The sequence below is a fragment of the Lolium rigidum genome, chromosome 6 (assembly GCF_022539505.1).
Source record: "Lolium rigidum isolate FL_2022 chromosome 6, APGP_CSIRO_Lrig_0.1, whole genome shotgun sequence".
Lineage (NCBI taxonomy): Eukaryota > Viridiplantae > Streptophyta > Magnoliopsida > Poales > Poaceae > Lolium > Lolium rigidum.
In genome coordinates, this window is record NC_061513.1 from 161,537,381 (window position 1) to 161,609,469 (window position 72,089).

At 48.5% G+C, this 72,089-nt stretch overlaps 2 protein-coding genes across 2 annotated transcripts; one reads left to right on the plus strand and one right to left on the minus strand.

Annotated features, from left to right (window-relative positions):
• The first annotated feature begins 17,394 nt into the window (after positions 1 to 17,394).
• LOC124660379 (neutral ceramidase) lies at positions 17,395 to 23,409 on the plus strand. Its single transcript, XM_047198185.1, has 9 exons — positions 17,395 to 17,783; positions 18,188 to 18,396; positions 18,731 to 19,099; positions 19,200 to 19,455; positions 19,546 to 19,816; positions 19,896 to 20,021; positions 20,483 to 20,546; positions 21,081 to 21,250; positions 22,663 to 23,409. Exons 1-9 carry the CDS (start codon positions 17,446 to 17,448, stop codon positions 23,206 to 23,208), a joined length of 2,349 nt encoding a protein of 782 aa, XP_047054141.1. The 5' UTR covers positions 17,395 to 17,445; the 3' UTR covers positions 23,209 to 23,409.
• A 7,546-nt stretch (positions 23,410 to 30,955) lies between these two features.
• On the minus strand, positions 30,956 to 31,983 carry LOC124663481. The gene is made up of 2 exons (XM_047201178.1): positions 31,137 to 31,983; positions 30,956 to 31,038 (listed from the first exon to the last, which is right to left on the minus strand). Exons 1-2 carry the CDS (start codon positions 31,981 to 31,983, stop codon positions 30,956 to 30,958), a joined length of 930 nt encoding a protein of 309 aa, XP_047057134.1.
• Positions 31,984 to 72,089: the final 40,106 nt, after the last annotated feature.

The window sequence follows — 72,089 nt, forward strand, 5'->3', positions numbered from 1 at the left end:
TTTCTCCTTAGACCTTTGTACGGGCGGCATGGAGGTACCCCATTGTGACACTTGGTCAAAACATGTGCATTGCAAAGATCCAGGTAGTCCAAGTTAATTAGGACAAGGTGCGGGCACTATTAGTACACTATGCATGAGGCTTGCAACTTATAAGATATAATTTACATGATGCATATGCTTTATTACTACCGTTGACAAAATTGTTTCATGTTTTCAAAATCAAAGCTCTAGCACAAATATAGCAATCGATGCTTTTCCTCTATGAGGACCATTCTTTTACTTTCAATGTTGAGTCGAGTTCACCTATTTCTCTCCACCTCAAGAAGCAAACACTTGTGTGAACTGTGCATTGATTCCTACATACTTGCTTATTGCACTTATTATATTACTCTATGTTGACAATATCCATGAGATATACATGTTACAAGTTGAAAGCAACCGCTGAAACTTAATCTTCTTTTGTGTTGCTTCAATACCTTTACTTTGAATTATTGCTTTATGAGTTAACTCTTATGCAAGACTTATTGATGCTTGTCTTGAAGTGCTATTCATGAAAAGTCTTTGCTATATGATTCGAGTTGTTTACTCATGTCATTACCATTGTTTTGATCGCTGCATTCACTACATATGCTTTACAAATAGTATGATCAAGATTATGATGGCATGTCACTCCGAGAAATTATCTTTGTTATCGTTTTACCTGCTCGGGACGAGCAGAACTAAGCTTGGGGATGCTGATACGTCTCCAACGTATCGATAATTTCTTGTGTTCCATGCCACATTATTGATGTTATCTACATTTTATATGCACACTTTATGTCATATTCGTGCATTTTCTGGAACTAACCTATTAACAAGATGCGAAGTGCCGGTTCTGTTTTACTGCTTGTTTTTGGTTTCAGAAATCCTAGTAACGAAATATTCTCGGAATCGGACGAAATCAACGCCCAGGTTCCTATTTTACCCGGAAGCATCCGGAACACACGAGAACCGCCGGAGAAGGGAGGCGGGGCCACCAAACCCTACCCCGGCGCGGCCAAGGGGGGGGGGCGCCCCCCTAGGGTGTGGGCCCCTCTTCGACCTTCCTGCGCCGCCTCTTCGCCTATAAGAAGCCCCTGGATCAGAAAACCCGATGACAATTGACGAAACCCACGAAAACCTTCCAGAGCCGCCGCCATCGCGAAGCCAAGATCTGGGGGACGGGATCTCGTTCCGGCACCCTGCCGGAGCGGGGAAGTGCCCGGAAGGCTTCTCCATCGACACCGCTGCCATCTCCACCGCCATCTTCATCACCGCTGCTGCTCCCATGAGGAGGAGTAGTTCTCCATCGAGGCTCGGGGCTGTACCGGTAGCTATGTGGTTCATCTCTCTCCTATGTGCTTCAATACAATAATCTCATGAGCTGCCTTACATGATTGAGATTCATATGATGATGCTTGTAATCTAGATGTCATTATGCTAGTCAAGTGAGTTTTACTTATGTGATCTCCGGAGACTCCTAGTCCCACGTGTGTAAAGGTGACGAGTGTGTGCACCGTGTGGGTCTCTTAGGCTAGATTTCACAGAATACTTATTCACTGTTGAATGGTGTAGTGAAGTGCTTATTTATATCTCTTTATGATTGCAGCATGTTTGTATCACAATTTATCTATGTGCTACTCTAGTGATGTGTTATTAAAGTAGTTCTATTCCTCCTGCACGTGTGTAAAGGTGACAGTGTGTGCACCGTGTTAGTACTTGGTTTATGCTATGATCATGATCTCTTGTAGATTATGGAGTTAACTATTGCTATGATAATATTGATGTGATCTATTCCTCCTACATATGCATGAAGGTGACGAGTGTGCATGCTATGCTAGTACTTGGTTTAGTACTGTTGATCTATCTTACACTAAAGGTTACTTAAACATGAGCATTATTGTGGAGCTTGTTAACTCCGGCATTGAGGGTTCGTGTAATCCTACGCAATGTGTTCATCATCCAACAAAAGTGTAGAGTATGCATTTATCTGTTCTGTTATGTGATCAATGTTGAGAGTGTCCACTAGTGAAAGTCTATTCCCTAGGCCTTGTTCCTAAATGCTGCTGAGTTACTACTTGCTTGTTTACTACTGCTGCGTTACTACTCTCTGCGTTACTACTTGCATGTTTCTTGTCCCGGGCAGAGCACTTTTCTGCCGTTGCTACTACTTATTCATACCACCTGTATTTCACTATCTCTTCGCCGAACTAGTGCACCTATTAGGTGTGTTGGGGACACAAGAGACTTCTTGCTTTGTGGTTGCGGGGTTGCATGAGAGGGATATCTTTGACCTCTTCCTCCCTGAGTTCGATAAACCTTGGGTGATCCACTTAAGGGAAAACTTGCTGCTGTTCTACAAACCTCTGCTCTTGGAGGCCCAACACTGTCTACAAGAATAGAAGCTCCCGTAGACATCACCGTCTGTTATCATATTGGGGCCGGTCGCGTGGATCGGCCTCCTTCTTATCCTTGCCACGGGAGTGACTACTCTCCTCTTTATCTTTACCATGGCGGTCTACAGGCCCTGCCATGTTGATATCGAAAGAGAAACCCGGCTGACGCTTCGTGGCATGGTTGAGCTCCACCATATTGACGCCAGGAAACGGTTGCATGTCTACTTTCATGGCAAACTGACCGAAGATTAATCGGCCTTGTTCGATCGCCATTTGAATCTGTCCACGCAACACTTTGTAGTCGTTGGTGGCGTGGGTGAACGTGTGATGCCATTTGCAATATGGTCTCCCGTTCAACTCTTGCACCGTAGGGATTTTATGGCCTTCGGGTAACTTCAGCTGTTTTTCCTTCAGCAGCAAATCGAAAATCTGCTCAGTTTTGCTTATATCAAAGTCGAACCCTTTGGCCGGCCCTGGTTGTTTCACCCACTTGCAGGACACGGGTACTGCCCCCGAGTCCATTCAGCCACGGCGACTTCCTCGATCTTCGCGGTGTCTTCAACTTCATCCGCCTCGACCAGGCCTATCGGGCGCTTGAACTTGTCTTGGTACAATTCGGGTGGCGCTGTTCATATAATGTTAACTTCGAACCATGTGTGCCGGTGAATTGTACTCCACTTGGAAAGTCGGATCCTTGAGTGGCGCCGCGAGGCACTGCCACTGCCAGCTCGGCTTGCTTCTTTTTCGATTAAACGAACCGAATAACATCGGTTCTTGACAGTTCTGAAACGCTGAATGTATTCAGACACCGTCTCTCCCCGCCTTTGCCGCACCTGCGTCAGATCGGCAATGCCAGCTTCGGTAGCTTCTGAGTGATATTGTACATGGAACTGCTCTTCCAGTTGCTTCCATGTCCGAATTGAATCTGGTGGCAACGAGGTGTACCACCCAAAAGCTGGACCCGTGAGCGATTGTGCGAAGAACCTTACACGTAGCTGGTCGGATGCTGAAACCATGCCCAACTGTGCCAAATATCGGCTCACATGCTCAATTGAGCTAGAGCCTTCCGATCCACTGAACTTTGTGAAGTCAGGGAGCCGATACTTGGGTGGCAGCGGGATCAGGTCATATTCATTGGGATACGGCTTGGAATAGCCGATTGTTCTCTTCTTTGGCAAGATACCGAACTGATCTCTCAGGATTGCACTGATTTGATCCATGGTATGAGCTGCAGGGGCTGAGCTTTCATAACTCGTTCCGGTGGCATATTTAGCTAGCCACGCCTGTTTCTCAGCATCTGCTCCGGAACTCCCTCTTGCTCCAGCAATCCCTCCTGCTGTAATCTGGTTCGTGTGTGCCCAATTGTTGCAGTCCGGCACGTATGTGCACACGTATCCATGTGGAATCTCTTTGGGCGGCTCATACAGGAATTGGTAATCACCAGGATCACCTCCCACCTTGTAGACAACATATGCCGGTGAACCTTGTTGCTGAGCCGCAAGCGTGAATGGGAGTTGCGGCCTGGTGTGGAACGGTATCTCTCCCTGGTGAGTCCCTAAGGCAGGTCCTGACGGAGAATATTGATGCTTCATGATTTCCCGAACCACACGGAGCGCTACACGCTCAAAAGCGTTCACCAGGCTCTCAGAATGACGATGTAGAGAATGCGCCACCATATAATTGGTTTCCTGGCGCAGGGCTCTGGTGCGCTCTTCCGAAGGAAGAGACAGATCTACTCCATCGAGCACGCCTTCAGGTGTGAATCCTTTGAACCTAATGTCGTGTGAACGGGTTTTCTCGAAAGAGCCGATGAGATCGGCTTCGAAGAGAGCCTTAAGCTCATCATACTTCTTCTTGTGCTCGTCAGGCAGCTCTTCGTACTTGACTGGTTCGGCTGACATCTCAGCTGCAGATGTTGACGTGGTTGTTGCAGACCGTCCCACCGGGCGTGCCAGAATGTGTTGCCTGCCAAAACCCACCGGCGGGCAGCGGCGAGCAACACGAAGAGCCGGGAGGGTCCCAAGACTGCTGGTGGGCCCTGGTCCCTCGGTCGTCGTCCCGCAATGCTCCGGCACACGTCCTGGCGGTTGCAAGGGCGTGCCACCTGACCTATACCTGGCCAGGAAGGTGATGGATTGCTTCGTTTAGCTTCCTGCATGGTAGACACGTAAACATTAAATACGAGCCCCGATCGGCTCTTAAGTTGTTCCGTGGATCGGCTGAAAGAGCCGATTGCCCCGTGGTTCACATTAGATTTACAACGACACGGGGATCATGCTTTATCAATATCAAGCTAAGCTAATCTACGATAGTCTAGGGTTTTCGCTGCATAACCGGAACATCCTACGCGTAATTGAGCCTAGCAGATACGTAAGATAATGGAAAACCAACCCTAACGAGGCCTAAAAACCAACATGAAGTTGATCCCCGGAACAATCCCTTTAGGGTTTAATAAACCACATCTTACGCACTACCGGATCGTTCAACCCGTTTGTAAGGCCTAACCATGCAGATATCAAACTAATCCTTGCAGAACAAGGAACGACTATGACAGATCGGATCTACTAAACAAAGATAAAGCAAGATGCCGCCCTTACACCTAAAATAGGTGTAAGGACGGCTAGATATCGAGGGGCAACGTAGCTAAGCAAGCATAACATAAACACGTTGACGTAGGCCCCAAAACATCTAAGATAAAGGTGTCGCTCGCCATCAACAAGGCTTCAGTACGAGCAACACCAGGAACGAATAAGCGATCATCGCCTAGATCGCAAGATGCGATCTAGGCAGCATGTTGCTTACCCGGGAGAAACCCTCGAAACAAGGGGTGGCGATGCGCCTAGATTGTGTTTGTTGTGAACGTGATTGTCCTCCTTTCTCAATAACCCTAGATACATATTTATAGTCCGTAGACTTTCTATCTTTTGGAAATACACCTAACCGTGTACGGGCTAAACTCTATCTTTTAATTCTAAACTACCATAATATACAGATACACGTGCAAACTAGCCCAAACTCTCGTGCAAGGCCGCTTCAGAGACGCTCCACGTGTATATTCTCCAAGCCCATCTCAAGTACGGCCCATCTCCTGATTTGGCCAAAATCTGGTGATAACATAACCATATATATTTCATTGGACAACCTTTTTACAGAGATTACACATATGGTGACGACACGAGACATATATGCATGTCAAGCAACTTTGCACAATAAATCCAACAAGAAGTAAAATTACAATTTCACCCTTAGGGAAACATGTGCCTCGCTGAAACATTGTCCAGCGTCCGTATTAGTAACCCAGCTCGAGGCAGACGTCCCAATACACCCACACATTGTGCCGCTTCTTTTGCGATAATTTCGCTGATTTATTAAATCATCAAACAATTTAAAAGTAAAAAAATACAAATAGATCTTTGGACCATCTATCGATGACAATAAACACTAGAGCGAGTTGAAGGTGTGCCGCCATCCTTGCCCCTCCATCACCGAAGCCGAACAAATCTTGTCGTAGTAGAGGTTGTTGTAATAGACAAATGTAAAGTCGCTGTGCTAAACCCTAAATGACCAACACACCAGGGAAGCAACCATCATAAATGATGGTAACCTTAGATTAGAAGACACTAGTCGGTACCATGCCGACGAACACGAAAACCGACCAGGTACCAGGGGATGTCGGCTACATGACTCTGCACGCCCTCCGTTGGCACTGCACACACTACCGAAACGAGGATATGGCCGAGAGGATCTTATTCTAACTTAATGATATCGTCGCCGCCTCACCATCCTACCAAGACATCGGAAAACAACGTAAACAAAAATGGGAACCCTCCCACGGACGAGGGGCCTTGGTCCGCCACACCTGCAAAGTCACGGGAGTTGAAGCGATTGCATTGTTGAGCGGTTGCGGTTGGGGTTGGGGAGTGGGGGGGGGAGTTGGTTTAGTCCCGGTTAGCAAAAATATGAAATAACCAGTTTTTCCCATCTGAAATTAGGAATCAGTAGTGACTAGTCTTGGTCTCCGCGAGTCATGATACAATCTGATGAGCCAGACATGAAAACGTGTACACACCACGGAATTCCACACAGCACACGGCTGCCACACCCACGGATCCCCAACGTACAAGCGCCGCATCACTGCCATGATGCGCTGGTATGGCCAGTCGGTTATATCGGGAGGTTGGTGCCGAATCTGTTTTCTTTCATTCACATTCTGGTTTCAGTTGATAGGTTTTTTCCCCCTTTGTCTGTAGTGGCACCGCCGCAGCTACAGATGGACGACGGTTTCGGGAGGGTGTGGACTGTGGAGTCGTGGAGATGGGGCCTCCGAATGGCTCCGATGCTCTGCATTGGTATTTTGTGTACGATTCCCATCTGACAACGTGACCCCTGCTTGATTTACTCCGTACTAGCGATTTAATCAAGGAAGAATTTTTACCCGTAGATCGTACCAGTACAACAGGTGGACGAAAATTCTTGGTACATGTACTAGCGCTGCCCTTCATCAAACATCCAAGCAATTAGAGCATCTCCACTCGTCCCCCCGAACAGGCCCCCGGCGAGCGTTTTCCATCCGAACGGCGTAATTCGGCCCGGTCGCGCCCCGGTTCCTCGTTTTCGTCCGGATTTGGGCCTAAATTCATCCGGCGATCCCACGCCATCCCCGGCCCCCCGGGGAGCGCTCGGGGACTCCGGACGAAACGAAAGCGCGCGTGGCCCCAACTTGTCGGCGACAATGGCCTCCGATCTACGGCAATACCCTCGTCTTCCCGATCTACGGCAATACCCTCGTCTTCCCGATCAACGGCAATACCCTCGTCGAACGATCTACGGCAATACCCTCGTCGAACGAAAGCTTTGAACTCTCAAGTGGTGCAACATAGATAGATTATATATATTTCGAATATAATTCGAATAAACATAAAAATTACATATAAAAACTTTAAAACAAACTTAAACTACTTCTTCTTCCTACATGGCCCCGCCTCATCGTCGTGGCGGCGACGCTTCCGGCTCGTCACCTCCTCGTCGGAGGAAGTTGACTCCTCCTCCTCGTCAGTGTCCTCAGCCTCTTCGTCGTCCTCCTCCTTTTCCTCGGCCTCTTCCTCCTCCTTTTCCTCGGCCTCTTCCTCGGCCTGCTCCTTGGCCTCTTCGGCCTCCTCCTCGTCCTCCTCGTCGTCGTCCTCGCCGGCCGGCGGAGGGGAATCGTCGCTGCTGGACGATGCAGCTTTATCCCACCAATGTCGCCATCCGGGCGGCTCCCCTCGCTGTCGGTGTCCGATGGCCAAGAGAGATCGCTCATGGTTGACGGAGGATGGTGACGAGAGAACAGATGAATGGCGTCGGCCGTCGGAAACCGTATATGTAGGTCTCTCGACGAAAGAGAGCGACGGTTGCTCTTCCGCGGAGTTCGTGCTCCATTATGGCGGTTCTCGCATCGAGGCCACTTCGACCGTTCCCGACGAGTCGTTTTGGCTCTCCAGACCATTTCGCGACGGTTCAATGCGTCGAGGGAACTCCGATGATTGCCCTTCCCGGTGACTGCGCCGTCGCTATGCACGCGGTGGGTGCGCGTCCATGGGCTCGCGGCTGGAAAAATGAGCCTCCCCAGGCCAAAAACTACATCCATCCGGCGCTAAATAACGCCGAATTTTGGCCTGGGGAGCCCCAACGGCTGGGATGCTCTTACCTCTCTACCACGTACAGAATAAAATACTATAAACCAATTAAATGCGTCCTAGTCCCAAACTCCAAAGTCCAGCTTCATTTACTCCGAAGCGTACCCATCTTGTTCCAGACGATGGGAACGGGAATGGGATGGACCAGATCAATCAGATCCACCGAACAGCCCGCAGGACAGTACGAGGGACAGTGTGTTGGGAGTTGGTTTAGTCCCGGTTAGCAAAAATATGAAATAACCAGTTTTTCCCATCTGAAATTAGGAATCAGTAGTGACTAGTCTTGGTCTCCGCGAGTCATGATACAATCTGATGAGCCAGACATGAAAACGTGTACACACCACGGAATTCCACACACCACACGGCTGCCACACCCACGGATCCCCAACGTACAAGCGCCGCATCACTGCCATGATGCGCTGGTATGGCCAGTCGGTTATATCGGGAGGTTGGTGCCGAATCTGTTTTCTTTCATTCACATTCTGGTTTCAGTTGATAGGTTTTTTCCCCCTTTGTCTGTAGTGGCACCGCCGCAGCTACAGATGGACGACGGTTTCGGGAGGGTGTGGACTGTGGAGTCGTGGAGATGGGGCCTCCGAATGGCTCCGATGCTCTGCATTGGTATTTTGTGTACGATTCCCATCTGACAACGTGACCCTGCTTGATTTACTCCGTACTAGCGATTTAATCAAGGGAGAATTTTTACCCGTAGATCGTACCAGTACAACAGGTGGACGAAAATTCTTGGTACATGTACTAGCGCTGCCCTTCATCAAACATCCAAGCAATTAGAGCATCTCCACTCGTCCCCCCGAACAGGCCCCCGGCGAGCGTTTTTTCCATCCGAACGGCGTAATTCGGCCCAGTCGCGCCCCCGGTTCCTCGTTTTCGTCCGGATTTGGGCCTAAATTCATCCGGCGATCCCACGCCATCCCCGGCCCCCCGGGGAGCGCTCGGGGACTCCGGACGAAACGAAAGCGTGCGTGGCCCCAACTTGTCGGCGACAATGGCCTCCGATCTACGGCAATACCCTCGTCTTCCCGATCTACGGCAATACCCTCGTCTTCCCGATCAACGGCAATACCCTCGTCGAACGATCTACGGCAATACCCTCGTCGAACGAAAGCTTTGAACTCTCAAGTGGTGCAACATAGATAGATTATATATATTTTGAATATAATTCGAATAAACATAAAAATTACATATAAAAACTTTAAAACAAACTTAAACTACTTCTTCTTCCTACATGGCCCCGCCTCATCGTCGTGGCGGCGACGCTTCCGGCTCGTCACCTCCTCGTCGGAGGAAGTTGACTCCTCCTCCTCATCAGTGTCCTCAGCCTCTTCGTCGTCCTCCTCCTTTTCCTCGGCCTCTTCCTCCTCCTTTTCCTCGGCCTCTTCCTCGGCCTGCTCCTTGGCCTCTTCGGCCTCCTCCTCGTCCTCGTCGTCGTCGTCCTCGCTGGCCGGCGGAGGGGAATCGTCGCTGCTGGACGATGCAGCTTTATCCCACCAATGTCGCCATCCAGGCGGCTTCCCCTCGCTGTCGGTGTCCGATGGCCAAGAGAGATCGCTCATGGTTGACGGAGGATGGTGACGAGAGAACGGATGAATGGCGTCGGCCGTCGGAAACCGTATATGTAGGTCTCTCGACGAAAGAGAGCGGCGGTTGCTCTTCCGCGGAGTTCGTGCTCCATTACGGCGGTTCTCGCATCGAGGCCACTTCGACCGTTCCCGACGAGTCGTTTCGGCTCTCCAGACCACTTCGCGACGGTTCAATGCGTCGAGGGAACTCCGACGATTGCCCTTCCCGGTGACTGCGCCATCGCTATGCACGCGGGTGGGTGCGCGTCCATGGGCTCGCAGCTGGAAAAATGGGCCTCCCCAGGCCAAAAACTACATCCATCCGGCGCTAAATAACGCCGGATTTCGGCCTGGGTAGCCCCAACGGCTGGGATGCTCTTACCTCTCTACCACGTACAGAATAAAATACTATAAACCAATTAAATGCGTCCTAGTCCCAAACTCCAAAGTCCAGCTTCATTTACTCCGAAGCGTACCCATCTTGTTCCAGACGATGGGAACGGGAATGGGATGGACCAGATCAATCAGATCCACCGAACAGCCCGCGGAGACGGTACGAGGGACGAGTGTGTTGGGAGTTGGTTTAGTCCCGGTTAGCAAAAATATGAAATAACCAGTTTTTCCCATCCGAAATTAGGAATCGGTAGTGACTAGTCTTGGTCTCCGCGAGTCATGATACAATCCGATGAGCCGGACATGAAAACGTGTACACACCACGGAATTCCACACACCACACGGCTGCCACACCCACGGATCCCCAACGTACAAGCGCCGCATCACTGCCATGATGCGCTGGTATGGCCAGTCGGTTATATCGGGAGGTTGGTGCCGAATCTGTTTTCTTTCATTCACATTCTGGTTTCAGTTGATAGGTTTTTTTCCCCCTTTGTCTGTAGTGGCACCGCCGCAGCTACAGATGGACGACGGTTTCGGGAGGGTGTGGACTGTGGAGTCGTGGAGATGGGGCCTCCGAATGGCTCCGATGCTCTGCATTGGTATTTTGTGTACGATTCCCATCTGACAACGTGACCCCTGCTTGATTTACTCCGTACTAGCGATTTAATCAAGGGAGAATTTTTACCCGTAGATCGTACCAGTACAACAGGTGGACGAAAATTCTTGGTACATGTACTAGCGCTGCCCTTCATCAAACATCCAAGCAATTAGAGCATCTCCACTCGTCCCCCCGAACAGGCCCCCGGTGAGCGTTTTTTCCATCCGAACGGCGTAATTCGGCCCAGTCGCGCCCCCGGTTCCTCGTTTTCGTCCGGATTTGGGCCTAAATTCATCCGGCGATCCCACGCCATCCCCGGCCCCCCGGGGAGCGCTCGGGGACTCCGGACGAAATGAAAGCGCGCGTGGCCCCAACTTGTCGGCGACAATGGCCTCCGATCTACGGCAATACCCTCGTCTTCCCGATCTACGGCAATACCCTCGTCTTCCCGATTAACGGCAATACCCTCGTCGAACGATCTACGGCAATACCCTCGTCGAACGAAAGCTTTGAACTCTCAAGTGGTGCAACATAGATAGATTATATATATTTCGAATATAATTCGAATAAACATAAAAATTACATATAAAAACTTTAAAACAAACTTAAACTACTTATTCTTCCTACATGGACCCGCCTCATCGTCGTGGCGGCGACGCTTCCGGCTCGTCACCTCCTCGTCGGAGGAAGTTGACTCCTCCTTCTCGTCAGTGTCCTCAGCCTCTTCGTCGTCCTCCTCCTTTTCCTCGGCCTCTTCCTCCTCCTTTTCCTCGGCCTCTTCCTCGGCCTGCTCCTTGGCCTCTTCGGCCTCCTCCTCGTCCTCCTCGTCGTCGTCCTCGCTGGCCGGCGGAGGGGAATCGTCGCTGTCTGGACGATGCAGCTTTATCCCACCAATGTCGCCATCCGGGCGGCTTCCCCTCGGCTGTCGGTGTCCGATGGCAAGAGAGATCGCTCATGGTTGACGGAGGATGGTGACGAGAGAACAGATGAATGGCGTCGGCCGTCGGAAACCGTATATGTAGGTCTCTCGACGAAAGAGAGCGGCGGCTGCTCTTCCGCGGAGTTCGTGCTCCATTACGGCGGTTCTCGCATCGAGGCCACTTCGACCGTTCCCGACGAGTCGTTTCGGCTCTCCAGACCACTTCGCGACGGTTCAATGCGTCGAGGGAACTCCGACGATTGCCCTTCCCGGTGACTCGCGCCGTCGCTATGCACGCGGTGGGTGCGCGTCCATGGGCTCGCGGCTGGAAAAATGGGCCTCCCGGGCCAAAAACTACATCCATCCGGCGCTAAATAACGCCGGATTTCGGCTCAGGGAGCCCCAACGGCCGGGATGCTCTTACCTCTCTACCACGTACAGAATAAAATACTATAAACCAATTAAATGCGTCCTAGTCCCAAACTCCAAAGTCCAGCTTCATTTACTCCGAAGCGTACCCATCTTGTTCCAGACGATGGGAACGGGAATGGGATGGACCGGATCAATCAGATCCACCGAACAGCCCGCGGGACGGTACGAGGGACGAGTGTGTTGGGAGTTGGTTTAGTCCCGGTTAGCAAAAATATGAAATAACCAGTTTTTCCCATCCGAAATTAGGAATCGGTAGTGACTAGTCTTGGTCTCCGCGAGTCATGATACAATCGATGAGCCGGACATGAAAACGTGTACACACCACGGAATTCCACACACCACACGGCTGCCACACCCACGGATCCCCAATGTACAAGCGCCGCATCATCGCCATGATGCGCCGGTATGGCCGATCGGTTATATCGGGAGGTTGGTGCCGAATCTGTTTTCTTTCATTCACATTCGGTTTCGATTGATAGGTTTTTTCCCCCTTTGTACCGTAGTGGCACCGCCGCGATTACTGAGATGGACGATGGTTTCGGGAGGGTGTGGACTGTGGAGTCGTGGAGATGGGGCCTCAGAATGGCTCCGATGCTCTGCATTGGTATTTTGTGTACGATTCCCATCTGACAACGTGACCCCTGCTTGATTCACTCCGTACTAGCGATTTAATCAAGGGAGAATTTTTACCCGTAGATCGTACCAGTACAACAGGTGGACGAAAATTCTTGGTACATGTACTAGCGCTGCCCTTCATCAAACATCCAAGCAATTAGAGCATCTCCACTCGTCCCCCGAACAGGCCCCCGGCGAGCGTTTTCCATCCGAACGGCGTAATTCGGCCCGGTCGCGCCCCGGTTCCTCGTTTTCGTCCGGATTTGGGCCTAAATTCATCCGGCGATCCCACGCCATCCCCGGCCCCCGGGAGCGCTCGGGGACTCCGGACGAAACGAAAGCGCGCGTGGCCCCAACTTGTCGGCGACAATGGCCTCCCGATCTACGGCAATACCCTCGTCTTCCCGATCTACGGCAATACCCTCGTCTTCCCGATCAACGGCAATACCCTCGTCGAACGATCTACGGCAATACCCTCGTCGAACGAAAGCTTTGAACTCTCAAGTGGTGCAACATAGATAGATTATATATATTTCGAATATAATTCGAATAAACATAAAAATTACATATAAAAACTTTAAAACAAACTTAAACTACTTCTTCTTCCTACATGGCCCCGCCTCATCATCGTGGCGGCGACGCTTCGGCTCGTCACCTCCTCGTCGGAGGAAGTTGACTCCTCCTCCTCGTCGGTGTCCTCGGCCTCTTCGTCGTCCTCCTCCTTTTCCTCGGCCTCTTCCTCCTCCTTTTCCTCGGCCTCTTCCTCGGCCTGCTCCTTGGCCTCTTCGGCCTCCTCCTCGTCCTCCTCGTCGTCGTCCTCGCCGGCCGGCGGAGGGGAATCGTCGCTGCTGGACGATGCAGCTTTATCCCACCAATGTCGCCATCCAGGCGGCTTCCCCTCGCTGTCGGTGTCCGATGGCAAGAGAGATCGCTCATGGTTGACGGAGGATGGTGACGAGAGAACAGATGAATGGCGTCGGCCGTCGGAAACCGTATATGTAGGTCTCTCGACGAAAGAGAGCGGCGGCTGCTCTTCCGCGGAGTTCGTGCTCCATTACGACGGTTCTCGCATCGAGGCCACTTCGACCGTTCCCGACGAGTTGTTTCGGCTCTCCAGACCACTTCGCGACGGTTCAATGCGTCGAGGGAACTCCGACGATTGCCCTTCCCGGTGACTGCGCCGTCGCTATGCACGCGGTGGGTGCGCGTCCATGGGCTCGCGGCTGGAAAAATGGGCCTCCCCAGGCCAAAAACTACATCCATCCGGCGCTAAATAACGCCGGATTTCGGCCTGGGGAGCCCCAACGGCTGGGATGCTCTTACCTCTCTACCACGTACAGAATAAAATAGTATAAACCAATTAAATGCGTCCTAGTCCCAAACTCCAAAGTCCAGCTTCATTTACTCCGAAGCGTACCCATCTTGTTCCAGACGATGGGAACGGGAATGGGATGGACCGGATCAATCGGATCCACCGAACAGCCCGCATGACGAGTACGAGGGACAGTGTGTTGGGAGTTGGTTTAGTCCCGGTTAGCAAAAATATGAAATAACCAGTTTTTCCCATCTGAAATTAGGAATCAGTAGTGACTAGTCTTGGTCTCCGCGAGTCATGATACAATCTGATGAGCCAGACATGAAAACGTGTACACACCACGGAATTCCACACACCACACGGCTGCCACACCCACGGATCCCCAATGTACAAGCGCCGCATCACTGCCATGATGCGCTGGTATGGCCAGTCGGTTATATCGGGAGGTTGGTGCCGAATCTGTTTTCTTTCATTCACATTCTGGTTTCAGTTGATAGGTTTTTTCCCCCTTTGTCTGTAGTGGCACCGCCGCAGCTACAGATGGACGATGGTTTCGGGAGGGTGTGGACTGTGGAGTCGTGGAGATGGGGCCTCCGAATGGCTCCGATGCTCTGCATTGGTATTTTGTGTACGATTCCCATCTAACAACGTGACCCCTGCTTGATTTACTCCGTACTAGCGATTTAATCAAGGGAGAATTTTTACCCGTAGATCGTACCAGTACAACAGGTGGACGAAAATTCTTGGTACATGTACTAGCGCTGCCCTTCATCAAACATCCAAGCAATTAGAGCATCTCCACTCATCCCCCCGAACAGGCCCCCGGCGAGCGTTTTTTCCATCCGAACGGCGTAATTCGGCCCAGTCGCGCCCCCGGTTCCTCGTTTTCGTCCGGATTTGGGCCTAAATTCATCCGGCGATCCCACGCCATCCCCGGCCCCCCGGAGCGCTCGGGGACTCCGGACGAAACGAAGCGCGCGTGGCCCCAACTTGTCGGCGACAATGGCCTCCGATCTACGGCAATACCCTCGTCTTCCCGATCTACGGCAATACCCTCGTCTTCCCGATCAACGGCAATACCCTCGTCGAACGATCTACGGCAATACCCTCGTCGAACGAAAGCTTTGAACTCTCAAGTGGTGCAACATAGATAGATTATATATATTTCGAATATAATTCGAATAAACATAAAAATTACATATAAAAACTTTAAAACAAACTTAAACTACTTCTTCTTCCTACATGGCCCCGCCTCATCGTCGTGGCGGCGACGCTTCCGGCTCGTCACCTCCTCGTCGGAGGAAGTTGACTCCTCCTCCTCGTCAGTGTCCTCAGCCTCTTCGTCGTCCTCCTCCTTTTCCTCGGCCTCTTCCTCCTCCTTTTCCTCGGCCTCTTCCTCGGCTCTGCTCCTTGGCCTCTTCGGCCTCCTCCTCGTCCTCCTCGTCGTCGTCCTCGCCGGCCGGCGGAGGGAATCGTCGCTCGCCGGACGATGCGGCTTTATCCCACCAATGTCGCCATCCGGGCGGCTTCCTCGTCGTCGGTGTCCGATGGCCAAGAGAGATCGCTCATGGTTGACGGAGGATGGTGACGAGAGAACGGATGAATGGCGTCGGCCGTCGGAAACCGTATATGTAGGTCTCTCGACGAAAGAGAGCGGCGGTTGCTCTTCCGCGGAGTTCGTGCTCCATTACGGCGGTTCTCGCATCGAGGCCACTTCGACCGTTCCCGACGAGTCGTTTCGGCTCTCCGGACCACTTCGCGACGGTTCAATGCGTCGAGGAACTCCGACGATTGCCCTTCCGGTGGCTACGCGCGTCGCTATGCACGCGGTGGGTGCGCGTCCATGGGCTCGCGGCTGGAAAAATGGGCCTCCCCAGGCTAAAAACTACATCCATCCGGCGCTAAATAACGCCGGATTTCGGTCTAGGGAGCCCAACGGCTGGGATGCTCTTACCTCTCTACCACGTACAGAATAAAATATATAAGCCAATTTAATGCGTCCCAGTCCCAAAGTCCAGCTTCATTTACTCTGAAGCGTACCCATCTTGTTCCAGAGGATGGGAATGGGAATGGGATGGACCAGATAAATCAGAATCAGATCCACCGAACAGCCCGCAGGACGGTACGAGGGACAGTGTGTGGGTCGCAATTTTCTCCCGATCCTGCCCACCATCCAGGGCCACCACCTCGGCGCCTTCCCTTTCCCAGCCGTGCCTTGCCTTGGACGCTTCACCCTGTCAGGGCCGGCCTGTCTACCTCTCCCTCCCCCTCCGTCGCCGTCTTCGCCACTCCGCTCCGCCCCCGTCTCCACGGCGACGGCGTCCTAGGTCCCAATCCTTCCCGCTTGTCTCCCTCCACACTCGTCAGATTTGACGCCGCCCAGCCTTCAAACACTGGTGTGCTACCCACTAGTATTAGTAGACGAGAGTACCAGGCCAGAGCGGCTCCTGTCCACCGCGCTACGACTACGAGGCGCCCTCGTCTTGGAGTTCCCAATCGCCCGCGTCGTCTCTGCGATCCCTGCGGCCTTAAATGGCGGAAGGGCCGACCGGCCACTAGCCATCGCAGCAGCAACCGAAGCCGCCGGGATTCTCCGCCCTCCTTCCGGTGAGTAAATTTTGGTTCCTCTCTAGTTCCATCCTCATCCCCATTCTTTCCTTCCAGCCAGGTCGAGCTATATCCAGTTTCCGTTTCCCGATCCGCCTCAAACTGGATACGCGTGTTGGACCAGCAAAATTAAACCGCGTAATTTCACTAGGGTCAATTTTCCCGATTCGGGGTTGATCTGGTGATCCAGCGAGGGCGTATTACCCGTTGTCCCTGTCCAGAACTGGCACTGTTTACACTCTGCAATTGCTCCGCGTTTGACTGTTTGGTGAGACTAGTGGCTGCCTGCAACGCATGGCGCTTTGCGCCGGAGTTTTTTTTTTTTTTTTTTTTTTTGATTTTGATCTGGGCTTTGCACTATCGTTGCTTGTGGAACTTGGCTTAGCGGTTAGGACGTTGCGGGGGTTTGCTTGCCTTGAGGGAGACGCGCTGTCGTGTTGGCACAGATACTCCCCGTTTTAAGGATTCGACGTGGTCCAGAATTGGTATTGTGGCGAGGTATACTACTAGTACTAGTGCATTCATTCAGGCCTAGTAATGGTGCCATCGTAGTACTACGTTCTCATCCACTCTGTTTCTGTCATACTACTTCTGTAGCTTGTGCCATTACAATTGGTCCAGGAGTCCTTTTCTCAGGTAGTAACATAAATTCCCTGGTTTCAATAGGAGATCTGCTCATAATGTGTTCATGTTGAGGAACACGGTGGAATTGCCATGCTCTTGTTTCTTTATCTGTCTGGACAGTATGCCCCCCTCTTTTCGCATTACGATGATAGATTGTTTGGCGATTTTGTAACAGAGTTTCTTCTTTTCTGCAGCGTGTAGTTTCTTCGTCCTTCTCTCGAGATCTCGTACTTGCATGAGCTGATTGGCAGCCCCACTCCTTGGTTCCTGATGGAGGGCTTGCGCTACCAAGTCCGTGGTTCTGGTTCGTCCAGGATCTGGCTATGTCTTCTTCTACTTCTCGCCCTTCAGAACAGCAGCTGGGTGCTCTCAGACTCGCCTTATCTGGTCGGCATGGGGAGCTATGACATAACAGGGCCAGCGGCAGATGTTAACATGATGGGTTATGCAAATACCGAGCAGATTGCGTCAGGGATCCACTTCAGGCTAAAGTCACGCGCGTTCATCGTTGCCGAGCCTGATGGAAAGCGTGTTGTGTTTGTCAATCTTGATGCTTGCATGGCATCACAGCTTGTCAACATAAAGGTGCTAGAAAGGCTAAAAGCAAGGTAACGCTCAACTTCCCTTGAATTTTTTATCATCAGAAAACCCTGAAATGTTGTTTGCAATGGTTCTGTGTATGTGATGTCTATTCGCAGACTGAAAATGTTGCATGCTTCTTTTATAATCCTTTGCACATTTCGGTCTCTTGAATTTTTTTGGTTCATTATATCAAGTTGTTTGTTTACTTCTTACCTACTTATTTTCTTGATTGTGTCAAGCCATCATTAATAATTGGTGTCTTTCTGCACATTATTTTGGTTATTAACTAAGACACTGCCTCTTAACATCCTTAGCCATTTCACAAGACATATGCATACTGTAAAATCTGCTTGTTCTACTTAGTGAGAAAGTAGATTCTTCCTTCCATGCTGGTGAAGTTGAGTTGACTTTCCAAACCTCAATTTTGCAGGTATGGTGATCTTTATAATGAGAACAACGTGGCTATTAGTGGCATCCATACCCATGCTGGGCCTGGAGGATATCTGCAGTATGTGGTCTACATCGTCACATCTCTTGGGTTTGTTCGCCAGTCATTTGATGTAATTGTCGATGGCATTGAGCAAAGCATCGTTGAAGCTCATAACAACCTCCGTCCTGGGAAAATCTATGTCAATAACGGTATAAAACTATCCGCATCGTCTTTGACTAAGGTTTTACCAAACCACCATTGGCACATATATGTTTTAAAATACATTTGTTCGGTATTATTTACAGTGCCTTCCACCTTGCTCTATGGGTTATGCATTTAGTTTCAAGTTGGTCTTTAAATGTTAATTTGAAGTCTAGCTGCAAAGTTTTCAACTAGTACAGAAAGCTATACGATAACCAATGTCACAGTATAATTTTAGATGCTGCCTGCTCTTTTTTTTTCCAAACAGTCCTTGTTTTGCCAGATAAGCTTAGATATAGTTGCTCGGAAAATTTTGTTATCAATCTCAGACTTGATTTTCAGGCGACCTTCTTGATGCTGGTGTGAATCGCAGCCCGAGCGCGTATCTTAATAACCCTGCTGAAGAGAGAAGCAAATATCAGTATAACGTTGATAAACAAATGACCCTCGTTAAGTTTGTAGATAATGAAATGGGTCCAGTTGGAAGTTTTAATTGGTTTGCGACTCACGGTACATCAATGAGTCGTAAAAATTCTTTGATAAGTGGTGATAACAAAGGAGCAGCTGCACGTTTCATGGAAGACTGGGCTGAACAAAATGGTGTTTCAAAGCAGAAAGGTCATGCAAATTCTGTTGATTTTCGATCCTTGCACCTGTCATCTGTACTGCCGAGAAGAGTCTCTACAATAATCCCGGAACCAAATGAAATAAGTATGTTCCATGCTTCTTGCTCTGTTTAGATAGTGTATTGGAACGAAACATGTTAAGTTGTTCCTGAACCTTTTTTTTTTTCTTAAATTGGTTTTTTCAGCTGATGACTTAATGCAATTGGCATCATCCTACGTGGCCTCAGGCGGCAGAAGATTAGCAGCTTCAAATATTGCTAGACGTATTAGAAGCACTCAAGAAAACACTGCCAAATTTGTTTCTGCATTTTGCCAGTCAAATTGTGGAGATGTTAGTCCAAATGTGCTGGGAACGTTTTGTATAGACACCCATCTTCCTTGCGATTTCAATCACAGCACATGTAATGGGAAGAATGAACTTTGTTATGGACGAGGCCCAGGGTATTCATCATACATAACAAGTTAATAACCTTCAGTGCACATTATTGGCAACTAGTTATAAATGAAACTTTCAATGTTGCTGTCTTGCAGGTACCCTGATGAGTTCGAAAGTACCCGCATAATTGCGAGTCGGCAGTTTCTGAAGGCCGCAGATCTCTTTAATTCAGCTTCTGAAGAAATACAAGGAAAAATCGACTATAGGCATACTTACTTGGATTTCTCGCAGCTCGGAGTTAGTGTTTCTACAAGCACAGGTGGTCAGCAGGTGGTGAAAACATGCCCAGCAGCCATGGGGTTTGCATTTGCTGCTGGAACGACAGATGGCCCTGGAGCTTTTGATTTCAAACAAGGAGATGACAAGGTTCAGCCTATGAACTAAATACGTGCTTCTGAATTTTTGATGACATGCTATTCGCTGATTGTTAACTTTTTCTTATCAGGGAAACCCTTTCTGGAGATTAGTGAGGAACTTACTAAAGACACCAGGGAAAGAGCAAGTCGAGTGCCATGCTCCGAAACCAATATTGCTAGACACTGGTGAAATGAAGGAACCATATGATTGGGCGGTATGACTTACTTTTTGCAATATATGCAAAGCTTGTAAAAACACTTGCTCTGATGTTATTTCACTTGATAGTTGACACCAAGGTCAACACTAATAAGGACAAATTACTGCTGCACTAAATCAGGACTCCATAGGCTGATATATAACATATAATTTCCTGTAATATCAGTCCCTTTTCTTTAACCAATTTTATTTTTTCCCATTGGGTTTTCTTAGTTTTAGAGCTTAAATCGTAGCCAATATCCACATTTTCCCTCTGAACACAGCTTTTCTGGTGTGATGAGATTGAATGGGTTGCCGTTTGTGTACTGCAGGACACCTGTTATGCGTAAGCTCCACGATATGTTAAATCAGAGCCAAGATCTCTAACTAGAAACCAACTTACTAAGTTAACACTGTTTTTTATTTCCTGGTCCTGTATTTCTTGCCTGGTCTTGTATTGACTTCTGCAATCTTATGCAGCCTTCGATTCTTCCCATTCAGATCATAAGAATCGGCCAGCTGGTTATCTTGTGTGTTCCTGGAGGTATATTCCAATTTGTCAATCCTACTATGTCTGTCAAGTTAGAAGTGCATGTGGTTTCCTTCATCTTTCGAGATGTGTTATGACATCCAATGTTTGAGATACCGTTGCTCAACAAAAGCAGCAATATGCATGTCTTAATCATCCTTCCCATTTTGATTTGCTTTGGAAGGACAAACTAGCCCAGATGAGCGATAACTCAAGGCAGCATGACCAGCAAAGCTAGGGGGTTGGTAGATAAGATGAATTAGTATTTTGTGTTGAAATATAACTATTTCAAAATATAGTATATAGTTCTATTTATTACAAACTAATTAGTTGACCAAAGGATGACAAAAAGAAGAGCAAGCGAACCTTGCCCATGTTAGCGTCCTTCCTATACATACCAAAGTTTTTTAGCTCTTCAAAAAACTAGCCTTGCTGGGCAGGAGTTAGGTGGGAAATTGCTTGGCTTCTAGAACTAGCAAGGGAGCCACAAATGGTCAGAAACAATAAGCACCAGCACTCCGTTAATTCTTTTGTTACATTTTGGTACAGAATTCACGACAATGGCTGGCAGGCGGCTGCGTGATGCTGTCAAGAATGTACTGATAAGTGGCAGCAATGGTGAATTTAATAGCAATATTCATGTTGTTCTTGCGGGGCTGACAAACACATATTCTCAGTATGTTACAACGTTCGAAGAATACCAGATCCAAAGATATGAGGTATGTCATTCGATCACAAAAGAACAGTTGCACATAATTTTTAGTTACTGCAATTTTTACTGTTTTACTAGATTGCATTATATTAATTGATATGGATAAAATGTGCACTTTGTCCTTGTTTTATGTCAGATTTTACATCTATAGACTTCTTGTTATGATGTTTTTTCATGTCCCTGCTCAGTCCAGATGTATCAGAATATCAATCACGCAATTTGCTTGCAAGCCTGCAATAGAACTGGGTGTCATGATTTGATGATGTCTTTACACATATCAGAACTTGTTTCAGCAACATCCACTTTCTTGACACAACTAGTAAATAGTACTTTGTGAACTGCTAAAGATGAGTTGTTACTAGTTGAAAATAAGGGTACCTTTGCAAAACTAGAAAGAAAGAAAAAAGACCCAAGCCTCCTCATCCACAACTTCAGTACAGCGAAGATCCTTCAGTAAAGTATCCTTCTCATAGAAATTTTGCTAATCGGAGAACCGTAGGGCCCAAGTCTTGCCTCCTATAGAAAAAATTGTGGTCAGCGGTAAACCAGACCAGATAGAAATACAGTAAGCAACGGTAAACACTATATAGTGGTGGGATCCTGGTGATACACTCCAATGAACCAGACATTATTCCCAGCCTTCTGTAGAGACCATACCATCTCATCCGCCGCAACAACTTTTGACAGGAAACCTAACTCATCGAAAGAACTAGGTAGAGATTACAGATTGAAATCACACCTCAGAACACCCCAAATGTACTCGGCCACAGAATAATGGAGAAAGGGATGATCTATAGATTCAGCACTGTTACAGAACAGACGTTTTGCACTACCAATCCATCCTCTTATGTAGTAGCACATTCTTAAAAGGTAACCACAAAATACCTTTACTTTGAGTGGTCACATCAAAAACTATTATCTGTTTAAAAGGGCAAATTATCTAGCTTTCAGGGCAGCATATATTGAATGAGCATTAGAAACACCAGAGGAACAAAGAGTCCATTTACATTTATCTTCCTCCTCAGACAGCTCCACCCCACTGCACAAGTCAGTCAGCTGATACCAGGGGCTAACTCCCCCCACAAAGTCTTGGGAACTTATTGCATAAAGTACTATCCCCAATCCATAGATCCTCTTCTTTCCTCCATTACCAACTAGTTTTGCAAAATTGGAAAAAAAATACCTCCAACTTTAGCTTTTTTTTGTGTCCCTTCGCTGAAGATCTGATATACTTCCTCCGATCCATAATAAGTGTAGGACCTTTAGTTCAATTTAGTCCAAATTTGAAATAAAACTTATGGATCGGATGGAGTATCTTAACCTGAATTTCTAGTTATTGTTCGGTCAAATATATAAAATAGATGTACTCAGGTATGTATCAATGCATAAATAATTCATTGGACTGGGTACGTTTTGTAGGGAGCATCAACGCTGTACGGTCCACATACCTTGAGTGCATACATCCAAGAGTTTCAGAAGCTTGCCACAGCAATGGTTACAAACCAACAGGTCCCAACAAATGTCCAACCTCCTGACATGCTGCACAAGCAAATCGGACTACTGCCAGGTGTAATGTTTGACACAACTCCTATTGGTGCCAACTTCGGAGATGTCAGCTCCGACGTTCCTGCAAACTCGAACTTCAGGAAGGGCAGCACTGTGAACGCTACATTCTATTCGGCCTGTCCAAGGAATGACCTTCTCACCAACGGCACCTTCGCACTTGTTGAGAAGCTAAATGGCAAGGACTGGATTCCTGTCTATGACGACGATGATTGGTCATTGCAGTTCAAGTGGTCAAGGCCTTCAAAACTGAGTTCAAAAAGTTTTGCCACTCTGGAGTGGACCATTCCTGAAGATGCTGCCTCCGGTGTTTACAGGCTGAGGCATTTCGGTGCCTCTAAGCCAATTATAGGTTCAATCAAGCATTTTACAGGTGCCTCTAGTGCATTCGCAGTGCGTTAGGCAATACACGATGCTTTTGGCGGTGTACCTGCCAGAATGTAGAAACACACACGTCTTGGAATGTGATCTCGTTAAGGCACCGACATGGTTTCTTCCTTGTATTTACTTGTGTATGAGAGTTGTAATGGTGTTCGATTATGCGAAATCCTATACTTAACTTCCAAGGGAAATATATATAGCATGTACATTATACTGTCGATATATTTGGTGTTTCCAATTGCAGCAGGTAGCAGGAGATTTCAGGATTATGGGAGTGAAACCAACATGCCTACCAATATCTAGTGATGTTAACAGCCTTGACGACTGTGTGCTTCAAATTACCGTTATGTCGTTCATGATCAACGATACCCCGCTGAAGCGTTCTTGCATCAACACTTACTTTTACAGCACCCTCAAAAGGCAATCTGAAAACAGCATTCCCAGCCGTCGCATGGTGCTATTGTCTTCCAGGCAACTGATAGAGCACACATCCTCCCAGAAAGGTGTGCTCTTCCGGTCTTCCCAAGCTTTTTCCGACAAAAAGCAAGGAAAATGGGTTTGATATCCATCAAAGCATTCCAAAATTGTGATGGCCCAGGTTTCTTCTCAGCTTGAGTAAGAATTTGGTTCTGAAGGTACTTCTTTCGCAAAATACTTTGCCAAATTCCCTCCTCATTTTCCAACTTCCAAATCCTCTTCCCAGCAAGCACACATTCATTAATTTTATTCCAAACCCCTAGTCAACCTAAAGCTTTGGGAGTATAGACTGTATCCCAAATTCCCAATTGACTAAGTGATACTCCCTCCGGTCTCTTTTAATTGACTCGGATTTAGTACAACTTTGTACTAAATTTGAATCAATTAAAAAGGACCGGAGGGAGTATTTCCTAGAGCCAAGTTCTTCTTGCCGCAACAGTCTGTTCATGAACACATCAGACTTGTTACACAGACCAACTGGTAAACCATAAAAAGACATCATATGTATATGCAAGTTACTTAAGCAAGAGTTCAACAAGGTGACTCTTCCCGCAATGAGCAGAAGTTCACTTTGCCAGCATTCTAGCTTTTTACCCATTCTGTCCTCAGATGTGTTCCAATGCTTGTTTAGTATCCTGATGGAGTCCACACGAATTCCCAAATAAGACAGGCATACTACCATCTTTGCATGTGAAAATCTCTTCACAATGCTCAACATTGTCCCTGGTTGATCAAAACAGAAAACATCACCTTTTGTGAAAGTGTATTTCTAGGCCAGACAACTGGTCAAACATGCATAAAATGATTTTGAGGTTTCTGGCATTTTCTTCACCTTCCTTAAGCAGGAACATAGTATCATGGGCATATTGCATATTGCAGTGTGCAGATGCCTCGGTCCTGTAATTCAGCTGTCACACCCACCAAAATTCCTAAATCAGTAGCTCGATGGATCAAATATGCCAAAGAATCAACCGTCACATTAAATAAAAGAGGAGACAGCGGATTTCCTCGTCTTACTCCTCTATCAGTAAGGCATGTACAATGGTAGAGAAGACATGCCTTCCCTTACACCGCCATATCAGCTAGAGAATGCATTAGATATAAGTCATACAACGGAATTATCTCTTACAGACATCTCTATTAATTAATATGAATAATTAAATTTTGGTAGGAAATTTGTTGCTAAGAAAAGACATATGTGATATAATAGATAAAATAGTCTTCTCTTATTTTTTAAGAGATAATCCCTTAGCTAAGGAAGACAACATTCTCCCTCCTCTAACTAAGCAAAAATCTGATGTGGCATCTCTAAGGGAAGGCTAACATCACCCCATTAGGGCATGTATAATGGTAGAGAAGGCATGTCTTCCCTTACCCTGCCACATCAGCTAGAGAAAGCATTAGATATAAGTCATACAATTTATTATCTCTTACGCCATCTCTAGCAAGTAATACGAATAATTAATTTTTGGTAGAAAATTTATGGCTAAGGGAAGACGTATGTGATACAATGGAGAAAATAGTATTTCCTTATTTTCTAAGAGATGATCCCTTAGCTAAGAGAAGACAGCCTTCTCTCTGCATTGTCTCTCCTCCAACTAAGTAAAAATCTGAGGGCATGTACAATAATAGGGAAGACACGTCTTCTCTTAGCATTCCATGTCATCTAGAGATGATGATAAATATAATCGGTACAATGCATTATCTTTTATTGTCATATCTTGCAATAAATGATAATTAATTATTTTGACTAGGAAATTATGTGACTAAGAGAAGACAAGTCCTACAATGGGAAACAATAGTCTTCTCTTACCCTTAGCTAAGGGAAGACAACCTTCTCTTCTTTCATTCTCTCTCCTCCAACTAAGCAAAAAATCTAACGTGGCAAGCGTAAGGAAGGCTGACATCACCCAATTGTACGTGCCCGACGTGACATCTGTATGGGAAGACTGACATCACCCCATTGTACGTGCCCTTATACATGCCCTAACATGCCGCCCCAGCTCCCCATTTACCATCTACCATAATACTCATAGTCATATTAATAACCTGATCAGAAAAAAACATTTAATTAGTTTCACAATTTTACCCAGAAATGCCCAATTAATTTGATCTCTCCATATCGCTACCAAACGTGAGTTCGCTTAACTGGATCTAATGGTCGACATCGACCGCTGACCGCCCGCAAGTAACAAAAACCATTAGCACCGCAACGCGTTCAATCGCCTGTGTCCAGACGAGGGAAAGGAGGAAGAACTGTACCAAACTTGGGGAAAGCAAAAGGGAAAAGAAAGGTTAAATTTCATGTTTCTAGGCTGAAGCTGAAGGTAGTGTATAAACGCTGCTTCATGTTCTTACTTCTTACACGTGGATATGAAACGTGCTGTCGCTGGCTTTACAAGCCAAGCAATACAGTGTAGTAGGAGTAGTTTACTAGCATTCCAAGGAACCCGCGAGCGATTTCTTGGCTTTGGGGAAGACTGCTAGATCCTCTCGTCACATCGGTCTCGTCCTTGTCCGCGATACAGAAGCACGTTTGACATTTAGAAATTATTACTCGTAGAAGCCCTTGCCCGATGTGACGACTGTTCATGCATCTCTGGACTCCCAAAACTCGCACGGAGACGGTTCGTTTGTTACACCAAGAAGCATGCGTATCCAAGGAGGATAGATGCCGGTTGTTTCCCAGCAAGGCGATGGATTACAGGATTAGCAGGTAGCAGCCCTCTGAAATTTTTGTAACCATCGTGTCTTCCGGGTCCTGTCGAGAAGGACGAGCAAGACGCGGTTCATGCATGCCAGTCAGCAGGATAGCCCGGAATGTCATTGTACACGCCTCTTCCTCAAGGAAAATCGTGTGCAGGTTCACGAATGAGACAACACCCATGATACTGTATTTTTTTCGTTTCTCATGTGAAATCGTTACACCAAGTCCCAACATGGCGCATAGGAAGCATCGGAAGAGCGACCTGCTATGGGCATCCATTCCTGAAAACCTCATCTACAGGAATGACGTCAGCAGTGATATCATTCATGTGGTCAACAATTTTTTTATAAAATTCTAAAATAAATCTGAAACATAACTGAAACACGAATATTTTTGCGAAACAAATTGGAGTGACGTCGGCGGTGACATCATGAGTTTCACTTTTTTTTTGAATTGGAGGTAAAAGCTTTGCCTCATCCATTAACTCATCCATTAATTAAGAAGGTGTCCGATTTTTAGAAAAAAATCGGACGAAAATCTACAACAACCGGGCCAAGCCCACACTAACAACACACCTACATAGACCACAAGGCGACACTAACAAGCACTCAAACACGACACTCGAACGTCGCGTCGAAAAGACAGGCCACGACATTGAGAGGCACCCGTCAACGAACTGCTGATCGAGGATAGGCAACAACCAAGGTGGCGAGGAAGTCGCAAACCTCTCTGGCGACGACAGCTCCAGCCACAACTGGCAACAACCCAGACTTAGCGACCCCATCACCAATAAGAACCACATGTCTGCCGGACTCAGGCGAGGGAGAGACTGCAACGTCAACAACAGCACACTTCTCAAGTGCCTGACACGGTGGAGAAGCCGCATCCGATAACTCGTGCGAACCGGGCCTCACTTCCTCAATGGGGGAGGCGTAAGCACACCACCACACAACTCCAGGAGTTCAGACATGATCTGCATAACCGGAGCCTTGATCGCCGAGCACACCGTAGCACGAGGAGAGAAACAACCACAACTGTTTCATAATATTTTTCATGTATCACTTTTGTTTCATAAATTTTTTACTTGTGTTTCAATTATTAGTTTTATATTAGAAAATATCAAAAGGCTCACCAATCTCAAAGCATGGACTAGACGGTAGATGTGACACCGGTAGGTACCGTTACCGGTAAAATCGTTGTGTTCCATCCATTCCATTAGTGATGGAAACACACATAGTATTGCCCGTCCAACATCAATTTTCATATTTTCAAAACAAACATAAATACAAATATGAAATGCTGACGAATATAAACTCGGAGTAGATGTTACTCAAACAAGGGTGCGGAGCAAATGTTTATTTGTTTTTAGTTCATAACGGGTAGAACATGACGAAATAATAGACTCGTGAGTCGTGATTTATATATAGTGAGTCAACTATATAATGGCATATATTGATAAACTTCCTCTTTGCCAAAATGTAGTGCATGAAAGATTTTTAGAAGTCAAACGATGTAAAGTTTGACCAGGTATATGAAAAAACTATCAACATATATAATACCAAATTGTTATCATTAGATATTTTAGACGTTGATACTTTTTTCTACGTACTTGATCAAACTTAACACCATTTGGCATTTAAAAGAAAACTTTATATACACTACATTTAGGCAAGGAAGAGTAATACACATTAGTTTCAAGTTCAGTCAAATAGAATTAGATTTCTCACTTTGTTAACTTTTCTAGGTTAGGTAATTGTCATATGAAGGATGGAACTACTAAAATTGGCTAACGTAATCTTATTTGGATACAGATATATCTATTTTCATATCTATATTTGCTTCAAAATTCAATACCATACTTTTTTATAAAACGGATTCGGATATTTACCACATCCACTTCCGTTGATATTACCACTCATTTTTAATTATTCAAATATGAATATCAAATAATTTAATTTATGCACTATGAGTTTCAAGCCCTACATACATTTGATGTACTCCCTCTATCCATAAAATTTATGTGAAATTTATCAAAATTTAAATGTATCTAGACACTAAATAGTATATAGATATATCCTATTTTTGACAAATGTGAGACATATTTCGTGAAGCAGAGGGAGTATATAAATGGGCGGTTGAATCGAATCGTAGCATCGTACAGTAGCATGGTTCCCTTCCCGTCCACACAAGCCGTACAGTTCTCCTTGCACGCAGAGGCCACCATGATAGCCATCTCTGCAGGTGCGTCTGCCCAAGCACTCAGCACAGTTGTATCCTGCCTGCATACGGCTACTGCAACTTCTACGAGCCCTACCGAAACAGAGCAACTCCCCTCGCCTCTCCAAGCAGTCAAGATCCGCGAATCCTACGCATCAAATTCCATCATTGCGCCCGCAAGCCTCTAGGATGCAGTTTCGTCATCAGTAAAAGCGCAGGAACAAGATAATTAACCCTGAATGAAAACAAGAACGAAAACCTGCACTTTCACAGCATAATGGAGTAGAAATTTTTCCGATGGGCATCATAGCCGCGGGCCCCCACCGCGCGGCCTCAGATGCACGCTGAAAGCTCCTCCTCGGATTCGCTGCTAATGCTGACGGCAGTGCTGTGCAGCAGCGCAAGTCACGCAGCTTTTGCGCTTAGTTAAGCTTTGCCATGGCTTTTCCTCCAAATTATAACGAGATTAAAGGCCTAAAGCCAACCCCAAGGTCAGACTAAACAATGCTTTCCGACCTCCTTTTCCTCCGTCAAAGCTAGTGTAGCTTTGGGCCATTCTCGCGAGTCGACCTTTTACTTCCCTCTCGTCGCGATAACGCAGGTAAACGAAAGGGCAGCAAGCGAAAGCGAGGCGAGCATGGAGAGGCGGCGAGCTCTGGAGATAAACAATGGCGAAAGAAATGGGCGTGGCGCGGTTTCCCGAGCCCTCAGAATCACGCGCAGATCTTTGTCTTCACCACCCACATCGTACGTACGCCACATCGCTCACGCCTCCACCGGCACCGGCTCGTCGGCCATCATGGCGCTGCGGAACGGAAGGGCCCTCCGAGACCTTTTTCGAGCTTTTCCGAGATCCCAACCTTCCGTCTCCATCTGCTAGCTTTTGCTTGTCCAAGCCAAGAAGAAACCATATCGCAAAGTTCTTGCAAGAAGAGGAGTACGGTTGGCGTGCGTTTGGTTCCAAACCAAATGAGGGATGGGATGGGATGGTCCCCTTTTTATATGTGTTTGGTTATGAACTGTGAGGGATGGTACCATCCACTTAAGAGAATATACCTTAAATATGCTGAATCAGGTGATCCCTTAGAATTGGCCGGACCTCTCCATCCATGTTTTTCTAATACGTGGACCGACTCCTAATTCCTCTTCTCCTCTCTGTCATTCCTCGCTCGATCTCGTCACCGTGCGACCACCTCGTCCAAGTTCGGCAGCCGCTCGTCGGGCCAGGCCTCTGCTCGCCAGGCCGCCGCTCCTCGGGCCACCGCCTCAAGCTCGCCCGCCTCAACCCCGCGACCGCCGTCCAAGATCGATAGCCACCTAGACCGGCGTCGTCGGCCGCCGCTCCTCGGGCCGCCGCCTCAACTTCGCGACCCCCATCCAAGATCGGCAGCCACCTGGACCGGCGTCGCCGGCCGCCGCTCGCCAGGCCGTCGCCTCAACCTCGCGGCCGCCGGCCAAGACCGGAAGCCACCCAGACCGGCGTCGCTGGCCGCCGGTCCCCGCTCCCTGCGCGCGTTCTTCCCAGTAGATGGTTGGTGAATCCGTGCACTCCTCACATTGTTTCCCACTTTCTGTTAAGCTAATTGTAATTAAAAGCATGTTAACCCGTTGGTAGTAAAAGCATTGTAAGCTAAACGGATACCATCCATCCACTTCATGTCTTGAAACCAAACAAAACACAAAACGCGAACTAAGGACGATCCCATCCTCCAAAACCTGGACCATCCATCCCATCCCTTTCAATGCTTCCAACCAAACGGACCCTTGATTATACATTTTTGTGACATCTCGTACGTGTGCATTGCAAATAATTATATGAGACCTGGTGGTCGTCTTGCTGCTGAGTATGGTCACATCCGCCATTCGACGGAAATGGCGACGAGATATCATGATTCGTGCTATTTTTTCTCATAATTGTAAACGACACACACAGTGAGAAGCTATGGCAGTCAAAATTAAGGCAGAAAATGTAGGAGTGGAGTGCCTAAATTAGATACAGGTAGTGTTCGTGTACAAGGAGGACGATGGCATGAAGAAAAGAAAGATGGACGAAAGAACTGGCACCCTTCCACGCTTGTACATGTGGGTAGAAGGTGGCTAAAAGAGCCTAAAAGGAGCTCTTTCTCCACGCCAAAAAATACAAAAGAACTCTCACACAAAGGACTGTTAAAGATCTCGCTAGCTTGCTAAACCACCGCATGCCCTCCAAGCTTTTAACAATTTGAGGTACTTCGTCGTCTTTTCGTCGCCAACTTTGCGAAATTCAGCGCGAAGCTTCGGTCCCGCTTAATTCCCCCCGAATTCCCAAGCCAAATGTTCTATAGTTAGAGCATGTAAAGCAAAGAGAAGTCTCTTTGATTTGATTGGCTACGACGCTCGTCGGGATGCAGGCTCTGTTCCTCGATCACTCCACGACCGCAGAAGCGACGAGTCGCACTCCGACATGGACGCTGCACGAAGCAATGCAAGTGATACGCGCGTCAGAACAACTGCTTCGATAATACAGTAATAATCTCGACGAAATTAGCGGAGGACGACGGGCACGTACCGCGGTGGATGGACTCCTTGCAGTGCGCGATGGCGCTGGCGATGCCGTCCTGCTGCTCCAGGAGCGTGTCGTCACGCCGGGACGGCGGTGACGAGAACTGGGCAGGAGCCGCCGTCTGCGCCGCGGACGCCGACCGGCTCTTCCGCAGCCGGATGTCCGCAGCGGGCGCCACCCTGCGCAGCCGCCTCGAGATCTTGCTCAGGTACCGCCTGATCACCTCCGCCGAGGGCTGCCCCCTCTTGGCGCCCGTTTCTTGGTCCTGGTCCGGCGACGGCGAGTCGTGCCCGTACGCGCTGAAGATCCTCGCGGAGCGCGCGCTGCTGGAGCTGCGGGAGAAGCTGGCGCGGCCGCCGTAGAAGGCGGCCTTGGCGGACGCGGCTCCGAAGCTGAACGTGCGCAGCCTGCCGCGCCTGCCGCTCGCGCTCAGCCGCGCGGCAGCGGCGTCGTCGCTGGGCTCTGACGCGCAGAACTTCAGCTGCGGGGGCAGCGCGCCGCCCCACCCGCACCGGCCGAAGGAGAGGCGGTCGTAGGGCGGCGGCGAGGACGCGGAGCAGCTCCGCTGGCGCTGCAGCGAGATGACGAGGTCGGCGTCGCCGCCCGCGCAGCAGGAGGAGGAGGAGGTTGAGGAGTCCTCGGACTCGGAGCTGGAGCCGGCGGTGGAGGCCGGCGCGGAGCGGCAGCACGACAGGTCGAGGTCGAAGAACGGGCCGTCGTCGTCGTCGACGCCGTAGCCGTAGCCGTAGCCGCACGGGGTGGCCGGCGCCGTCGCTGCGCTCGCGGTGATCGTGGACACGGCGCGGGCGCGGCGGCGGAACCGCCGCGCCGCCAGCAGCCAGAGGACGTGCATGGGCGAAAGCGCTGCCGTGCTTCGCTGCGCGTGGGTGCGTTCGTGCGTGCGCGCCGCGCTCTGTCCGGTGTTGGGGCGTGGGGCGAGCTTGGCGAGTGTGGTGCTGTGGAGGTGGTGGTGGTAGTGGCCTACTGGCTTTTAAACGGGAGCGGCAAAGTAGGCAGACGTGTGTAGATCTATCAAAATGCTCGGGGTCCGTTTTCTTGGTTTTGGCGGTGTGACGAACATACATGAACGATTTGGATTTTGGGCATTCTTGCTCTACGAGTGCAGGATATCGACTTTGGGTGCAATTGTTTGGTGATCGTCTATTGGGTTTTATTTAGCCGGTGCGCCTAGCAGCTTGATTGTAGGCTAAATGTTGATATATTGGTGGTTGTTTATTTTGTATATTTTCAATTGGTTGATTCATGTATTGATCTTAAGTGGTATGTGAATGAAGCTTGTAACAAGACGTACTAGGATATGCTTTAATAAAATAATAATAAAGGCTTTATGCAATTTAACAAGGCAGAGGCTGGGGGATTTCTCCATTTTCGAAAAAAATGTCTTTGTGACGGGATCAGCCATTTCGAACACCTGCCGAACTGACAACTTTTTCAAAGATACCACCACAGAGACGTATCGATTTCATAGAAGAAAAGCCAAGATGGCTGGCACATGTTCGCCATAAGGCCACAACCCATACACCACTTGAAATGTCATACAGTGTACCCGCTGAAACAATCAAGCGACAAAAGCTCGCCTTGCCCATAATCCTATCCTGAAAGGCGAGGACATGAGGCACCAAGCTTTAAGACCGTGTCAAGATCAAAGTGAGACCCACCGCAGCACGACCACAACTCCAATGCTTCTCGGATCAACACGCCTAAGGGGAGTCGATGAGAAGAAGGCAGAATATAGCCAGTCTTGGGAAAGGCAATGGCTTTTGTACATCCACCATGACGTAAATTGCGCCCGAAAGGCCTTCACAATGGGTATCGACCAACACCGGGCAACGCAACATCCGACATCTTTGCCGAAGAGGACACCTCTGATAGCTAAGACGACGACTTCAAGAAAAGAGTGACGCCATCGCGTGGACCTAGGGTTTCCCCGAGCACCAGAGAGAGAGAGAGAGAGAGAGAGAGAGAGAGAGGGGACATGGTTTGGGCCATGGACAGGCCTCTAGGCAGAAAACTGCGATGTGGTCAGCATCAGCTGGCGCCAAGCAGGGTTTTCACCCCGGCCATGGACCATGACCCTCAATGTTGCCCAATCGGGAGCGAAGTGTGCACATAAGGGGAGTCCAAACGATGGACCAGACGAGAGACTAGTGATGGTGCGTCGACAAAGAGAGTTTAGATGGAGTTGTTGTTCTTTGTAAGTGAGTGGTGTGTATCGAGACGTGGCTTTGACATTCAACTTAGATATGCTCGTTATTCACAACAAAGAGTAGTAATCGTATCGTAGTCAAAATTCTGTCTTGTGCAGAAAAAATATGGCACGCCTTGGGGGAAAAAAACGACCATCCGAGAGATTAGTGAGGCCAACCATGCATGTCGAAATTGTCAATGTTTTTTCCGGATTTCACATTTGTCTCTTCCGCACCTACCTGATCCCTGATATCCACAAGATGCCTGCTGCTTACCAGTTTTGCGTCGTCGCTAATCATGCTGGGTTACCAACTAGCTAAGCGAAGTTCGATTTCTTCCACACTTGCAAAAGAATAACGTAGCTCCTTTGTGGAGGAAAGGGCGATCTGGTGATGTACGTCTGATGTTTATAAACTCCTCGCCTCATGATGGGTACTGAGGACCGGTGACAATCACAAAGCCGATGGGATGCTAACCACCATCCTCCATAGCAAAAACGAAAAACTTTGGTTCTCGCTTTCCCGCGAAAATCATGGATACGTCAAATGATATGCTTGGTCCCTGGCCCCTGGGAGTGGGGGGCTACACATGTCATATGCATCGATTCGAAAGAGAAGAAGATCCATAAAAGTCTGCGACGGGAAAACATGAGCAAGCTTGCGGAGTGGGCGGCCTGCCTGCTGCGCCAGCGCCACTCGATGCCTGGCGCGATGGGAATTGACGGGCACCACCACCGCCAGGGCAAGGGCAGGCGCAGCGCAGCGCAAGCGGCAGACGCAGCAGCACTTGACTAGCTAAGATGATGAGTCCAAGTCCATGGCAGCAAGCTTTTACAGCCTTTCCCGCGCGCCTGCGGTCTACCCTTGTCCTCCTCCTCGTCTCGTCTGGTCCAGCCCATCTACAGTAACAGTACTCACCCCATCGGGTCAAAACCTGCAATTATTCGGCTTGACTGACCCGGGCCAGTCGCCCAAGCGGACCGGCCGGCCAGCCGCTTGTCACCCAACTTCCCAAGACAGGAATCGTCTCTGTGTCTAGTACAGTACTCTACTCGACACGACCTGTGGTACGGTACGTGGCAGTACATGTTTTCGCTCAAGTTATTCGGCCCACTGGTGTTTCCGTGCAACGAGGAATAGGAAATCTATAGCAGTTTCACTAAAGGCATCTCCGGCGGTGCGAGTTTCGGACGTTCAAACGAACGCGTCGTGTCCGTTTGCGCTGGGTCAAATGGTCCAAATCGCTGGGCGTCCGTTTGCGTCGGGTGGCTCGAGCGGCACGACACATAATTTCCATTCAAAAAGCCATAATTTACATTAATAAAAAACATAAAAAGCCAGAAAGGCGTGCCAAAAGTAGGTGCTGCCTACTGGTCGTCGTCGCTGACGAGGTCAATCAACTCCGGCGTCGGCCATGGAAGCTCGTACGCCGGCGGTGGAGGAGGTACCGCCGCATGGGCAGGAGGCTGTGGCCAGGGATCCCACGCCGGAGCAGCAGGCGGAGCGCGGTCGTTGGAACGCGTCGGCGTGGCCGGAGGAGTCGCCGGCCTCCTGAATGGATCGTAGCGGACAAGAGGGGGTGAATGGACGCTAAGCAAATTTTAGGCCTTTTTCAGTTTTAGCGGTGCGGAAGGTAAAGGTGATTGCTTTAGTGGTGGCGGTGTTCCTAGTATGATCCTAGGCAAGTTCAACACGTAAAGGAACAAGCAAGATAGTAAGAGCAAGGAGCGGGACAACCGGATGGCGCGGAGACGAGGCGAGGTTTGTTTCCCGCAGTTCCTCTCACAAAAGAGAGTACGTCTACGTTGAGGAGGTGCTAGCCTCACACAAGAGGCTAGGTGGCCACACCACGAAGGAAGGCCTCACCTTCTTCCTCGAGAGAGCTCCACAAAGGGGCTCCCCCTTCTCCACTATGGCACCGGTCGAGGCGGTGATTCCTTCACAGGGTTGGGGCGAGCTCCACACCACAAGGAGGCTCCCAACAACCTATGGAGCTAGCACAACACCAAGCTAGCCTCCATAGGTGCACTTCCTCCATGATCCCACCATAGGAACCCTAACTCCAAGATCCACTAAGGACTAGCAAGAATTGGTGAAATCTCTCTTGGTAGAACTATAGATCGGGGCCTCCTCCACCACTCCTCAAAATTTGGGCAAGATTGGTTGGATGGTTGGGAAGATCCTCAAGGTTTAAGCTCTGCAACAATGGAGGAGAGAGAGAGGAGAGATAAAATCGTGTTGGGGAAGAAGGGCCCTTTAAATAGGCCCCCCGAAATCCAACCGTTACCTGCAGTTTTTGCCTAAGCGGTACTAACGCTTTGGGGAGCGGTACTACCGCTCTGGATTCGAAATCCCACAGAACTTATCCACGTGGACACATAGCGGTACTACCGCTCGAGGTACCGCAATGGTCTCCAGAGCTTACTGGATCCCAAGCGGTACCGAAGCGGTACCAGAGCGGTACGGCCGTAACTTCCGTTACGGTACTTAAGCGGTACCTTGGGCGGTACTACCGCTCTCAAGCGGTACTACCGCTCAAGGTACCGTAACTTGTTCTGTGGGTCAATTCCAGCGCAGAACACCAGAGCGGTACCGTGGGGCGGTACCAGTAGGGGTAGCGGTACTACCGCTACTGGTACCGGTAGTACCGGCCTGACAAAAACTACTTTCTCCTCTTTTCCTCTCCAACCATGTCACCTCGCGATACACACACAAAACCAGAAAACCTATAAGCTACGCTTCAGTCCTCCAATCTTGACGTGTCCAGCGAGGTCACCGTGCACTTCCAAATCTAACAAGGATACTCAATGCACACAGTGAGATTGTTCAAGTGTTGTCATCAAACACACAAAACCGAGGATTAGACTTCGCTCTTTCAATCTCCCCCTTTTTGGTGTTTGATGACAACACAAGAATTTGCAATGGGATATGATATTATGATGAGATATTTGGATTTGCAAAAGCTCGACGGAGCTCCCCCTAGACATGTGCATATTTTGAATATGTATTTGAATACAAATGTGCACATCCTAGAGACATAACTCCCCCTAGATTTTACAAACCAAGCACATATGCAACAAGGATACTTGACATGTTCAAATAGCATATGCACAATATGGAGGCAACACAATATCATGCAAGAAGTTTTGGGTGAAGTTATCATACCTTTGCCTTGAGAATACCCAAACTCACAATAAAGTGCCTCCATAGAGTTGGTGTAGCCACAAGAAGAGATAAACAAGAGGACCAAAAGGCTACAACAACGAAAGTCCCTATCCAAAAACCCATCCGAATAGGTAACTTCTCCTCCTTTGGTATCGGAACACCAAAAAGGAGGGTAAGAAAACTAAAAGGATGGTATGGAAATACACAACCAAGCTTCCAAAAACCAACATGGAACACAAAGCTTGGATGAGATTCCCAAAAACATGGATAAAAAAGATAACAAAAGAAGAAGGACAAAAGAAAGTCACAAAGAAACACGAAGAACCAAAAACTCCTCAAGGAGGAGGTTGGTGACCGAAGCCACCGTCTAAGAGTATAGTAGTGTGAGGTCACGTAGATGTATCTAGGACTCACGACTACAACTCAACATGAAGCACATTAGTCACTTAGTTGACAAATAGCATATGTTTTGGATTTCTTTATGCATTATGGGGGGAGGGATAGCTCAATAAGTTTAAATCGCACTCCCCCTATGTTCATGCGTGCCTTTCATCTAGATATATAGTTTGAGAGTGGTATGTGCACACGACGGTCAAGCAAAGTTCGATGGATCAATGATATTTAGCTCGTGCCTCAACTCAATGAAACGCTTCTCGTCCAAGGGCTTCGTGAAGATATCCGCCAATTTCTCCTTGGTACCAATGAAGGATAGAATAATATCTCCGCGAGCAATGTGATCCCGGATGAAGTGGTTCCTTATCTCAATGTGCTTCGTCTTGCCATGAAGAACCGGATTGTAGGCGATCTTGATTGCGCTCTCATTGTCACACAAAAGAGGCACCTTGCTATACTCGAGTCCATAATCTCGCAAGGTTTGCCTCATCCACAAGATTTGAGCACAACTACTTACCGCGGCAACATACTCGGCTTCCGCGGTGGAGGCGGAGACAAAAAAATTCTTCTTCGAGGACCAACACACCAAGGATCTTCCAAGAAAGTGACAAGCTCCGGATGTAGACTTCCTATCAACCTTGTCGCCCGCCCAATCGGAGTCGGTGAAACCAACCAAAGCGAAGTCTGTGTCCCTTGGGTACCATAGTCCGAAGTGTGGGGTATCAACTAAATATCGAAAGATCCTTTTTACCGCCACAATGTGGCTTTCCTTCAGGCTTGCTTGAAACCGTGCACACATACCAATGCTTAACATTATATCCGGGCGAGAGGCACAAAGGTAGAGAAGCGAATCTATCATCGAACGGTAGAGCTTGAGATCCACCGCCTTGAGAGTTGACATTTGAGATGCATCGGAGTTCCAATGCCCTTGGCGTCCTTCATATCGAAGCGCTTGAGCATGTCTTGAAGGTACTTTGCTTGATTGATGAAGGTGCCTTGTTGCATTTGCTTGATCTCGAACCCAAGGAAGTACTTGAGTTCACCCATCATCGACATCTCAAACCTATTAGTCATCAACTTAGCAAACTCATCATTGAATTTTGTGTTAGTTGAGCCAAATATGATGTCATCTACATAAAGTTGGCATACGAAGAGCTCCCCATTGGCTTTCTTAGTAAAAAGAGTGGGATCAATTTTCCCCACTTCGAAACCACGGTCTGCAAGCAACTCCTTTAGATGCTCATACCAAGCTCTAGGAGCTTGTTTGAGTCCACATAGGGCCTTTTTGAGCTTGAAGACATGGTCCAAGAAATGGGGGTCCTCAAACCCCAGGGGTTGCTTCACGTATACCTCCTCATGTAGATGACCATTAAGAAAAGCACTCCTAACATCCATTTGTTGCAACTTGAAGCCATGATGGGAGGCAAAGGCCAAAAGGATACGGATGGATGTACTCAAGCCTTGCAACGGGTGCAAAGGTTTCACCAAAGTCCACGTCTTCAACTTGAGAATAGCCTTGTGCCACCAATCTTGCTTTGTTGCGGATGACAATGCCATGTTCATCTTGCTTGTTCTTGAAGACCCATTTGGTGCCGATAACATTGCGGCAATGATCGGGCCGCTTCATGAGAGTCCACACATCATTCCTCTTGAAGTTGTTGAGTTCCTCTTTCATTGCTATCAACCAATCGGGATCTTCAAGCGCATCATTAAACTTGAGAGGTTCCACCATAGAGACAAAGGCATGGTGCTCACAAAAGTTTGCTAGTTGCCTCCGAGTGGTCACTTTGCTCTTTAAATCACCAATGACATTACGCAAAGAGTGAGACTTGAGGCGCAAATGTCTTGAAGTAGGATCTTCACGGCGAGTGTCGGCTATAGGAGTAGATTCTTGTGAGTCCTCTTGGCCTTCATCATGGTTTAGATCCTCGCCTTGACCTTCATTGTTGTTGAATGGGGCATCATCATCATCTTCATGAGAGCCGGACGACTCGGGGGTATTAGGAATGGAATTGTCCATAAAGATTGTCCCCGAGTAAGGATGGGAGTTGGTTAACCATTTATGTTTTGGGTTCAAACCTATTTAACCGTTTTGTGCAAAAGAAATTATAGGTTAACCATTAGGTTAATAAGGTTTAAATGGATAACCATTGGTTATTTAGGGTCGAACCATTTTTAGCATTAGATAATGATGGCAAAGGTTCGCAAATCCATGTAAATCACCAAAATTGCGACGACACTATAAACATATAGGCACATATAAGTTTCTTTCTTTTTTAAAGGAAAGCGTTCATCTTTCTCTGACAAGAAAATACACAACTGACATATATTAATACACTAGACGTGTACGATCTTTCCAAATTTAAGTAGCTGCACGCAGTATACGATCCCTGGTTTTGCTCAATTTGGAGACTACTATCACCCCTACACGTATGCATCAGACATTGCTATTGCCTTTAGTTCATCAGAGAGACAGAGCGCCGGCCTGGAAGAGGAGCGGCACGAGCTGACCACCTAGGTGCAGCTACATGACCCGGTCTGTGGGCCTGACGAGAGCGATGCCGATGAAGATGGCCGGCACAGGCGGGCTCCGGCAGACCATGTCTGCGAGCACCCTCTCGACGTCCTTCCCACCAGGGTCCTTGTCCAGCTCGTGCACTGTCCAGCTCACGCCCAGCTGCGGAAACAACGTCTGCACCGCGTGGCCGAAGGACATCGGAGAAGCGGCTGTACCTTCGCCGGAGAAGCCCGCAGCAACCGGTGTGCTCCATTGAATGGTCGAGCAGACCGCCGAGATCCAGGACGCCAGCGCCGCCACGGCGCCGCTGCCGGTGAAGTCAATGTTGCGGAGGCCGTCGGCGGAGGGACGAGTGGAGGGGAGGACGAGTGGAGGGAAGGGCGAGCGGCTCGTCGGATGGGCGGACAGGCAAGCGGCACCAGTGGAGGCCGGCAGCGATGCAGGGGTGCAGCGGAGGCGCCGCTCGGGGGGACTCCTGCCTAGTGCGGTTAACCTTTGGAAGATATGGATCGAACCCTTTGAACCTAAATAAATTTAAGGTTAACCATGCGATCCATTGGGTTTTTTTTTAGGTTAGGTTAACCTAACCAATGGGAAAAGGGGAACCGAGTCCCAACATGATCCCCGAGCCATTCGGTGAAGAACTTGAAGCTTGACCTTGGTCACTTGATGTCGGTTGTTGAGGTAGATGAGCTTGCGGTAGTTGTTGATGTTGTTCTTGAGCATTTTGAGGTGGGCTTGCACTTGATTGTTGTTGTTGTTGTTGACGATGTTGAACTTGAGGTTGTTGTAGAGGTTGGCTTGAACTTGTATGATCAACGGAAGAAGCTTGGACTTGTGGTGTAGATGGCTCCACTCTGGTGGAACTTGGTCCTTCCCCGGTGCTCATAGAAGGTAGCTCTTGAGGCCGGCGAATGCCAACACCCATCCTTCCTATGGCATCCAGGGGAATTGCATCTCCTTTCTCACAAGAAGCACTTCGCTCCTCCAAATATCTATCATCTTCATCGAACGTCACATCACAAGATTCTACAACTCGCCCATTTGACTTGTTGAAGACTCTATAGGCGTGAGAATCCGTAGCATAGCCAACGAAAATTCCTTCTTGAGCTCCTGAATCAAACTTGGAGAGTCTTGTGTCCTTGACAAGCACATGGCATTTGCATCCGAAGACATTGAAGTATGACACATTGGGCTTATTGCCGGTGAGAATCTCATATGGTGTCTTCTCTAGACCCTTGCGAAAGTATAGGCGATTAGTAGCATGACACGCGGTAGAAATAGCTTCCGCCCAAAAGTTGTAGTTTGACTTGTACTCCATCATCATTGTTCGGGCGGCTTCAATCAAGGTTCGATTCTTCCTTTCGGCGACCCCGTTTTGTTGGGGAGTATATGGCGAGGAGTATTGATGTTGGATTCCTTCTTCGCCGAGGAAGTCATCCAAGGTGTAGTTCTTGAACTCCGTTCCATTGTCGCTCCTTATTGCAAGAATCGTGGCGTTGTACTTGCGTTGAACCATATTGGCAAACTCCATCATGGTCCGTTGAGTCTCACTCTTGTACTTGAAGAAGAATACCCAACAATAGCGTGAATATTCATCAAAAATGACGAGGCAATACTTCTTCCCTCCAAGACTTTCATGAGACGGTGGACCGAAGAGATCAACATGTAGGAGCTCCAAGCATATTGTGGTAGAGATGATTGTCTTGGCCTTGTGAGGAGCTCCATGCATTTTTCCTTGTACGCAAGCCCTACAAACACGATCTTTGCAAAAGGAAAAATCTTCTTTTAGTCCGAGAATGTGGCCACCCTTGTGGAGACTTTGCAAAGTCCTCATGTTGACATGGGCTAGTCGGCGATGCAATAACCAACCCTTGTCACCTTTTGCGAATAGGCAAAGAGCGGAAGATGTTGTCTTTCCGGAGAAATCAACAACATACAACCCGTTCTCTACATATCCAACAAAGGCTACACGGAGTGTCTTGCTCCACAAGAGGACCACCATATGTTCATCGAAAAATGTACATAGACCCATACGAGCAATTTTATGAATGGAAAGTAAATTGTAACCAAGGGTCTCGACAAGGAGGACATTCACAAGTGAAATGTCAGGTGTTACCACCGCCTTGCCAAGACCCAATACCTTAGAGCACGTGTTGTCGCCATATGAAACGGTAGAGTGAGATGGCTCGAGGTCGACAACAATATCCTTGCTTCCGGTCATATGACTTGTGGCTCCACTATCAACCACCCATTTAGCGCCACCGGAAGCATAGTCCTACAAGGAATCAAGTCTTGGATTTAGGTACCCATTTTTCAATGGGTCCTATCATGTTAGTAACAAGGGGTTTGGGAACCCAAATAGTCCAATCAACATTGTCCTCTTGAGGACCAATAAAGCGAGCACGAATATGTCCATAGTAATCAACAAAAAGAACATGAGAAGGGTTGTTAGAGCCGGCGAAACCCTTCGAGGCGGAGTTGGGTACTCCATCCCTTCTTGAGCTAGCATCGCTTTCCTCATGGTTGATCTCCATGTTCTCCTTGTTCTTCTTCTTCTTGGTCCTCCTATTCCTCTTCCTCTTTGGCTTGGTAGCCACTCCTCCTTCATTGCAAGAGCCCTCTTTGGCTCCATATTTGGCTTCAATGACTCCTTCCAAGTACTTGGCTTGAACTTGGAGTCTATCAATTTTGGCCTTCAAACGATTGACCTCATCTTCATGCTCCAGGTGAGGGTGAGTGATATCAAACACTTGGACTTCCTTTGCCTTGTTCACCCGGAAATGCTCCATCAAAGCTTCTTCTTGGAGAGAGTTCATCTTCATGAGTAGACGCTTGTCACTCTCCATCTTGGCAATGTCACATTCATGATTGCAACACGCGCGGTCCTTGCTCAAGGGAAAGTACTCCTTCAATGCTTCCTCTTGCATGGAATTGACCTCCATGAGCTTGGCTTCGCTCCTCTTCAAGGAGGCTATTTCTTTCTCATGATCACACCATGTGACCTTCTCTTTGCTCATGCGGAGGCATTCCACCAAAGACTCTTCTTGCATGCTACTCAAACTCAATAGCTTGGCCTTGGTGGTCTCACGAGTGGCAATTTCTTCTTCATGATTGCAACATGAGGTCTTCTCCTTGCACCATCGGTAATACTCATCCAAGGCTTCTTCTTGAAGAGCATTGAACTCCAAGAGTAGAGCATTGTGCCTCTTCAAAGAAGCAACTTGATCAACAAGCTCGTCATGACAAGAGTTGGGGTCTTCCTCATCTTTCTCCTTGTTGGCCTCCTCGAGAGAAAGCATCTTCTTCTTGAGCTCACCCATCAAACCAAGAGCATGGTCTCGGTCCTTGGTAAGTTGGGAGATGATGGCATTGTTGGAATCTTCGAGGGTGATGACACTAGCTTCAAGAGACATGCGCAAATTTTGTTCCTCCTCAAGTGCTTGATTGAGAGAGGCAATCTCATTTGCCGCCTCCCTTTCAAGCCTCTCCTTCTCCTCTATAAGGTCTTGAGCCGCACCAAGTTGGGCCAAGAGAGCCCCAACATGAGTCTTGGTATCCTCTTGCATGTTAGTGAGAAAAGAATCCAAACCCACAATCTCACGCTTAATGGTGAGACTAGTGGCATCATCAATAGATAAAGCATTAGTTGAATATGTGAGTTTGAAAGGGGATTCTACCTCCGAGGATACCTTTGCCATGAGGCAATGGGCGTTGTTGGTGATGAGGTTCTCATTAGGAGATTCGAAGAGGGAGATAGAGGAAGTGGTAATGGCGATGGCGGCCACTCCCTCTCCTTCCTTGTTGGAGCTCTTGTCCTCATGTTCTTCATCCTCATCGGAGGAGTACTCTTCACGAATGATAAAGGCTCTTGGCTTCTTGGTGAAGGAGACCTTGTCGTCATCGGGCTTGGGGGAGAACTTGGAGAATCCTTTGGAGAGGGACTTGAACTTTTCCTTGCGGACAAGTCTTCCACCATTATCTTCTCTTCTCTCATAGATACAATCCGCAACAAAATGACTCTTGTCGTCGCAATTGTAGCATGTTCTCCCCCTTTGCCCCTCCCTTGGGCTCTTGGAGAAGCTTCTTGGAGAATCACGTGATCTTCTTGGTCTTGTGCTTCGGGACTTGTTTCCCTCCCAAAATTTCTTGGCGGTGAGAGCCATGTGCTCATGATAGTTGGTCTTGAGATCATCCGGACCCCACTCAATGGGATCCTCATCGCTTTCACTAGCCCCATGTACCTTCATCTTCAATGCGAGGTTGGGCTTGCGGGTGTTGTGGGCGCGAGCAACAAGATCCTCCGCATTCTTCTTGGAGATGTCCAAAGCGATGACTTCGCTAAGGACTTCATCGGATGTCATAGCACGGAAGGAGGCGTTTTGGCGGATGGCCGTCAACTTCACTTCCTCATAAGGGAGGAGAGCGTTGTAGAACTTGCGCTTGATCCAATGGTCATCCACAAACGTTGCTCCAAGATCTTGCATTTGTACGGCGAGAGCGATGAGGCGCCGATACATTTCTTCGGGGGTTTCTCCTTCATTCATGACGAAGTTGTCGGCCATGTTGTTCACTTCATCAAAACGAGAGCTTTGGATGCTCTCATTTCCGAGGAAGAGCTTGTCGAGTTTATCCCATGCTGCCTTGACGATCCTTGGGCGTGACGACCATGTGGATCATGTTGATGGCGGTGGCGTTGAGTTGGTCATCCACCACTTCCCTTCTTGTCAAGTTCTTTGGGTCTCGTGGTGAGTAGCCCTCCTCAATGATGCGCCAAAGCTCGGTAGAAGCGCTGTGCACATGAGAATGCATTAAGAATTGCCAATTTTCAAAGCTATTTGATTCAAGTAACGGTGGTGAATCATGCGACAAGATATGTGGCATAGGTAGTGGAACGTTTATGGTGTAATCACTTGGTGGTGGCACCGCATGATTACCCCCTAGACGTCCCGCAACCGGTGTCTCATCCTTCCCCTTTGTTGAAGTGTCGGTCTCCTCAAGCCCTTCCTTTTGTGGATCTTTTGTCGATTGAGCGACAAAATCAACAAGAGGAAATTGACTAGCTTTTGGTGGGGGATCCTCGGCACTTCCCTTAGGATCTTCGATAGTGGTTGGCTTTTGAGCAACCAACTCCATCATCATTGCCTTCATTTGGCTAACGATGGATGACTCCAATTTCTTGAGGTCATCCAACGTAGCCGTTGTGCTATCGATGGTAGATGATGGAGCGGGTGGCTCAAGGGAAGGTGACCCATTCACAACCTTCTCTTGTCCGGCCATTTCTTAGGCGGTAAAGCTCGAGCAAGAAAACCTTGCTCTGATACCAATTGAATGGATCGTAGCGGACAAGAGGGGGGGTGAATGGACGCTAAGCAAATTTTAGGCCTTGTTTAGTTTTAGCGGTGCGGAAGGTAAAGGTGATTGCTTTAGTGGTGGCGGTGTTCCTAGTATGATCCTAGGCAAGTGCAACACGTAAAGGAACAAGCAAGATAGTAAGAGTAAGGAGCGGGACAACCGGATGGCGCGGAGACGAGGCGAGGTTTGTTTCCCGCAGTTCCTCTCACAAAAGAGAGTACGTCTACGTTGAGGAGGTGCTAGCCTCACACAAGAGGCTAGGCGGCCACACCACGAAGGAAGGCCTCACCTTCTTCCTCGAGAGAGCTCCACAAAGGGGCTCCCCCTTCTCCACTATGGCACCGGTCGAGGCGGTGATTCCTTCACAAGGTTGGGGCGAGCTCCAGACCACAAGGAGGCTCCCAACAACCTATGGAGCTAGCACAACACCAAGCTAGCCTCCATAGGTGCACTTCCTCCAAGATCCCACCATAGGAACCCTAACTCCAAGATCCACTAAGAACTAGCAAGAATTGGTGAAATCTCTCTTGGTAGAACTATAGATCGGGGCCTCCTCCACCACTCCTCAAAATTTGGGTAAGATTGGTTGGATGGTTGGGGAGATCCTCAAGGTTTAAGCTCATCAACAATGGAGGAGAGAGAGAGAGAGAGAGAGAGAGAGAGAGGAGAGATAATATCGTGTTGGGGAAGAAGGGCCCTTTAAATAGGCCCCCCGAAATCCAACCGTTACATGCAGTTTTTGCCTAAGCGGTACTACCGCTTTGGGGAGCGGTACTACCGCTCTGGATTCGAAATCCCACAGAACTTATCCACGTGGACACATAGCGGTACTACCTCTCGTGGTACCGCTCGAGGTACCGCAATGGTCTCCAGAGCTTACTGGATCCCAAGCGGTACCGAAGCGGTACCAGAGCGGTACGGCCGTAACTTCTGTTACGGTACTTAAGCGGTACCTTGGGCGGTACTACCGCTCAAGGTACCGTAAAGGTACCGTAACTTGTTCTGTGGGTCAATTCCAGCGCAGAACACCAGAGCGGTACCATGGGGCGGTACCAGTATGGGTAGCGGTACTACCGCTACTGGTACCGGTAGTACCGGCCTGACAAAAACTGCTTTCTCCTCTTTTCCTCTCCAACCATGCCACCTCGCGATACACACACAAAACCAGAAAACCTATAAGCTATGCTTCAGTCCTCCAGTCTTGACGTGTCCAGCGAGGTCACCGTGCACTTGCAAATCTAACAAGGATACTCAATGCACACGGTGAGATTGTTCAAGTGTTGTCATCAAACACACAAAACCCGGGGATTAGACTTTGCTCTTTCACCTCCTATGCGTGAGCGCTGACTCGCGGAGCTGGATTGCGAGCCCATCCCACAAAGCAAGCTCGTTGAGCTCGTCCTGCTCGCTGTTGGCCATTGCCATGGCAATGGCCTCCTCCTCGGATATGTCCGACGGCTAGGTCTCCGGATCCCATGCCGGCCCGCTGTCGTCGTGGTCGTACTGTGCCATGGTCACGTAATCGTCCTCGTCGTCGTCCTCGTCCTCGTCGTCGTCCTCGTCCGTGTCCTCCTGGTCGTTCTCTTCTTCTTCTACGGCGATCTCGCGCTCGAAGTAGTCTACGTCGGCGAGGTAGCCAGTGCGGCGGCGCGCGTCGAACTCCCACAACCCGAATGAAATCCAGTTGTAGGAGTTCAGCGCGTACACCGGATCTGTACGCCGGATCCTCCCGCAGATCTAGCGGCAAGATCGCTCGACGGTGGCGCACCTCGTCCCGCCGCTCTCGCCCTCGCGCGACACAGGGGGAACCGGCATGCGCCTCGAGTTGAGGTACCAGCCCCCTCCCGGCAAGTTCGCGTCCGGCCATGGTACCGGCCGTTTTCCTCCCATAGCTGCCGCGCGAAGTCGACGCGGACGTACCTGCCGACCCGCGCCTTCTTACCGGACCGCGAGCCGCTGGACTCGTGGTCGTTCTTGGTCTTGCGGAACGGCCAGCATTTCTTCCCCATGGTGTCGGTGGGGTGGATACCGTGGGATGTGGCAATGGTTTGGTCGGGGAAATGGACGCCGGCAGCGTCCCTTTAAGAGGCTCGGACGCCATCTCGTCTTCAATGGTCTGCCACTGCAACGCCGCCTCGCTGCACACGCTCGCGGAAGCCGAGGCGCACCATTAACGCAGCCCTGCAAAGTAATGCCGCGGAAGACGATGCAGTTGTGTCCCTGCCAGGCGGGCCCGTGCGAGAATCGAGCGGACACTTTGCGCGTCCGCTCAGCGTCCGCAGAGACGGAAACCTGACACATATTTGGGCTAGGTTTGCGTCTTCGCGAACTGTCCGGTCACTTTGCATCGCCCCGCTGGAGGTAGTGCCAGACGCATTTCCGGTCACGCCGAACACAAACGGTCGCTCAGCGTCCGTTTGCGTCGCGCCACTGGAGATGCCCTAAGGTAAAATTCAACGAGGCGCAGAACCTCCGCCTCTGACCCAAGACACATAGCGGCTTGTCTCTACACTGACTCCTCTTATGTTTCAACATTTAGTTTTTAGGCTATACAGTTTAATATAATTTTGGATGTAGAAGGTTCAAGTTATAGCTTACCGTTCCTCGGCTATTACTCCTTTTTTAACAAAAAAGAAATTTAATATTTCTTGATATTTTTTCTCAATAACACGAGTTCTCTCTTGCCTCCCCAAATGTTTAGAACAACACAAACCCTCATCATTTTGATATGTGATTAATTCCAGAGATACATATGTGTATACACGTGTACACAAGCAGTAACTATCAGTAGAAATAAGAATCATGCATATAGTCCGCTTGATCAATATAAATAAATATTTCTTTTGTAGGATACAAATATTCTTTTAAGCTTCCGTGTGTGACCAAGTGGTGAAACTTGACGAAGATTGTTCAGGGGGGCAAGAACACCGATCGTGCTTAAAAGATGAGTAATATTTTTTTAAAATAGCATAAATAGATATCTTTAAGAAATCTTCTGGAGTAGGGGGGGGGGGGCATGCCCCCCTGCACTAGGGAAGCTCTCCCACTATGAATAAGAGGCATTTGGTGTCCTATCGCGGTAGGGTCCGGAAAACCTATGGACCGGCTCTGAACCGGAGAATAATCCCTTCTCTCCTCTGTATCCCATTACGCGCCTAACTCTTTCATGACCCTAGACCGGTGAGGGGAGGATGCGTGACAACGGAAGAAATGGGTGATGTGCTCGGTGTAGAATAGAAAGGCGAACCGAATGTAGTAGGAGGTGGGAGGAGGAAGAAGGAAGGCTTAACGAATGTAGTTGCCGCGAATATGGAGTGTGTCCGGCAAGGTAAAAAACATGGGCCAAAGTGAAGACCAATCCCGATGGCCGGTCTACCGTTTAAGTGGAAATGTATTAGCGAATACGGATGCCCTGACCTGTGTAAGGTTGCGCTCGCGGCGAGGAGGGTTGTGGAATGCTAGGACCTGCCCTGTGGTCGTTCTTCGCCCTCTTGTAAGGCCACGACTTGCCCATGGTCCTCTTGCGGTTGTTGTCGGTGCTTCAAGATCCAAAAGGTGGACGAGAGTGGTAATGGCGAGGGTTTGTGTGGACTGACAGGTCTAATCCCTTGAAAAGGATGGGGACGTGACCGTCATCAATATTGCGCTGGAATCCAAGCAAACATGGCATTGATGACGGCGCAGAAGCCGAAGTGGCCAACTGATGGCGGCGGAGAATACACGCGCCGCCTGCAAGCACTGTCGCGCGGGGTGAAGGCAAAGTGGACATGGACACGCTGCCAGATGGGTCCAAGACGAAAGCGAGATGACACGCGTGTTGGAGATATGCCCAAGAGGCAATAATAAATTAGTTATTGTTATATCTTAGTGTTCATGATAAATGTTTACATCTCATGCTATAATTGTATTAACCGAAACATTGATACATGTGTGTTATGTAAACAACAAGGAGTCCCTAGTAAGCCTCTTGTATAACTAGCTTGTTGATTAATAGATGATCATGGTTTCGTGATCATGAACATTGGATGTTGTTAATAACAAGGTTATGTTATTGGGTGAATGATATAATGGACATCCACCCAAATAAGCGTAGCATGAGATCAAGTCATTAAGTTCAACTTGCTATAAGCTTTCGATACATAGTTACCTAGTCCTTCGACCATGAGATCATGTAAATCACTTACACCGGAAGGTACTTTGATTACATCAAACGATATTGCGTAAATGGGTGGTTATAAAGATGGGATTAAGTATTCAGAAAGTGTGAGTTGAGGCATATGGATCAACAGTGGGATTTGTCCATCCCGATGAAGGATATATATACTCTTGGCCCTCTTGGTGGAATGTCATCTGATTAGCTTGCAAGCATGTGACTGGGTCACAAGAGATGACATACCACGGTACGAGTAAAGAGTACTTGTCGGTAGCGAGGTTGAACAAGGTATGGAGATACCGATGATCGAACCTCGGACAAGTAAAGTATCGCGTGACAAAGGGAATCGGTATCGTATGTAAATGGTTCAATCGATCACGAAGTTATCGTTGAATGTGTGGGAGCCATTATGGATCTCCAGGTCCCGCTATTGGTTATTGGTCGGAGAGGAGTCTCGATCATGTCCGCATAGTTCACGAACCGTAGGGTGACGCGCTTAAGGTTCGATGTCGCATAAGTAGATTCGGAATATGAGATGGAGACCGAAGTTTGTTCGGAGTCTCGGATGGGATCCAGGACATCACGAGGAGGTCCGGAATGGTCTGGAGAATAAGATTCATACAAGGGAAGTTGATTTCTAGGTTTCGGAATTTTTTCGGGATTTTTCCGGTGGAAGACCGGGAAGGTTCTAGAAGGTTCCGAGGGTCCCACCAGTGGGCCCACGACCCTAGGAGGCCTAGCATGGGCCGAGGGGATGCACCCTAGCCTAATGGGCCAGGGGCACATGCCCCTCAAGGCCCAAGTCGGCCACCCTTAAGGTTTTCCCCAAAACTCTAGGGGGGATCAACTTGGAGGGGAAGAATTCCCCCTCCCCCTTTGGCCGCCGGCCCTAGATGGGTTTGGGGCATTGGGGGGCCACCCAAACCGACCTCCCCCCTATATAAAGAGGGGAGGGGGCAGGGGGCGCTCACCCAATCAGACCTAGCTCTGGCCGCCCCCCTCTCTCCTCCATAGTGTTGTACCGGCTTGGCGAAGCCCTGCAACTTTTCTCCTCCACCACCACCACCACGCCGTCGTGCTGCTGGGATTCCGAGGGGATCTACCACACCTCCTCTGCCCGCTGGAACGGGGAGAGGACGGGCTTCATCGACACCGTACACACGACCGAGTACGGAAGTGCTGCCGGATTGCAGCACTGGATGATCGACTACATCAACAACGAGATCTAATCTCGTAGGCTTTGGAATCTTCGAGGGTTAGTCTCACATACATCTCGTTGCTTCGAGCTTGATAGATTGGATCCTTGGCTTTTCCATAGATTAGATCTTGGATTTATTCGTCTTTGCGGTAGAAATTTTTTGTTTTCCATGCAACGAACTCTTCAGTGGTATCACAGCCGTGTCTATGCATATATTTGTTGCATGAGTAGAACACAATGGTTTTGTGGGTGTTGATGCTCTTGTTGTTTTTGGTTAGTGTACTTCACATCTTGCGGGATGGTGGGATGAAGTGGCCCGGGCTAACTTTACATGACCGCGTCTCATGAGACCTTCTTCACGCTTGACATGTAACTTGTATTGCATAAGTGGCTTTGCGGGTGTCTGTCTCTCCCACCATAGTTAAGATTCAATTTACTCTTTCAATTGACAACATTAGTATCACCGTTGTGGTTCATGTTCATAGGTAGATTGGATCTTACTCGAAAACCCTAAACCACGTAAAATATGCAAACCAAATTAGAGGCGTCTAACTTGTTTTTGCAGGGTTTGGTGATGTGATATGGCCATGATGTGATGATGATTATATTTGATGCATGAGATGTTCATTATTGTATTATGGCAACCGACAGGAGCCTAATGGTTGTCTTTAAATTTGTTAAGACCTGCGTGTTTATTCATCATGTAATAGCTTTATTTCAAGTAGTTGGCATAGTAGCTATAAGTGATGGACAACCATGAAGCGGCGCCATGAACCTTGGTGCAATGCTGGTGATGATGGAGATCATGCTCATGTGCTTTGGAGATGGAGATCAAAAGCACAAGAAGAAAGGCCATATCATATCACATATTATGAATTGCATGTGATGTTAATCCTTTATGCATCTTATCTTGCTTAGATCGCGACGGTAGCATTATAAGATGATCCCTCACATTAATATCAATATAATAAAGTGTTCTCCCCTCGTATGTATAGGATAACGTTGCATAGAAAACAAAAAATTTCCTACCGCGAACACGCAATCCAAGCCAAGATGCAATCTAGAAGACGGTAGCAACGAGGGGGTATCGAGTCTCACCCTTGAAGAGATTCCAAAGCCTACAAGATGAGGCTCTTGTTGCTGCGGTAGACGTTCACTTGCCGCTTGCAAAAGCGCGTAGAAGATCTTGATCACGATCGGTTCCGGCGCCACGAACGGGCAGCACCTCCGTACTCGGTCACACGTTCGGTTGTTGATGAAGACGACGTCCACCTCCCCGTTCCGGCGGGCAGCGGAAGTAGTAGCTCCTCTTGAATCCGACGAGCACGACGGCGTGGTGTCGGTGGCGGTGGAGAACTCCGGCGGAGCTTCGCTAAAGCACGCGGGAGCTATGGAGGAGAGGGGCGGCTAGGGTTTGGGAGGGGTGGCCGGCCACTCAAGGGGGCGGCCAGGCTGTGGTCTTGGGGTGGCAGGGCCCCTCCCCTTGGCCCCTCATTATATAGGTGGAACCCCAAGAGGTGGTGTCCAAGTCTTCGAATAAGACCCGAACCAAAAACCTTCCATAGGAGGGGGGAAACCTAGCCAAGCTAGGACTCCCACCAAGGTGGGAGTTCCACTGTGGCACCCCCGGGATCAGGGTTAGACAAATACCAGATCTTCGTCTGACATAAGCCCAACCTCGAGCTCGGAAGACTACAGTGAGAGAATCGGTAACACAACAGTGACTCTACGACTCAAAAGGATATATTACAACTCTTAACGAGTAAGATCCAAATTATTACACGCAGAGGTCACCGACCCAACATTCAACAAGCAACGGAAGCAATTTATGTTATTCTAAATAACAAGATAGCAAAGGGCTTAAGAAGCCATAACATAAAGCGACGTCCCGGCCCATAAGTCGCGAGGCTGCTGCTCGGGAACTCCAAACTAACCATCGATGTTAACGTAGAAACCACCTTCGGCTGTAGCGACTTCATCCGAAACAAAAGCATGCAAAGCTGAGTACGGGGACTCAGCAAGACTTAGTACAACCTTTTAGCAAAGCGGGTATGCGGGCTTTACGTAGATCTTCTTTTGCGTAAAGCCGGTTTTCCTTTGTAAGATGAGAGAGAAGAGAAGTTCGACTACTCAGAACCTTTGAAAGGGGATAAGAGAGCGACATCTCCATCTCTATTGATCATCATGTTGTATCCACCAATCTTCATCATCTCGAACCACTATCCTCGGATCACCCCCTCAACACCCGAAGAAGGTGTCCGTAAACACACATTGGTTGCCAAGTTTTACGATTAGGTTCGAGTTGTCTATGATCACAGAATCCATTCCCAAGTCGTCCATAACCGTGGACACGGCTTTTCGAAAAGATTCATAACCCTGCAGGGGTGCACAACTTTACCCACACGCGCCAACCGACTCTTAGTGCCAACGTATAAGCTCTCTTCCTTGGAAAGCCGGCAGAGGGTGGTTGACCACGACCTTTACCTTGCTGTCGCCGAGACCATGAGTCACGCGCTAAGGATTATTCCGCCGTAACGGGTCAAGTCCCGAAGTCGGTCCTTAACGATGTGAGCCGAGGTGGGTTTCCCCCGAGGCCGCAACCCCCAGCCACCACGACCACGCTTACCCGCCTGTTATGTACCTTTAACCCCCAAGCAAAATGCAATGCATATGACCAGGTAACGCGCAAACTATGTGACTCATGGAATCTACTAGGCAAGTTAGTGAGTCGAGAGGGTACCATAATAGGGCCTCGTGTGGTTGTACGCTCGGTCTTGGTTCAAGAGGCGAGAATTCGGTTCCTAGGGTCGGCGAAACGTAAACAACCCACCACATCCCAATGTGGCCTCTCGTCTGAGCCTTTAATCATGTTTATCATCATCTCTAAACTTACCACGTCAACCTGTCATGCTAGTTCATTTCATTGTAAGACTCCAGTCCAAAGACCGGAGTAGTAGCGTAACAAACTAAGCATGGCTAAGCATAAAGAGATAAAGGCTCTCGCGACGCACACATGCCAAACCTAGTTACGCTAGGAGCAGTGGATCAGGGTATCGAGGCTACAAAGGTCGGACATGCAACAGATAGGGTAACTCTATCTATTGATAAAAGACAGTTGAATCGTATGCGATATGTAGGAACCACCGATAAAAGCATTTCGAAATCATAGATGAACCAGGTTAGGGCTTGCCTTGTCCCTCAGCGGATGAGTATTGTTCTCCGGTGGCGTTGACGTCGGACTCCGGCTCAGATCCTAGCGCGAAGAACCAAATACCGGAAAGGAAACAAACGTTCACGACATGGCATAATGCAATGCGCATCCAATATGAATGATATGTCAGGTTAAGGAAATCGGAAAACCCTAGGTGCATCGTCAAATTAAAGGGGTTCCGACATCGGACACCGCCATATGAGAGGGTTCGATTAGGGTTTCACTACATTTGCAAGTTTAAATGTTGAAATGATGTATGAAATGCCCATAAACATGTAGGATTTCAAATTCTGAACAATTTGATATATTACACATCATTTTCTGAATTTAAAAATAAACAGAAAATAAATAAAAGGGTCGGCTGACGTCATCATGACGTCAGCACGACGTCACGCTGGCCATGGCCGGCCAGATTGGCCACGGCCTCGACGCTCCGGGGCGCCAGGGCCTGCGCCAACACGCGCGTTGGACGCGCGCTGCTCCCGCGAGCCAGAAGAGGGCGGCGCCGCCCTCCAATGGTCGCCGGAGGGGCGTCTCCGGCGAGCTCGCGCGGAAGGCCGGGCAGGTGCACGTCGCCGGCACGATACGGGCCGCAATAGCGCGAGCGGCGGGTACCAGGAGGGGCGCCAGCTCACCGTGGAGCTGTTGGTGAAGACGGCGTGGCCGGAGGAGCTCCGTAGCGGCGGCGATGGTCGCCGAAATCCCTCCCGGCTGCGGAGAAGAAGAGGGAGGTGGCGGCGATTGGGGGCGTCTCCGGTCGATTCGGCTGCGGGGGGAGGATGAGGGGAGCGAGGCGGAGCTCGTGGCGGTGTCGGCTGGCCGCGGGGAGGCCGGTAGCGGCGGCGGCGACGAGCTCTGGCCGGGCTAGGGTTTCCTCCGGCTTGCAGAGAAGGGGAGGGGAGGAGGGGCGGTGGCGAAATGGGGGTTCTCCCCTGGCGCGGCGGCGCTTTATAAGCCGCCGGGGGCGGCGGGAGGCATCCGGGCCGCCGGCGCCATCGACGGCCGGGCGGGCGCCAGGCAGCTGTGCCTCTGCCTGTCGAAGAAGACAGGCTTTTTGCACATAACCCCCTAGGTTTTGGGGTTTTCTTTGGAGATTTAAAAACGAGGGTAAAATTTGATGATTTTAGGGTATTTTGACCCAAATTTTAAGTGGATTTTTGCACAAATTTTTAATTAGAGCAAACAACCACATTGGCAACATTGTTGAAAACCTTTTTAGTGCAAAAATTCTCCAATTCAATGCAAATGCATGCATGCTTATGAACAACTTAGCAACATTATTTTATTAGCAAAGTTGGTCTGTTACAACTCTACCCCCCTTACAAGAATCTCGTCCCGAGATTCCTATGTTTTAGAAAAGAAGGTAGGGTACTCGGATCGGAGACGATCCTCTCGTTCCCGGAGTTGCTTCTGACTCAGAGTGATGAGACCACTGAACTTTCAGGAACTTGATGTTTTGACGCCGAGTTTTACGCTCAGCTTCATCAAGGATACGGATAGGATACTCTCTATAGGTCAGATCCTCTTGGAGATCAAGTGTTTCGTGATCAACACCACGGATGGGATCTTTGAAGCAACGTTTAAGTTGGGAGACATGAAAGACGTCATGAACTTCAGGAAAAGTTGGAGGAAGTTCCAACTTATAGGCAAGTGTACCTCGTTTTGCAAGAATGCGGAAAGGACCAACGTAGCGAGGAGCTAGTTTGCCTTTTATACCGAAACGATGGACACCTCTTAAAGGAGTGACTCGAAGATAAGCTTGCTCGCCAACTTCATAGCGAACTTCTTGATGATGACGATCATAATTGCTCTTTTGACGAGACTGAGCAGCTTTCAAACGTTCTCGGATAATGCCAACTTGATCTTACGCTTCCTTGATCATGTCCGGTCCAAAGAAGCTGTCTTTCACCGGTTTCGACCAATTCGAGAGGGGTTCGACATTTCCGTCCATAAAGAGCTTCAAAAGGCGCCATGCCCGAGGCTAGATTGGAAGCTGTTGTTATAGGAGAATTCAGCAAATGGAAGGCACTTTTCCCAATTCTTGCCGAAGGATATAACACGAGCTACGAGCATGTCTTCAAGGATTTGATTCACCCTCTCGGTTTGACCACCGGTTTGAGGATGATAGGCCGTGCTAAAGGAAAGACGGGTTCCCATAGCTTGTTGGAAACTGGCCCAGAACTTGGAAGTAAACAGGCTTCCTCGATCAGAGATAATCTTCTTCGGAACACCATGAAGAGAGACTATTCGGGAAACATACAGATCTGCCAACTTGCTAGCAGTAATGTCTTCTCGGATAGGAAGGAAGTGAGCAACCTTGGATAGGCGATCAACAATTACCCATATAGCATTGCTTCCTTTCGAGTTTTGGGAAGTCCGGTAATGAAATCCATACCAATTTCATCCCATTTCCATTCGGGAGTAGATAGAGGTTGAAGAGTACCAGCTGGTCTTTGATGCTCGGCTTTCACACGACGGCAAACGTCGCATTCAGCTACGAAGCGAGCAATTTCTCTTTTCATCCGGGTCCACCGGAACCTTTGGCGAAGATCACGATACATCTTTGTACTTCCAGGATGAATAGATAGAGGAGACTCATGAGCTTCTCGGAGAATCAGCTCTCTCAGGTTCTTTTTCTTTGGCACCACCAAGCGGTTACCAAAGTAGACAACACCTTGATCGTTGACGGAGAAACATTTAGCATTTCCGCTAGCAATGTTCTCTTTGATCTTAGTGATACCCAAATCACGCTTCTGAGCGGCTTTGATCTGGTCTTCAAGAGAGGGTTTCACCTCTAAGTTAGCAAGGAATCCACGAGGAACAACTTCAAGATTGAGTCTTGCAAATTCCTCATGGAGGGCAGGTTGACATTGCTTGAGCATCAGATTGTTGCAATATGACTTCCGACTTAGCGCGTCAGCAACGACGTTGGCTTTGCCGGGCTGATAGTTAAGACCCAAATCATAGTCCTTGATGAGTTCCAACCATCTTGTCTGCCTGAGGTTCAGATCCGGTTGGGTGAAGAGATACTTCAGGCTTTGATGATCCGAGTATAACTCGCAACGATTACCGTAAAGGTAAGGTCGCCATTGCTTAAGAGCATGGACCACAGCTGCAAGCTCTAGATCATGAGTTGGATAATTGAGCTCATGTGGCTTCAATTGTCGAGAGGCATAAGCCACTACATGGCCATCTTGCATCAACACACATCCGAGCCCTTGAAGAGAGGCATCACAAGAAGATGACAAAGTCTTTGCTTGTGTACTGGAAGGACAAGTACCGGAGCGGTAGTCGGCTTTACTTTCGGTGTCCGAAAACTTTCTTCAGCCTTTTCGACCACTCAAACTTCTTATCTTTCTTCGGAAGATCGGTCATTGGTTTGGCGATCTTGGAGAAGTTCTCGATGTATCGACGGTAATAACCCGCCAATCCAAGAAAACTCCGAATCTCTTTGGCTGACTTAGGAGTCTTCCGAGTCAAGAACGGATTGAACTTTATCCGGAATGAGCTGCAACACCTTTTGCGAGAGACCACATGGCCTAGGAAGATGAGCTCTTGTAGCCAGAACTCACATTTAGAAAACTTGGCATAGAGACGATGTTCACGAAGCTTGGTCGGCACCAAACGCAAGTGTTCGGTGTGTTCTTCTTCGGTTTTGGAGTAGACCAGAATATCATCAATGTAGATAATGACGAATTTGTCAAGATACTCCATAAACACTGAGTTCATGAGCCGCATAAAAGTGGCTGGAGCATTTGTGAGGCCAAAGGACATGACTGTGTACTCGTAAAGACCATAACGAGTCATGAAAGCCGTTTTTGGAATGTCCTCCGTTCGGATTTTGATTTGATGGTAGCCTGACCTCAAATCCATCTTGGAAAAGACTGTGGCACCACTCAATTGATCAAAAAGATCATTGATTCGAGGTAGAGGATACTTGTTCTTGATGGTTACTTGCGTTGAGCGGCCGGTAATCAACAACCGGACGCGGAACATTGGTATCCCTCTTCTTGACAAAGAGTGCGGGACATCCCCAAGAAGAAGTACTAGGTTGGATGTATCTTTTCCCTTCTAACTCTTCCAAGCTGCTTCTTCAGTTCAACCAACTCTTCTCGAGGCATACGATAAGGACGTCGAGATACGGGAGCGGTTCCGAGGAACCAGCTCGATGACAAACTCCACGCTTCGATCGGGTGGCATGCCGGGTAATTCTTCCGGAAAGACATCGGGAAAGTCACAAACCACGGAACATCAGAAATTTCAAGCGGAGGTAAGACATCAAGGGCATACAACTCGGCATCATGAATATGTACTGGCGATGGAGATGTTCTCTGCCGAAGACCAATACAGAATGGAGCTTCCGGAAAGATCGGTCAGAGTAAGAGACCTGGCTCCACAATCAATGACAGCCTGATATTTAGCTAGCCAATCCATGCCCAAAATGATATCAATGTCGGTTGACTTGAGGGCAATGAGGGGAATTGGAAAAATAAGATATCCAATCTCGATTTTATTCCCATAACTAACCATAGCGGTATACCAACTAGAACCAGGGGAATGAACCATAAGAGGGGTAGGCATATCTTTAAAAGGAATCCCATGCAACTGAGCAAACTCTTGGGATAGGAATGAATGCGATGCTCCAGAATCAAACAGAGCTGTAGCTATAATGGAGTTGATTCGAAGCGTACCCATTATGACGCTTGGATCTGCTTCAGCTTCTTCAGCAGTGACATGGGTCAAACGACCACGACCGACAACTTGAGGCTTGGTAAACTTCTTTGTTGGTGGAGCACCACGAACGAAGTATTGTGGGGGCACTCTTTCATGTAGTGACCAGGTTGACCACAAGTGAAGCACGCACCAGTGCCTGGAGTACCCATAGCGGGACGATAGTTTGTTCCGCCGGCATTGTTTGGAGCTTGTGGGCGAGGATAATAACCAGAAGACTTTTGTGCATTAGGAGCACGAGGCACAACACTGTATGGAATGAAAACACGACGGCGCTGATTGCCTGATCCAGATGACTGAGAATTATCTCGAGGACGCTTGCGGGTTTCCTCATACTCCACCTTTCCTCTTTCTGCCTTCATAGCCTTGTTGACAAGATCTTGGCAGGTTGGGAAGTCCAGGAGATGAAGATCTCGACGAAGCTCGGGATCAAGTCCCTTGCGGAACAAGGCTTGCTTCTTGGCATCGGTGGAAGTTTCTTCGGGAGCATAGCGAGGCAAGACGATAGAAATTACCTTGGTAATCACGAGATAGAACCACGCCCTGCGTCGGCTTCGGAAACTCTTCTCTTTTCTCATCCATCGGACCCTGCGGGATATGATATGCACGGAAGGCAGCTTTGAACTGCGGCCAAGTTACGACATGACCAGCGAGGCTGCATCAACGAGGAAATTTTCCCACCATGAACCAGCAGCTCCTTCAAGATGGTAGGTGGCAAAGTTCACCCAATGCGCTTGAGCAGCGTGGGCAACCTCAAGCTTGCGCTCAATGGTGCGGAGCCGGTAGTCGGCATCAAGTGGCTCGGTGGAATAGCCGAACACTTCGGTGGGGTGAGGCGGATGAAGCTTCGAATCCCCACTTGTTCCTCATGACGCTGAGCTGTGTTACGCTCAATCCTTTCAAGGAGCCTAATGTTGTCTGCGCGATTGGCTTCGTACATGGCCATAAGTTGGACCATAGAAGGAGGAGGAGGAAGGTCAGGATTCTCCTCGTGGCCATCTCCACGACCATTGCCACGGCCATGACCACGACCACGGCCAGCACCACTTCTAGTACCGCCTGACATCCTGAGGAGAAGACAAAAACCATGAGACACGGATTCACCGGAAAGATTCAACGGAAGGATAGCATGTACCGAATGCAATGAGCATGCTGAAGGACAAGACATGTGATATGAAGATATATCATCGTATCGATCATAGTAGTTAAACAAGCATACAAAATGTACACACTACTAACCGACTCACAAACCATGAAGATGGAATGCAAAGATGACATACAATCACCATGTCACACAAAGGCAAACAATTGGATGCTAAGCACCCAGAAACAAGAGTAAAGGAACAATGCTTCAGATTAACTTAGGCATTACGGAAACTACGAGACAAGCAACCGGATACGGAGTGCTTGGAGAAAAATAACCCAAACCAGTGTATCCTAGAGATTTGAATTGATAGGAAAGAAGAGAAATCTTTTTCCAATCAAAACCGGGTAAGATGACTCGGCATTAGAGTGACACCGGGTAAGGAGTAAAAAGAATCCTATTCAGAGTTTTGCAAGTAAACTTTAGCTTTCAAATAGTTTTCGCAACAACTAGACTCAACATCGACCAGTGAACAAGGGTTTCCTACAGGCAGTCCTGCTCTGATACCAAAACCTGTGGCACCCCCGGGATCAGGGTTAGACAAATACCAGATCTTTGTCTGACATAAGCCCAACCTCGAGCTCGGAAGACTACAGTGAGAGAATCGGTAACACAACAGTGACTCTACGACTCAAAAGGATATATTACAACTCTTAACAGAGTAAGATCCAAATTATTACACGCGAGAGGTCAACGACCCAACATTCAACAAGCAACGGAAGCAATTTATGTTATTCTAAATAACAAGATAGCAAAGGGCTTAAGAAGCCATAACATAAAGCGACGTCCCGGCCCATAAGTCGCGAGTAGCTGCTGGGAACTCCAAACTAACCATCGATGTTAACGTAGAAACCACCTTCGGCTGTAGCGACTTCATACGAAACAAAAGCATGCAAAGCTGAGTACGGGGACTCGGCAAGACTTAGTACAACCTTTTAGCAAAGCGGGTATGCGGGCTTTACGTAGATCTTCTTTTGCGTAAAGCCGAGTTTTCCTTTGTAAGATGAGAGAGAAGAGAAGTTCGACTACTCAGAACCTTTGAAAGGGGATAAGAGAGCGACATCTCCATCTCTATTGATCATCATGTTGTATCCACCAATCTTCATCATCTCGAACCACTATCCTCGGATCACCCCCTCAACACCCGAAGAAGGTGTCCGTAAACACACATTGGTTGCCAAGTTTTACGATTAGGTTCGAGTTGTCTATGATCACGAATCCATTCCCAAGTCGTCCATAACCGTGGACACGGCTTTTCGAAAAGATTCATAACCCTGCGGGGTGCACAACTTTACCCACACGCGCCAACCGACTCTTAGTGCCAACGTATAAGCTCTCTTCCTTGGAAAGCCGGCAGAGGGTGGTTGACCACGACCTTTACCTTGCTGTCGCCGAGACCATGAGTCACGCGCTAAGGATTATTCCGCCGTAACGGGTCAAGTCCCGAAGTCGGTCCTTAACGATGTGAGCCGAGGTGGGTTTCCCGGAGGCCGCAACCCCCGGCCACCACGACCACGCTTACCTGCCTGTTATGTACCTTTAACCCCCAAGCAAAATGCAATGCATATGACCAGGTAACGCGCAAACTATGTGACTCATGGAATCTACTAGGCAAGTTAGTGAGTCGAGAGGGTACCATAATAGGGCCTCGTGTGGTTGTACGCTCGGTCTTGGTTCAAGAGGCGAGAATTCGGTTCCTAGGGTCGGCAGAAACGAAACAACCCACCACATCCCAATGTGGCCTCTCGTCTGAGCCTTTAATCATGTTTATCATCATCTCTAAACTTACCACGTCAACCTGTCATGCTAGTTCATTTCATTGTAAGACTCCAGTCCGAAGACCGGAGTAGTAGCGTAACAAACTAAGCATGGCTAAGCATAAAGAGATAAAGGCTCTCGCGACGCACACATGCCAAACCTAGTTACGCTAGGAGCGAGTGGATCGGGGTATCGAGGCTACAAAGGTCGGACATGCAACGAGATAGGGTAACTCTATCTATCGATAAAAGACGGTTGAATCGTATGCGATATGTAGGAACCACGAGATAAAAGCATTTCGAAAACATAGATGAACCGAGGTTAGGGCTTGCCTTGTCCCTCAGCGGATGAGTACTGTTCTTCGGTGGCGTTGACGTCGGACTCCGGCTCAGATCCTAGCGCGAAGAACCAAATACCGGAAAGGGAAACAAACATTCACGACATGGCATAATGCAATGCGCATCCAATATGAATGATATGTCAAGTTAAGGAAATCGGAAAACCCTAGGTGCATCGTCAAATTAAAGGGGTTCCGACATCGGACACCGCCATATGAGAGGGTTCGATTAGGGTTTCACTACATTTGCAAGTTTAAATGTTGAAATGATGTATGAAATGCCCATAAACATGTAGGATTTCAAATTACGAACAATTTGATATATTACACATCATTTTCTGAATTTAAAAATAAACGAGAAAATAAATAAAAGGGTCGGCTGACGTCATCATGGCGTCGGCACGACGTCACGCCGGCCATGGCCGGCCGGATTGGCCACGGCCTCGACGCTCCGGGCGCCGGGGCTGCGCCAACACGCGCGTTGGACGCGCGCTGCTCCCGCGAGCCGAGAAGAGGGCGGCGCCGCCCTCCAATGGTCGCCGGAGGGCGTCTCCGGCGAGCTCGCGCGGAAGGCCGGGCAGGTGCACGTCGCCGGCACGATACGGGCCGCAATAGCGCGGCGGCGGGTACCGGGAGGGGCGCCAGCTCACCGTGGAGCTGTTGGTGAAGACGGCGTGGCCGGAGGAGCTCCGTAGCGGCGGCGATGGTCGCCGAAATCCCTCCCGGCTGCGGAGAAGAAGAGGGAGGTGGCGGCGATTGGGGGCGTCTCCGGTCGATTCGCTGCAGGGGGAGGATGAGGGGAGCGAGGCGGAGCTCGTGGCGGTGTCCGGCTGGCCGCGGGGAGGCCGGTAGCGGCGGCGGCGGCGAGGCTACGGCCGGGCTAGGGTTTCCTCCGGCTTGCGAGAGAAGGGGAGGGGAGGAGGGCGGTGGCGAAATGGGGGTTCTCCCCGGCGCGGCGGCGCTTTATAAGCCGCCGGGGGCGGCGGGAGGCATCCGGGCCGCCGGCGCCATCGGCGGCCGGGCGGGCGCCGGCAGGCTGTGCCTCTGCTGTCGAAGAAGACGAGGCTTTTTGCACATAACCCCCTAGGTTTTGGGGTTTTCTTTGGAGATTTAAAAACGGGGTAAAATTTGATGATTTTAGGGTATTTTGACCCAAATTTTAAGTGGATTTTTGCACAAATTTTTAATTAGAGCAAACAACCACATTGGCAACATTGTTGAAAACCTTTTTAGTGCAAAAATTCTCCAATTCAATGCAAATGCATGCATGCTTATGAACAACTTAGCAACATTATTTTATTAGCAAAGTTGGTCTGTTACATCCACCTCCCATGTGGGGGGTGGCCGGCCCCCTAAGGGGGAGTCCACTTGGGACTCCTCCCCCACTAGGGTTGGCCGGCCATGGAGGTGGAGTCCCATGTGGACTCCACCTTCCTTGGTGGTTTCTTCCGGACTTTTCTAGAACCTTCTAGAACCTTCCATATAACCTTCCGCGACATTTTTATTCACATAAAATGACATCCTATATATGAATCTTATTCTCCGGACCATTCCGGAACTCCTCGTGACGTCCGGGATCTCATCCGGGACTCCGAACAAATATTCGAACTCCATTCCATATTCAAATACTACCATTTCAACATCCAACTTTAAGTGTGTCACCCTACGGTTCGTGAACTATGCGGACATGGTTGAGTACTCACTCCGACCAATAACCAATAGCGGGATCCGGAGATCCATAATGGCTCCCACATATTCAACGATGACTTTAGTGATCGAATGAACCATTCACATACAATACCAATTCCCTTTGTCTCGCGATATTTTACTTGTCCGAGGTTTGATCTTCGGTATCACTCTATACCTTGTTCAACCTCGTCTCTGACAAGTACTCTTTACTCAGTACCGTGGTATGTGGTCTCTTATGAACTTATTCATATGCTTGCAAGACATTAGACGACATTCCACCGAGAGGGCCCAGAGTATATCTATCCGTCATCGGGATGGACAAATCCCTTTGTTGATCCATATGCCTCAACTCATACTTTCCGGATACTTAATCCCACCTTTATAGCCACCATTTACGCGAGTGGTGTTTGATGTAATCAAAGTACCTTTCCGGTATAAGTGATTTATATGATCTCATGGTCATAAGGACTAGGTAACTATGTATCGAAAGCTTATAGCAAATAACTTAATGACGAGATCTTATGCTACGCTTAATTGGGTGTATCCATTACATCATTCATACAATGATATAACCTTGTTATTAATATTATCCAATGTTCATGATTATGAAACTAATCATCCATTAATCAACAAGCTAGTTAAGAGGCATACTAGGGACTCTTTGTTGTTTACATATCACACATGTATTAATGTTTCGGTTAATACAATTATAGCATGGTATATAAACATTTATCATAAACATAAGATATATAATAACCACTTTATTATTGCCTCTTGGGCATATCTCCAACAGTCTCCCACTTGTACTAGAGTCAATAATCTAGATTACATTGTAAGGAACCTAACACCCATGGCATTCTGGTGTTGGTCATGCTTTGCCCTAGGGAGAGCTTTAGTCAACGGATCTGCTACATTCGGATCGGTGTGTACTTTGCAAATCTTTACTTCTCCATCTTCGATGTACTCGCGAATCGAGTGGTAACGCAGCTTGATATGCTTCAGCCTCTTGTGTGACCTTGGTTCTTGTGCATTGGCGATGGCACCCATGTTGTCACGAGTATATGACTAGTGGGTCCAATGCACTCGGAACCACACCGAGCTCTACAATGAACCTCTTCATCCATACCGCTTCGATGAAGCCTACGAAGCCGCTATGTACTCCGATTCTGTTGAAGACTTCGCCACCGTGCACCGCTTCGAGCTTGCCCGGCTCACTGCAGCACCATTCAATATAAACACGTACCCAGGACTGTGACTTAGAGTCATCGGGATCGGTGTTCCAACTTGCATCGGTGTAACTTGTTACAACGAGCTCTTGGTCACCTCCATAACAAAGAAACATATCCTTAGTTCTTTTTAAGTACTTCAGGATATTCTTGACCGCTGTCCGATGCTCCATTCCTGGATCACTTTGATATACTGCTAGTCAAACTAACGGCATGCGCTATATCCGGTCTTGTACATAGCATGGCATACATAATAGAGCCCTACTTGCCGAAGCATAGGGGATCTGATTCATCCTTTCTCTTTCTTCTGCCGTAGCCGGTCCTTGAGTCTTACTCAAGACCTTGCCCAGTAACATAGGTAAAAACCCTTTCTTACTTTCGTCCATTCTAAACTTCTTTAGAATCTTGTCCAGGTATGTACTCTGCGATAGCCCTATTAGGCGTCTTGATCTATCTCTATAAATCTTGATGCCTAATATATACGATGCTTCACCAAGGTCTTTCATTGAAAAACTATTATTCAAATAACCTTTTACACTTGCTTAATAGTTCTATATCATTCCCAATCAATAATATGTCATCTACATATAATATTAGGAATGCTACAGAGCTCCCACTCACTTTCTTGTAAATACAGGCCTCTCCATGACACTATATAAACCCGAAGTCTTTGATCACCTTATCAAAGCGTCGGTTCCAACTTCTTGATGCTTGCTTCAGTCCATAGATTGAACGCTGAAGTTTGCATACTTTGTCGGCATTTTTAGGATCGACAAAACCCTTGGGTTGTACCATATACAACTCTTCCTCAATGTCTCCATTAAGGAACGCCGTTTTGACATCCATACGCCAAATCTCATAATCGAAAAATGCAGCTATTGCTAACAAAATCCTCACAGATTTTAGCTTCGCTACGGGTGAGAAAGTCTCATCGTAGTCAACTCCTTGAATTTGTCGGAAACCCTTTGCGACAAGTCGAGCTTTATAGACGGTAATATTACCATCAGCATCTGTTTTTCTCTTGAAGATCCATTTATTTTCGACGGCCTTTCGGCTATCGGGTAAGTCTACCAAAGTCCATACTTTGTTATCATACATGGATCCCATTTCGGATTTCATGGCTTCTTGCCATTTGTTGGAATACTGGGCTCATCATCGCTTCTTCATACGTCGCAGGGTCCTCATCATTGTTATCCACAATCATGACATTTAGACAAGGATCATACCAATCGGGAGTGGCACGTTCCCTTGTCGATCTGCGAGGTTCAGTAGTTTCCTCGTTCGAAGTTTCATGATCTTTATCATTAGCTTCCTCTGTTGCCTGTGTAGGCGGTACGGGTACAACTTCCGGTACTGCGCTACTCTGATCAACGAATATAGATTCATTAATCTCATCGAGTTCTACTTTTCTTCCAGTCACGTCTTTAGTGAGAAATTCTTTCTCAAGAAAAGTTCCGTTCTTAGCAACAAAGATTTTGCCTTCGGATCTGTGATAGAAAGTGTACCCTATAGTTTCCTTAGGGTATCCTATGAAGACGCATTTCTCCGCTTTGGGTTCTAGCTTGTCCGGTTGTAACTTTTTTACATAGGCTTCGCAACCCCAAACTTTAAGGAACGACGACTTAGGTTTCTTATTAAACCATAATTCATACGGTGTCGTTTCTACGGATTTTGATGGTGCTCTATTTAAAGTGAATGCGGCTGTCTCTAATGCATAACTCCAAAATGATAACGGCAAATCGGTAAGAGACATCATAGAACGAACCATATCTAAGAGAGTTCGATTACGACGTTCGGACACACCGTTTCGTTGTGGTGTTCCCGAGCGGTGTCAATTGTGAAAGTATTCCGCATTTCTTTAAATGCATGCCAAACTCATAACTCAGATATTCACCTCCATGATCAGATCGTAGAAATTTGATCTTCTTGTTACGTTGATTTTCTACTTCACTTTGGAATTCCTTAAACTTCTCGAAAGTTTCGGATTTATGTTTCATGAAATAGATATACCCATATCTACTCAGATCATCTGTGAAGGTTAGAACATAACGATAACCACCGCGCGATGCTACACTCATTGGTCCGCACACATCGGTATGTATGATTTCCAATAAGTCGGTAGCTCGCTCCATCATTCCGAGAAAATGGAGTCTTAGTCATTTTTCCCATTAGACATGCTTCGCATCTATCAAGTGACTCAAAGTCAAGTGATTCAAGTAATCCATCGGTATGGAGTTTCTTCATGCGTTTCACTCCAATATGACCAAGACGACAGTGCCACATATAAGTAGAGTTATCATTCAATTTAATTCGCTTAGCATCAATGTTATGTATATGCGTATCACTACTATCGAGATCTAATAGAAATAAGCCATTCTTTTCAGGTGCTCGACCATAAAAGATATTATTCATAAAAATAGAACAACCATTATTCTTAGATTTGAATGAATAACCGTCTTGCATTAAACAAGATCCAGATATAATGTTCATGCTCAACGCAGGTACATAATAACAATTATTTAGGCTTAAAACTAATCCCGAAGGTAGATGTAGAGGAAGTGTGCCGATTGCGATCACATTGACCTTGGATCCGTTTCCAACGCGCATCGTCACTTCATCTTTCGAGCGGTTGTCGTTTATTCTTTAGTTCTGTTTCGAGTTACAAATATGATCAACCGAACCGGTATCAAATACCCAGGTACTAGAACGAGAACCGGTGAAATGAACATCTATAACATGTATATCGGATATACCTTCTTTCTTCTTCTTGACAAGGCCGCTCTTCGGATCCGCCAAATACTTGGAGCAATTACGCTTCCAGTGTCCCTTCTCTTTGCGGTAATAGCACTCAGCATCAGGCTTAGGGCCGTTCTTAGGTTTCATAGGAGGCGTGGCAGCTTTCTTGCCACCCTTCTTGAATTTTCCCTTAGACTTGCCCTGTTTCTTGGAACTGGTGGTCTTGTTGACCATCAACACTTGGTGCTCTTTCTTGATCTCAATCTCGAGCAGCTTTTAGCATGCCAAAGAGTTCGAGGTAACTCCTTGTTCATGTTCCGCATATTGTAGTTCATCACAAAGTTCTTGTAACTTGGTGGCGGTGATTGAAGGACACGATTAATCCCCGATACTGTTAGGAATCACTATTCCCAAGTCACTGAGTTTCTTCGCATGCCCGGTCATGGCGAGCATGTGCTCACTAATGGAGCTGCCTTCTTCCATCATACGGCTGAAGAAATGTTTCGATGCTTCATAGCATTCCACGGCCGCATGAGTCTCAAAAATAGCTTTCGAGATCATTCATCAACTCATGAGGATCGTGGTGCTCAAAACATTTTTGAAGATCGGATTCCGGATCGCACGGGATGGCACACTGAACTTGAGAGTACCGAGTTTTCCGAGTCTCGTAAACAGCTTTTACTTCATCGGTTTCGGTTTCTGCGGGAGGGTCACCTAGCGGTGCATCAAGCACATATTGCGGATTTCCGCCGGAGAGGAAGATCCTCACATGACGGAACCGATCGGTGAAGTTGCTACCGTTGCTCTTAAGTTTTTCTTTCTCTAGGAAGCTGGTTAAAATTGATTGGGGACGCCATCTCTACAACATATATTTGCAATAGTTTAGACTAAGTTTATGACAAATTGAGTTCAAATTTTAATTCAACATAATTAAAAATCTAGGTGAACTCCCACTCTGTTGACTGCCAAAACCCACCGGCGGGCAGCGGCCTTGTCAACACTGTAGAGCCGGGGGGAGCCTAGAGCTGCGGCTGGCTGAGACCCCTCCGAGCGACGGCCCGCAATGCTCTTCTGGTCACACGCGGCGTTGCAAAGTGCAAGGGCGTGCCACCTGACCTATACCTGGTCAGGAAGGTGATGAGAGTGCCTCGCTTAATTTCCTGCAAGGCATACATGTAAACATTAAATACGAGCCTCGATCGGCTCTCAGGTTATCCTGTGAATCGGCTCAAAGAGCCGATCCACCCATGATTCGTACGGGGTGCACGAATACTTGGTGGTCCTGCTTGATCAAGATGAAGCTTAATGAGATCTACGACGATTTAGGGTTTTCACCACATAATCGGATCATCCTACTCCGAGGTTGGGCCGGATGGCCACGCACGGTGCTCGTAAGCCGATCCTAAACAAGGCCAAAAAACCAACATGAAGTTGATCCTAGGAACATCCCGTTTAGGACTTGCGAACGCCACCCTACGTGCCACAGGATCCTCCCCCTTTGTAAGGCCAAACTATTGCGGATATTAAACTAATCCTTGTAGAACAAGGAGCAATCGTAGCGGATCAGATCTACTAAATAATGATCAAGCGGGTGCCGCCCCACACCCGAGATAGGCGTGAGGACGGCTAGATATGCAAGGGTTGCACTACGTAAGCATGCTTAAACGAAGAACGATGCTAACCCTAACACATCTAATGATAACTACGTTGCTCGCCATCAAAAACGCTTCAGTACGAGCAAAGCATGAACAACGTGGGGCTTGTGCTGCCTAGATCGCAAGATGCGATCTAGGCAGCATGTCGCTTACCTGATAGAAACCCTCGAGATGAAGGAGTTGGCGATGCGCCGAGATTGGTTTGTTTTTGGGGTTGAACGTGAGTTGTTGTTTATTCCATAAACCCTAGGTACATATTTATAGTCCGGGGGACTTTCTAATGAGGGCGTGCACTAAACCGTGCACGACTAAAATTCTATCTCTTATAATAAACTACTAAATAAAGATACACGGGCAATGCAGCCCAAGACCCTTCGTGCCAGGCCGCCTTAGAATTCTTCCACGAGATAATCTTCCAAGCCCGGCCCACCTCTGGATTCGTCTAAAATCCGGTGATAACACATGCCCCCCTGGTTTTGGAAATAACATTTCCAAAATCATTATGCTTTCCCTTCGAAAGGTCATGTCGTAGCGAGAGCGAGCCGTTATGACGATCCGTCATCATTATGCCCTGTCTTCTCGGCTTCTCTAAAAATCCTGACAGCTTTAGCATCGATCCCTTGGAAGTTGTAATGGCATTAATCCTTCACCGGATTTATCATTATTTAACCGCGCCGATCGGTTAGCTCTCTCTCATATCCTCTATTCCATCCCAGCTATCGGCACCAAAAAACCCTCTCCTCCTGTAGCAATGTCTTCCTCTTCCTCTTCCTTCTCAAAACTCTTCCCCCAATCTTCGCCGAAGAAGAAGACTGAGGACAGCCTCCACTCCGCAGTGAATCCCTTCTCCTCCAACCAGGAGGAAAAAGAAGGAGAAGCAGCGAAGGCCAAAGCCTCTCCCTCCGCCCAGCTCCCGCCGAAGAAGCGCCCCCGCATGTGGGCGGACAGCGAGGACGAGGATGATGACGAAGAGGAAGAGGAGGAGGATGACTCCTCCTCCTCCATCGGGTACCCGCCGACCAAGCGCTTCCGCTCCTGGGCGGACAGCGAGGATGATGATGATGACGAGGAGGAAGAGGCTCCGGCCAAGGGCTGGGGCAGCGACGACGAAGAGCTCCCTCGGGAGCAGCGCCGACGACGTCGACGGCGGCGATGACGAGGACAGCGACGACTAGTAGTATAGGACTAGTAGTAGCAGTGCACTAGGCACCAGATCCCTCTTTTGAGAGCCATCGGCTCTTTCTTGTAAAGCCGCTCCTTGAAATTAATAAAATTGTTCTTTCCATTTATCCTTTAATCGCTCCAATTTCATTCCCTCCGTTTGCCATGCTAAGACCGATAGCAACGCGTCGGACTTCTTTCCTTTCTTGCAGCGACAGCACAGTCCAAGCCCTGTACTAGGCGTCGGCTTTTCCTTCCCGGTTCTCGCCCGAGACGACCATAATGCGGCCGCAGCTCGAGGTGACCCTAATCGGCTCTCAAAAACGGGGCATCTTCCGGGCTTGTTGCCCCCGAGTCTCGGCCAAGGTAAAGCGAGCTGTATGGACCTAGGCTCGATCATGTCTGAGGGAGCTCCTTATGCCGAGCTAGCCGATTTAAATATGCATCGGCTTCCCAAAAAACGGAGAGCCCTAGTGAGCTGCCCCCCGAGTTTCTTCAGTTCCTGCCGGCCAGATAGACTCCCTGACATTGTCCTTGAAGAAATCTCCCTTGAGTCGATGGCCATGCATCGGCTTTCATGTCCTTAAGTCGATGCTCGCTTGCATCGGTCGTGCTCGAAAAATTTCGAATTTTCATTTTTTTTTTTACGGCCGACCTGTACATCGGCCCCCATATTCCAATACCCATCAACAAAAGATGAGATGCTTCTGTTGCATATCCTCGTATTTTCATATACCCGGGTGCCCCCCCGAGCCGATTCTGTCAAGAAAATTGATGGTATCGGCTCTGTTGGATAACACGTTGAACCCGAGCGTGAAAGGTAGGTGAGGATAATTTTGGCCGATTGCTTTGGAATCGGCCTCCACGTTGCTTGCTCGTTGAAGGTTTTGTAAGTTCCCTTCGTAAATTTTTTGGGGCCGATCACAAGGATCAGCCTCTCCTGGTTTGCCCATTGGTTTGATCTTGCTACCTGGTCGAGTCTGGATGAAACCAACCCAACTTCCGACTTGATGCGCCTGCTCGTCGTCCACCTTGTGTGCTCCGTAGAGTCGTGGAGCGCTACGCTCCGTCGGCAAGACGAGTACCATGTTTGTGCCGGCCGATGTCTCATCATCGGCTTTCCTCTGTTTAGGGCGCCACTCCATTTTCCGTGGACGACCCTCTTCATCCGGGGTTCGCTGAACCTTTGCGGCCGGATCGGGCCGTGCCTTTCTTAGCGTATGCGAGTACAACCTTTCGGCTTCCTCCGGGCCGCGCAATCGCTGAACCCTGCGCTTACGGGAACAGGCTGAGTCCGTCGGGGCACCACCTTGGCCGGTGGTATCCGTCTTCTTCCACTTCTCCCTCGTCTTCCGAATCTTCAAGATCTGCCCAACGAGGTGACTCGGCGCGTTTGCTTTGTGGCGGGAGAGGCCCTAAGCGCTCGAACACGGACACGTTGGCTGCCTCCTTCTTTTCGATTGCATTACAGGCAATTGCCGATTGTGGGCAATCGGCTCATTCCTGAATCCCAGCGAGTGTACGAAGAAGGGGCAGTCCCAATGCCTGGCGTTGTCGTCTTGCTCCCTGGATGCTTCCGTGGCACAGCGCTCGTGCTCCCCCTCATCGCGATTCTGCCGACGATGTCTTCTGGCTTCTCTAGCCAAACGATCTTCTCTATCATCGTAATTGGGCCGCCGGCGTTGGTCATACTGGCTAACATATTTGTTGAGGAGGTGATCGAGAGGGGTCGCCGATATCTTATATTCTTCACCTCTCCCTCCGTGACATAGCGCTTGCCATCATGATGGAGCCGATCGCGTGGAGCGGCCTCCTCTGTGTCCTTGCTATGAGAGCAGCTGCCCTCATCTCCATCTTTGCCAGAGTGGTTTCCAGGTCCTACCATGTTGATGTTGAACGAGGGACCTGGCTGGCAATCTTCAGGGTAGGTGATTTCTACCATGTTAACGGCGGGGAAGGGTTGGGTGTCGACCTTCATGGCGTACTTGGTTGAAAATTAGCCGCCCCTTCTCTATCGCCGCTTGGATGTGCTGACGCCACACCCGGCGGTCGTTGGTGGCATGGGAAAGCGAGTTGTGGAATTTGCGATACGGCTTTCCGTTTAGCTCTTTCGCCGTGGGGAACTTGAGACCTTCGGAACCGTCAACTGTTTCTCCTTGAGCGAGAAGGTCGAAGATTTGTTCGAGTCTTGGTCACGTCAAAATCAAATCCCACGGGCGGCCCCGGTGGCTTTACCCATTTGCGGGCCACAGGGGTTCCTCCACGAGTCCACTCAGCCACTGCTATCTCTTGGCCTCCCGCGAGCACTTCATCCTCCTCCGT

Bases quoted from the DNA above. Each gene is read 5' to 3' on its own strand.
- LOC124663481 (XM_047201178.1), bottom strand. From the start codon at position 31,983: ATGCACGTCCTCTGGCTGCTGGCGGCGCGGCGGTTCCGCCGCCGCGCC. The intron at 31,039-31,136 runs GTACGTGCCCGT...TGCTTCGTGCAG, and splicing joins CAAGGAGTCCATCCACCGCG to CGTCCATGTCGGAGTGCGAC.
- LOC124660379 (XM_047198185.1), top strand. From the start codon at position 17,446: ATGGAGGGCTTGCGCTACCAAGTCCGTGGTTCTGGTTCGTCCAGGATC. The intron at 19,456-19,545 runs GTATTCATCATA...GCTGTCTTGCAG, and splicing joins TGTTATGGACGAGGCCCAGG to GTACCCTGATGAGTTCGAAA. The intron at 20,547-21,080 runs GTATATTCCAAT...ATTTTGGTACAG, and splicing joins TATCTTGTGTGTTCCTGGAG to AATTCACGACAATGGCTGGC.